Below are 72,089 nucleotides of genomic sequence, written 5' to 3' on the forward strand. Positions count from 1 at the left end.
CCTATTACTTATTCTTGCTTGATAACTTGGTTTATCAGAGGGTTGTGATCTCAGATGAAGAATCCTCATGATAGCATTAGGACTGAAGTCCACCTCTGTTACTCTCACGTAACTTTTGAAGGTCGGAGCCTTGGTATTGTCTTTCCTAGCCACATTGGCATAGAACTCCTTAATGAGATATGCATTTATTCTTGTTTCCAGGTTCGTGAGCTCTTGCCAACCCCTCTGTTCAATCTTTTCCCCAATCTGCGGGCACTCATCATAGTTGAATTGGAACGTCAGCTCTGGCAATACTTTCTTGTGCTTGATACGTTCGAATTGAAGCTCATGGAAAGCAGTCTTGAACCTTCCTTCGTCAAAAGGAATGCTCTCCACTGGTGTCTTTCCCTTTTGCCTTTTGGAGCTTGATGATGCCATAAGTGATTTTTGAGATGTGAAAGTGTTGAGAATTATTGGTTAATGATGGACTTTGGCCGGTTAAGATGGGGTGTAGTGAAGGGAGTGGGTGAGAGTGCTTTTGATGGGGTAAGAGGAGTTGGGTGCCAAAAGTGGGAAGTACAGAGAATGGGAATTGGAATGTGAATGGGGTACGGAATAAGAATCACTTATATAGGAAAATGGTGAGTAAATGAAAGGTGTGGATTGATGGAGTGGGTGTATGATGAACGGATGGGGTTTAGCATGGGATGAGCACAAGGATCATTAACTTTATGATGGGGTTGGTTCGATTTCCAAGCGTGTCATTCTTTCAATGTTGCATGGCAACATTTCTCAATGCATTCCCTTTGAAGACACGTGTATAGTCCACTTCTTTTGAAGTGGCCGAACCTTTCATCCTTCAATTGTCCCATCAATTCTCCTACAAAAGGAATGTGATTAATGAATTTGTGGATAGTGGTGGAAAATTAAAAAAAAATGGGATAACTACTTTTTAATGTTTTTTTTTTGTTTCTAACTAACAAAGTGCTATTCATGAATGCAAACCAACTGACTATTTAATTGTCCATGTATGCAACATTGGTGACACCAAACTTAGTTTGTGGCCATGTGGTGTACAAAGTTTTGTTCAAGGCTCTAAGAGTGACATGATATGAGTTACATTTATGCTCTCTTAGTATGCCTTGAACACCAAACTTGTTCTTCACTATGTGCTGCATAAAAAGATTCATTCAAGTATATGTCAAAGTTGATTTGGAATTCATGAACCTTGCATTATTAACTACTTTAAAAGCATATAAAACATGGGTTACCTCCCATGAAGCGCTTCTTTAGCGTCACTAGCTTGACATTCTGACTTTGTCAGGGTGGTTGGTAATGCTTCAAATCTTCCCCCTTCGCAGTAAATCTATCTCCATTGGCTTCATCAAGGATCTCCACATGTTCTAAGGAGAGAATTTTGTTGATGGTGAAAACTTTAGGTAGCTGATATGGGATGGTGGGGAGATGAGGTGGGATAACTGGGAAATAAGCTGAGATCACTTTATCCCCTAGAGAGAAATCCTCTGTAGGGATCTTCTTGTTCCTCCATCTCCTTGGTGCCTTCTTCTTTGTTTCTTTTGATGTTGCCATTCTCTTTGTGGCCTCCTTTTTCCAATAAAATTTTGTTGCTGGTCTCATATGACTCTGGTGGTTTAGGTTCCTCCTGGTTTTCCTTTAGCTATGACAACTTATGACTGTCTTGCTCATCAACCAAAGGGATTCCCAGGTGTACAGCTTGTGTTTCAATGCTTGTTTCTTCCACCAGTGCTTTGTCGTGCTCTCCCCTTGGTTCCTTGCTTTCCTGATCTGCTTCTTGTGAGGGTTTGAAGACATTGAATGCGAGTTGTTCATCATGTATCCTCAGTATTAGCTCTCCTCGCTCCACATCTATAAGTGCTCTGGCTGTAGCTAGAAATGGTCTTCCCAATATGATTGGGTGAAGGGTTCTCTCTTCAATTTCCAATATGACAAAGTCTGTGGGAAGGAAGTAGTTCCCAACCTTCACCAACACGTTTTCAACCACTCCTACTGCTTGTTTTTGAGTTTTGTCAGCCAGCCTGATGACTACGTCTGTAGGCGTTAGCTCATTGATCTGCAGCTTCTTCATGAGGGATAAGGGCATTAAGTTGATGCTTGCTCCCAGGTCACAGAGTCCTTTATCAAACCTTGTTTCTCCTATAGCACAGGGGATGTGAAAACTCCCTAGATCCTTCCTTTTTGTAGGCAACTCTGGTTGAATAAGAGCACTGCACTCCTTATTCATCACTATTGTTTGCCCTCCCTTGAGTGAGCTTTTCCTGGTCAGGATCTCCTTCATGTACTTAATGTATGAGGGCATTTGTTGGAGAGCCTTGATGAATGGTATGTTCACATGGAGGGATGCAAACATGTCGAGGAATTTTGAGTATATTCTCTTTTCTACACCACCCTTGAGTTTTTGGGGAAAAGGTGCATAGAGGTTCAGAATCTCCTTCTGTGTAATTTTGGTTTCTTGGTGACACTCTTCCTGCTTCTCTACTGAAGTATCTCCAGAGTGTTCTAAGGGTTTGTTCAGCTCTTCCTCAGTCCCCTTATCACTTATAGAGACCATCTTTCATTCTTCCCATCTTACTTTCTTTGCTTCTCCTCTCGGGTTTTTCTCCGTGTCACTTGGGAAGCTGTCAGTAGGTTTGGGAATCTTCTCAGAGAGGTATCCCACTTGAAATTCCAGCCTCTTGATGGTGTCTCCCTGGTTCTTGATATTGGCTCGCACCTCCTCTTTGAACACCTTGTTATCTTGAATTTCCTTACATATGCCTTCAAGTAGATTCTCAATCCTTGAGAGTCTATCTTCGGATGATGGTAAATTGAGATTAGAGGGATGAGAAGGGCTATTTTGGTTTTGGTATGGATGTTGAGAGGTGTTGTTATGTGGGTGCTGATATGATCTCTGTGTGGAATGTTGGTGAGCTACATTGTTGTTGGGGTTGTGGCGTCTCTGATCTTGGCCTTGATCTTGTTGATTTTTCCACCTAAAGTTTGGGTGGTTCCTCCAACCAGGATTATAAGTTTTGGAGTATGGATCATAGGTCTGCCTAGGTGAATTTCCAATGTAGTTGGCTTGTTTCTGATCACCCTCTGCTTCTTCATTCACTCCTTCTTGAGCTGCTGCTGAGGTGGTGATTGCTGCTATTTGGTTCTTCTCCATCTTCTTGGTAAGGTCAGCCAACTGCTTGGTGATCATCTTGTTTTGAGCCAGCAATACGTCCACGTTGTTTAGCTCTATCACTCCTCTAGTGTTGCCTCTTTCAGAGGCATAGAAGTAGTCATTCTCTACTACAGTCTCAATGACATCTATGGCTTCTTCAATGGTCTTCTTCTTATTCAGAGATCCCAGATGAGTGGTCTACTGCCTTCTTTGATTCGTAAGAAAGACCCTCATTGAAGATGTGTAACTGCACCCATTCATTGAACATATCTGGCGGGCACCTTCTTGTCAAGTCCTTAAACCTCTCCCATGCTTCATATAGAGTTTCACCATCTTGTTGCCTGAAGGTTTGTACCTCAGCTCTCAACTTGTTGATCCTTTGAGGATAGAATCTCGCCAAGAATTTGTTCACCACATATTCCCAGGTTGTTAAACTCTCCTTCGGAAAGGATTCCAGCCATTTAGATGCTTTGTCCTTGAGTGAGAAGGGAAACAGAAGCAGTCTATAGGTGTCAGGATGAACACCATTAGACTTCACAGTATCACATATCCTCAGGAATGTGGTGAGAAGTTGATTGGGATCTTCTTGGAAACTTCCTCCGAATGAACAATTGTTCTGAACGAGGGTGACGAGCTGTGGCTTTAGTTCAAAGTTATTGGCATGTATGGTTGGCTTTTGGATGCTACTTCCATAGTTTCCTGGGTTTGGATTTATATAAGATCCCAGAACTCTTCTCTCTTGCCCAGCATGATGCACTAGACCTTCTCTGCCATGATTGTGAGCTTCTTCTTTATGATGGTTCTCCATATTCTCATCCATGTTTGGTTTAAAATACTCCTCCTCTTCCTCAGCACTAACAACTCTCTTTCCTCTTGCTTCCCTCCTTAGTCTAAGGAAGGTCCTTTCAGGTTCAGAATCAAAAGAAGTTGAAGCCCCGCTTCTTCTACCTGTCATACAACCAACAAGGCCAAAGCAAAAGGGAGATAGAGAGTATTCTTGTTAAAAATATTGTTAGTGTGAGTGATGCAATATATCAAATAGTTAGTGGGTTAGTGAACTAAATTGTAACAAATAAGAGAACACAACAAACGGGTACGGGATAAAGGAAAGAAAATAACTGAAACTGAAAGTAAATCAATCAAACAGAAATTAAATCAACAAAAGAAAGAAAAAGTTCTCAATCTAGTGATCCACCAATTTAATCATTATTGATACAAAATCAATCCCCGACAACGGTGCCATAAACTTGATGCACGGAAACTTGTCTCTCAACAGATTTCCCTCGGTAAGTATACCGAATTATCGTCAAGTAAAAACTCACAATAGAGTGAGGTCAAATCTCACAGGGATTGATTGGTCAAGCAACTTTAATTGGAGAAATGTTCTAGTTGAGTTAAGCAGAATTTGATTTGAGAATTGCAGGAAATTAAATGGCGAAAAAGTAAATGGCAGAAAATGTAATTGCTGGAAATAAAGAAATGAACATAAATGACAAAAAGTAAATTGCAGAATCTTAAATGGGGAATAGGGAAGATGAGCATAAAAGTAAATGGCAGAAAGTAAAGAGAATGGGTAAGATCAGAAATGGGGAGTTCATTGGGCTCAGGAGATGTTGTATTCTCTGGATCAAATTCATTTTCATCTCTTCTTCAATCAATGCATTCATTGATCTCCTTGGCAATCTTAAGTGATTGAATTCCAATTCCTTGGTAATTCAATCTCTCAAATCTTGATCAATAGCCAATTCCTTGGTCTAATTGCTCATGAGAAGAGATGAAGTATGGTCATTGATTATACCACATGTATTTCCAAATCAAAGTATTGGGAGAATTATATGTCATTATATCCGTCCAAACCTCAATTTGGTCCGACATGAGAAAGTATTTCTAGCATGATCTCTTCATTCCTCTTCCAAGGTTCCGAAGAGATCCAAGTATGAATAGCTTCTTTTCCAAGACAACTACCTAATTGGATGAAGATTGAAAGCTTTCTAGTAAAATCAAGAGAAAAGAAAGAAGAAGAATAATGAAAACTATTATTGATCCATCAAATTATAACAGAGCTCCCTAACCCAATGAAAGGGGTTTAGTTGTTCATAGCTCTGGGAATGGAAAGCAAAGATGGAAAATACATTTTGAAAGTAAAACTAGAAGCTGCAGAGAAAGCAAAATTATACACAGAGTAGTTCTCCCAATGAAAAAGCTGCCTCTCTAGTTCAAAACTACTCCTATATATACTACTCTTCTGATCTTCTAGTTGGCTCTTCAAGTCTTGGATATGGGCCTTTGGATCTTTGAGTTGAAGCAGTTATCATCTTCAGTGGGCTTAGCTTTTCTTGCAGAAAAAGTGTAAGTTAGGCATGGATGTTAGTTAGGATGTTAGTGGTGTTAATGTTAAGTGAAAATGTGGGTTCGAGAACGTTAGTGACGATCACCTTTTTCACTAACGTTCCTAACCCAAAATGGTCCACGTTAACTTCAACGTTAGTGGCACTAACGTGACCACTAACGTTGCCTCTTGGTCCTTCGCAAACGTTATTGCCATTCACCTTTTCCAATAACGTTTGCTTGTTTCCCTTCCTCCCTACGTTAGAGTCCACGTTAGTGTAGCTAACGTGACCCTTAACATGGGCATGCCTCAGCTTCGAGAGCGTTAGTGACACTTACCTTTGTCACTAACGCTCCAAACGCCCCTTCCCACGTTAGTGCCTCACGTTAATTGTATTAACGTGACCACTAACATGGTGGTGATTGCCATCTCCAACGTTAGTGACAAAGGTGAGTGTCACTAACGTTGGCTCATCATTTCTTTCCTCCACGTTAGCTTCCACATTAATGTAATTAACGTGGCAACTAATGTGGCTAATAGTGGCTTGGTCCAACGTTAGTGACGAAGGTGAGTGCCACTAACGTTGGCTCTTCCTTGCTCCTCCCACGTTAGAGTTCACGTTAATGTAGTTAACGTGACTCTTAACGTGGCCAATTGTACCTTTTGGAACGTTAGTGGTATTCACTTTTACCACTAACGTTGGGGGTTTCTTTTTCTTCCATGTTAGCTTCCACATTAATGAAGTTAATGTGGATACTAACGTGGGCTATGATGGCTCACGAAGGCGTCATTGGTGTTCACTTTTCTTATTAACATTGCAAGCTAGCCTCCATTCCACGTTAATGGTCACGTTAGTTAGACTAACGTGGCTATTAACGTGGCATCCTCCTTGCTTCCTTTGTCCTGAAATCAAGCAAGTAAAGTGCATCAAAGCTAGGTTCTAACTCATGAGATTATGCATCATCCATTTTATCATTCAATTCATGCATAATTCTCATAAAATCATGTAAAATTCACAATGCTTGCTTGAATCAAGATGTAAGTGATTATCTACCCAAAACTTGCTTATTAACTAAGAAAATGCATGAAACTACCCTAAAACAGTAAAGAAAAGGTCTGTGAAACTGGCCAAAATGCCCTGGCATCAACGTCTTGTAACTAGGAAAGGTCTTCCTAGGATAAGGGATGCACTCTTGTTCCCCTGCATGTCCAATAGCTCAAAGTCAGTGGGAAAGGAAAAGGGTCCAACCCTGACAATCATGTCTTCAGCTACTCCTGATGGTATCTTAATAGAACCATCAGCAAGTTGAAGGCACATGCGGGTTGGTTTGACTTCATCAGTCAAACTAAGCTTTCTTATTATTGAAGCAGGTATTAGGTTGATGCTTGCTCCAAGGTCACATAGAGCTGTCCCTGTACAAGCATCACCTAGAGTGCATGGTATCATAAAGCTTCCAGGGTCTTTAAGCTTCTCTGGTAAGCTGTTCTAAATGATTGCACTGCATTGCTTAGTGACGAAGACTGTTTGTGTCTCTCTCCAATCCTTCTTATGACTTAGAATATCCTTTATGAACTTTGCATATGAAGGTATCTGTTTAAGAGCTTCAGTAAAAGGGATCTTTATCTTTAACGTTCTGAGATACTCCGCAAAGCGGGCAAACTATTTATCACTTTCCTCTTGACAGATTTTTTTAGGATATTACATCTTAGCCTTGTATTCATCAACCTTGGTTGATGAAGACCGAATGCCTTGTATGCTGGAATGGGGGTTACTAGCTTGCTTAGGAGGGTTGTTATCAGTGAATGGCTGACCTCCCTTGCTTGGGCCTTCAACACCCATGTTGTTGCCCCCTGGGTGTTTGAACGCCCAGTCTCTGCCCTTTCCTGGTGTTCAACGCCAGGTGGGATACCTCTCTGGGCATTTGAACGCCCAGTCTCTACCCTTTCCTGGCGTTCAACGCCAAGAGGGATGTCTCTCTGCGCGTTTAAATGCTCAGAGTCATTTTGTGCGGAGACCTGGGTATCTTCAATGGGCTTTTCATTTTTATTATACAGAGGTTGGGTGATTAAGGTTTTTCCACTCCTCAATTGGATAGCCTGGCTTTCATCTGTTATCTGCTTAAATAACTGCTTCCTTGTTTGACTCAACTAGGTTTCTACATTCCTATTAGAAGCCTGACTTTCTCGAAGAGCCTGTTGTAGTTCCAGCATTTGCTGGGCAAGGGCTTGCAGTTGCTGAGTCAATTGGCCATCCTGCTCTGGAGGGTTAGGTTCAGCAACTACTGCCTTAACCTCTCCTTTTATAGAAGTCTCAGGAGATGAGTACAGATGCTGATTAGTGGCAACTGTCTCAATAAGCTCTCGAGCCTCTCCAATGGTCTTTCTCATGTGCATAGAACCACCAGCAGAGTTGTACAAGGACATTCTAGCCATGTCTAAAAGTCCATAGTAGAAGATGTCTAACTGTACCCATTCTGAAAACATTTCAAGGGGACATTTTCTTAGCATCCTCTTATACCTCTCCCAGGCATCATAAAGAGATTCACCATCTCCTTGTTTGAAGCTTTGGATGTCCAGTCTCAACTGGTTCATCTTTCTTAGGAGAAAGTATTGGTCTAAAAACTTGTCCACTAACTGTTTCCAAGTTTTTAAACTAGCTTTAGGCTGGTTATCCAACCACCTTTTTGCTTGGTCCTTTACTGCAAAAGGAAAAAGTAATAATCTATAGACATCTTGGTCTACTCCCTCACTATGTACTATGTCAGCAATCTTTAAGAAATGTTCCAGGAATTCTGTAGGTTCCTCCTGAGGAAGCCCAGAATACTGGCAGTTTTGCTGTACTAGAATAATAAGCTGAGGGTTCACCTCAAAGCTACTAGCTCTGATGTGAGGTATGCTGATATTTCTTTCATAGAAGTCAGCAGAGAGATTTGTATAAGATCCCAGAGTTCTCTTGAACTCTTCATTCCCACTTGGGTTCATGATTAGGAAAGGTAGAAGATGAAGAAGGAGGAAGATAGAAGGAGTAAAATTTTTGTTTTTATTTAAAATTTATTTTGAAGGAGGAAGATAGAAGGAGGAAGATAGAAGAAGAGATAAAAGTAAAGAGGATAAACAATAATTAAAATATATTTTTGTTTTTATTTAAAATTTATTTTGAACCAAAATTAAAAATTAATTAAAAAGAATTTAATTCAAAAAAGAGAAGAGAAGAGTAGAAGAGTTAGTTAGGAAGTTTTAAAAGACGAGAGAGAGGATAAGCAATTAATTAAAAAGAGATTTGAATTTAAGATTTGAAATTCGAAAATTAAAATTTAAATTTTGAATTTTGAAATTGAAATTTTGAATTTTGAAATTCTAAATTTGAAATTGAAAAATTGAATTTTGAAATTTGAAATTTCAATTTTAAATTTTGAAAAAGATTTGAAATTCGAAAAGATTTAATTTTGAAAATTAAAATTTGAAATTTAAATTTTAGATTTTTAAATTAAATTTTTGAAATTAGAAAAACTTAAGAGAAAAAATTAAAAAGATTTGACAAAGATTTAATTTTAAAATAAAAGAAGAAAAGATAAGATAGAAAAGTTAAGATAAGTTAGGTAAGATAAGATAAGATAAGAAGGTTAAGAAAAGATAAGTTTTAAAATTAAAAAGATTTGAAATTAAAAATTTAAATTTGAAAATTAAATTTTGTATTTTGAAATTTTGAAAGTTGAAATTTTAAATTTGAAATAAGATAAGATAAGATTTTGAAAAAGATATGATTTTTTATTTTGAATGGATTTTATTTTTCGATTTTAAAATTAAGATAAGATAAGATAAAAAATTTTAAAATTAAAATCTAATTTTTTGCGTAAAATTTTCCAAAAAATAATTAAAAATAAGAAAAGATATTTTATTTTTTTTATTTTTGAAATAATGAGAGAGAAAAATAACAAAATGACAGAAGTCTTAAAATTGTTAGAGCAAGCACCCTTGATTTTCGAAAATTTTGTAAGGAAACACAAAGGGACACCAAACTTAAAAATTTTAAGATCAAAATACAAAAAAGACTCAAGAACATTTTGAAGACTCACAAGAACACAGAACAAAATTCAAAGACTCAAAGAACACATGAACACAAAAAGAACACCAAACTTAAAATTTTTAGAAAACCACAAAAATTTTCAAAAAAATAAAAAGAAAAACACAAGAAAATATGAAACTTAAAGATTTAACACAAGAATTAAACAAAGAAACTATTTTTGAAAAATTTTTAGAAAGAATGACTCCAAGAACACGAAAAATTCAACAAGAACAAAAACAAAAGATTCAAACTAAGAACAAAGATTAAACAAAGAAAATAAAAATATTTTTGAAAAGCTTTTAATTTTTTTTTTTGAAAATTTGAAGAAGAAAATAAAGGACTCAACGACTCAAACCAAGAACACTAAGAAAGACTTTAACTAATAACACAGATCAAATAAAGAAAGGACAAATATTTCTTGTAAAAGGTTTAGGAAGAATTTTAAATTTTTTGGAATTGAAAAAACAGTAAACAAGAACATGGAAGACTCAATACCAAGAACAAAAATTGAACAAAGAAAAGAAAAATATTTTTGAAAAAAGATTTTTTTAAATTTTGAAAAAAATAGGAAGAAGAAAATAAAAGTAGAAAAGCTAACAAAATTAAAAATTACCTGATCTAGGGAGCAAGACAATCCATCAGTTTGTCCAAACTCAACAATCCCCTGCAACGGTGCTAAAAACTTGGTAGCACAAATCCCCACACCTTCGTACTAGTGTACCAGCAAGTGCACTAGGTCGTCCAAGTAATACCTGAGTGAGTCAAGGTCGATCCCACGAGGATTATGGCTTGAAGCAGTCTATGGTTATCCTGCAGGTCTTAGTCAGGCAGATCAGAAGGAGTTGGTTGAACATTGTATAAATTACTTTTTATATCAAATATTTGGATGTTAAGCAGGAATAAGGAATTAAATGGAATAAAGAAAAAGAGAAATTAGAACTCAGAAGTTGTGTAAACTGTGAAAAGAGCGATAGGAATATAGTTGAGGGTTGGAGTTGCTTTATCTTTCTGAATTAACTCTGGTATTACTGATTCCTTTGCTTGTGATTGATTTCTTCAATGGCAGGCTGTATGTGATTGGCACTGGTTTGAGTAGCTGCCAATACTCCTCTAGATCTGAACCCCAGGTTTAGTGCGGATCCATTTTGTAGTTCATTCTTCTTGATGATCCTATTCAAAACGCCACAAACAAGGTCGAATCTTCCAGATCGGAGGATGCTGCGCCTTAAGTTCTAGCCTCTACGACAGAGACCCTAACCTTCCCGTAAATCGGCTGAACTGATGTCTCGAGAAGTCCCCAATGAAGTCGTGGATTAGCCGTGTATTCAAGTTGGTGGTTCATCATTGTCCGATGAAAGACGCACTCTGAACTCATGTAGAATGTGATAACCTTATGCCAGTTCAACGCATTCATACTAATGAAGAACAAATATACATCTGAGAATTAATCAAACATGGATCGAAGAGAAACAGTAAGACTTTTATTAGTTCATAGGACTCAGCAGGGCTCCTCCTCTCAACCTCAAAAATAAAAAACAATGGTGAAAACAAAAATAGGGCTGAAGATCCTTAACAAAGAGTAATCTTCTACTGTAAATACTAAACTAGTGACTAGTAAGGGTAAAACAGTCTATCTAGTGCTAAAATCCACTTCTGGGGCCCACTTCGTGAGTGTTTGGGCTGAGCTTTGATGAAATCCACGTGCTTAAGCTTCTTTGGGCGTTGAACTCCAATACTGGCTCCTTTTTGGGCGTTGGACTCCAGCTTGGAATCCCTTTCTGGCGCTGGACGCCAGAACTGGTCAGATGGCTGGTATTGAACACCAGTTTTAGGCCTTTTAATCCAAAGCGATGCACAAACTATTATATATTGCTGGAAAGCTCTGGAAGTCAGATTTCCATAGCCGTTGAGAGCGCTCCATTTGGACTTTTGTAGCTCTAGAAAAGCTCTTCCGAATGCAGGCAGGTCAGATCTGGACAGCATCTATAGTGCTTTCTCTATCTCAGAATCAGACTTCTGCTCCAGTTCCTCAATTTCAGCCAGAAAATGCCTGAAATTGTCTAAAAATACAAAAACTCATAGTAGAAGCCAAAAATGTGAATTTAATACTAAAATCTTTAAAAACTCAATCAAAACTACTAAAAACTATATGAAAGTGATGCCAAAAAGCGTATAAAATATCCGCTCATCATATATGACATTATGCAATTTATCCTTCCTTTGTCCCAACATAACACCAATTGCAAAGTCACTTGCATCACACATAAGTTCAAAGGGGAGTCCCTAGTCTGGGGGTGTGATGATTGGTACTGTAGTGAGTTTAGTTTTCAAGGTTTCAAAAGCATGTTTGCGTTCATCATAAAAAATAAATGGATTGTCAACCACCAGCAAGTTGCTTAATGGTTTAGCTATTTTTGAGAAATCTTTGATGAATCTCCTGTAAAATCCAGCATGCCCAAGAAAACTTCTTACTGCTTTCACATTTTTTTGGTATAGGAAGCTTTTCTATGATTTCTATTTTAGCTTTGTCAACCTTTATACCCTTGCTTGAAATTTTATGCTAAAGAACAATGCCTTCTAGTACCATAAAATGACAATTTTTCCAATTCAAGACTAAGTTTGTTTCTTGGCATCTTTTCAAGACAAGGGTTATATGATGCAAACAAGTGTCAAAAGAGTCACCAAAAATAGAAAAATCATCCATAAAAACCTCTAAGAATTTCTCTACCATGTCAGAGAATATGGAAAGCATACACCTTTGAAAGGTTGCTAGAGCGTTGCATAGACCAAAGAGCATCCTTCTGTAAGAAAAGACTCCGAAGGGGCAAGTAAAAGAGGTATTCTCTTGGTCCTTGGGATTTACCACTATCTGATTGTACCTAGAATATCCGTCCAAGAAGCAATAATAAGCATGACCAGCCAACCTTTCCAGCATCTGATCAATGAAGGGAAGAGGGAAATGATCCTTCCTTGTGGCTTCATTCAATCTTCTATAGTCAATGCATATCCTCTACCCAATTACTGTCCTTATAGAGATGAGTTCATTCTTTTCATTGAAGATGACAATCATGCCTCCCTTCTTTGGTACCATTGATAAACCACTATTTTATGGTTTATCTTGTGTTTAATTGAGTGGTTTTCATCAAGCCTTTACCCACTTATTCATATGATTTGCATAATTTTATAATCCCTTCCTAATATTGTTTTATGATTGAAAACTTGCTTCCTAGAGATCTTTAATTAGTATATTTTAAATCTCCTTTATACCATTCGATGCCGTGATCTGTGTGTTAAGTGTTTCAGGCTTTATAGGGCAGGAATGGCTTAGAAAATGGAGAGGAAGCTTGCAAAAATGGAAGGAACACAAGAAACTAAGGAGATACATTCACATATTCTCATTAGGATAGTTTTTAGGTTTTTAGATCTGAATCTAGAGAGAGAAATTACTCTTCCTCTAGGTTCTGTTTACATTCTTAGTTTCATAGTTTATTGCTTTCGCTTTTGGATATTAAAGAGTCATCACCTCAGTTGAAGATACTATTCTAGTTTGTTTCCTTACTTGCCCTTTTATTTATTTCATATTCTTAATTCTTGTTTAAAGTGGTAATTGGATTATTTTCATGGATTGTTAATACAAAAAGATTACTTTTACTTTTAATTAATTTTAATCTCAATTTTATTTGAATTATTATGTCTCTTTTCTATTCTAAACTCCCAATAACGAAGATGGTATCCATGTCAATAGAGTAGATTCCCTACTTGACATTAGGGTTGATTAAGAGGAGACACTTGAGTTGGAATGCTCAAGTAATTAGTTAAATTGGAAGTTGTTGGCAAATTCTGTATTTACTAACGCTAGACCTTCCTAAGGGAGAGGATTAGGATTTGCGAATAAGAGTTAGCTCAATCACTTGACTTTCCTTTATTTAGTAAGGGTTAACTAAGTGAAAATAACAACCTCTTTATACTACACTTGAGAGAATTCCAACAAGGATAGAACTTCCAATTAATCATTCCCCCAGTCAAAGCTTTTTAATCTGAATAATATAAATTCCTTTTAATTTTCATTGCAGTAAATTATAATTTTTTATTTTCTGTTAATCAATTTTCAAAACTCTCGGAAAACTCCTGATTAATAAATTAGCATCCTTTCTAGCAACTCGTTGAGAGACGACCTGGGACTCATACTCCCAGTATTTTTATTCTAAACTTTTTGTGACAATCTTTCTAAATTGATGAGGTGGATTTTTGCTGGTTAAGAGCTATACTCGCAATGCTGTTCTATTATATTATAATCTCTTAATTGTTCTAACTTTTGCCACGCATCAGTTTTTGGCACCGTTGCCGGGGAGTTGCAATTGTGTGCTAAATTGTTAATTAGTGTACATATTTTTATTTTATTTGCGTATTTTATTTTATTTTATTTTGTTACCGTGAGCTATATGTTTCTCTCATTGAATGACACGTTCGTTGTCTGATCTGAGCTTAGCTGCATTTGATCCTAAAATTGAAAGAACTATTTCACGTATTAGGCGAGCTCGACGTCGGTTAGCCTCTAAGGGTGGTGAAGTGATTGTTATCGATTCACCAGTCTCATCTGAGGGTGAATCTGAACCGCCATCTAAGAGTGAAACAAGCTACTTTACTACTGATTCAGTTGATTCACGTGTAGATAACATGGCAGCACCTAGAAGGATTACTCTCTAGGAAGCTGGAGCTCCAGATTTTACACTGCAGCCATATCAAGTGCATCATCCAACTCTGGCTGTAGATTTTGAGCTGAAGACTGCATTAATCAACTTGATGCCCAAGTTTCATGGCTTACCTGCTCAGGAGCCTATCGAGCACCTAAGGGATTTCCAGACAGCCTGTTCTATTGTTAGGCGTCATGGTGCAAATGAAACTTCTATTCTGTTAACCGCCTTCCTGTTTTCTCTTGAGGGAAAGGCAAGGGAGTGGTACTACTCCCAACCTGAAGCAACTGTTACCAACTGGGATACGCTCAGGAGATAATTCTTGGAAAAATACTTTCCAGCTGAAGTTACAGACAGACTAAGGAAAGAGATCTCCTGCATTGTTCAAGGAGAATTAGAGACTTTTTATGAGTATTGGGAGCGCTTTAAGAATCTTCTAGACACATGCCCCCGTCACATGATCGACAAGCTAGTGTTAATCAGTTACTTCACTCAAGGCATGAAGCCTAGGGATAAAACTACATTAGATGGTGCTAGTAATGGTTCCCTGAAAAAGTACAAGACCACAGAGGAAGCATGGCAACTGATCAAAGACTTAGTTGAGTCCACCAAGAACCACAGGTACAAGAACAACCACTCAAAAGCTGTTGCAGAAATTTCCTCTAGCACTGAGACTTCTGCTCTTACACAGAGTATATGTGAAATGACCAACCTACTGAAGCAAATGCAGTTGAACCAACAACAACAAGCTCAGCCTTTCCCACCACAACAAAGCCAACAGTTAGTTCCCCAAAGAGTATGTGGAATCTGTGCTGATTATAGTCATTATACTGATGAATGCCCGCAACTCCAACAAGAAGACAACACTGTGGCAGCTACTCATAACTTCTATGACCGTCCGAATCAAGGATACAACCAACAAGGAGGCAACTACAACCAAGGTTGGAACTATAACCAAGGATTGCAGGACAACTCCAACCAAGGTTGGAGAGATAATTCCAACCATGGCTGGAGGGACAACTATAACAGAGGAGGCAGAGACAACAATGGAAATCAGAGGTGGAATAACAACAACAGACAGCAGAATCAGAACTAACCCTACAGAGCACCTCACCTGAGACAGTCATAAGGATCCCAGCATAACCAACAACAAACAGATCACTTATCCTACTTCCTCATCAAATGACGAGTTACTTCGTTCTCTTGCACAAGGACAACAAGACATGCAGACTATATTGAACTCTACTCTAAATGGTCTGAATGCAACTTTACAAGCTCTTGCCTCCCGGATAGATTCATTACCTACTTCCACCAACCAACCTTCAAGCTCCAGTGGAATTCCTTCTCAACCCTTACCTAATCCCAAGGGTGGCATCAATTGCCATCACTTTAAGGTCCAGAACCACACTACAAGAGAGGAACCAAGAGGAGCCAAGCCCACAGGTACACACCCAAGATGAAAACATAGTAGAAGTGGAAGATGATGAAGAGGAAGAGGAAGTACAAGACAAGGTTGAAGAGGAACTAGCTAAGCAAAGGAATGGAGCACCAAAGGATGCAGAAGCTGCAACTGATGCCATTCCTATCCCATTTCCACACCTTGCAAGGAAGTCCAGAAAGCAGACGGAACTTGATCCCAAAATGGTAGAAATTTTCAAAAAGGTTGAAGTAACTGTTCCCCATTTTGATGTCATTCAGCAGGTACCCAAATATGCAAAGTTTCTGAAAGATTTATGCATACATAAAGATAAAATTAATGAATTAGAAACCATTCTTTTAGGTAGTTCTATATCTGCTTTAATGGGAGGTATACCTGAAAAATGTAGTGATCCAGGTCCATGTATGGTAAACTGTACCATTGGAGGTGTAATATTTTCTGATTGCATGTGCGATTTAAGAGCGTATGTTAGTATAATGCCATTGTCTATATATGATACCTTGAGGCCCCCTCCCTTAAAAAGGTTGGCAGCTCATTTTGTGTTAGCAGATAAAAGCATTATTATAGTAGTTAGAATTGCTGAAGATGTATTAGTGAGCATTAAGGGGCTCACATTTTCCATTGACTTCTATATCCTGGAAATGCCCCCTAATGACTCAGGAAGACCATCATCAATCCTGCTTAGAAGACCATTCCTGAAGACTTTGAAGTTCAAGCTGGATGCATTATCAAGAACTTACTCCGTTGAGATAGATGGCAGAATAGTGAGTTTCAGTTTAAATTGAAGCACCCTCCAGAAGATCATTCTATCTTTCAATGTGACATCATTGATGAAATTGTAGCTGAGGTTCACCAAGAAGAAGTAGAAGAGAAGTACATGGAGCAAGGTCCAAGTGTGGGGACTGATAAACCACTATTTCATGGTTTATCTTGTGCTCAATTGAGTGGATTTTATCAACTCTTTACCCACTTATTCATACTATTTGCATGATTTTACATTTGCCTTCCTAATTATGTGCTATGATTGAAAACATGCTTCTTTGGACTTATAATTGCTAATATTAATCCTCTCTTATCACCATTAGATGCCTTGATATGTGTGTTAAGTGTTTTCAGATATTATAAGGCAGGAATGGCTTGGAGCATGCAAAAGTGGAAGGAATGCAAGAAGTTGGAGAAATTGCTAAGCTGTCCAGCCTGACCTCTCTGCACTCAAACAGCTATAACTTTAGCTACAGAAGTCCAAACGACGCGGTTTCAGTTTTGTTGGAAAGCTAACGTCTGGGGCTTGGATTTGATATATAATATGCTATAGTTCTCCTGATGCTAGGTGACGCGACCGCGTGATCTATGCGGCCGTGTCGCAGTGACGGAAATCCAGCGTGGCAAAATTCGAAACCAGCGAATTCTGGACTATTTTGGACCCAGTTTGCGGTCCAGAAAACACATATTAGAGGCTATAAAGTAGGAGAATACATCCATTCATGTGGAGGCTCTCACATTCACAATTGTAGGAGTAGATGTAGTTTTTAGAGAGAGAGGTTCTCTCCTCTCTCTTAGGATTAGGATTTAGGATTTCTCTTAGTTTTAGGAGTGACTCTCAATCCCAGGTTTAATATTCCTTTTACTTTATATTCCTCTTTTTACTTTCAGATGCTTCAATGCTTGTATTAGATATGTTGCCCAATTGGCTTATGAACTTTTCATGTTAAGATCTGCATATTTTATTTAATATTATTTGAGGTATTTCAGATTTAAGATTGCTTTGCTTTATTTATATTAATGCTTTTAATTTAATTTAGATATTTTCTTCCTTTTGGCTTTGGTTAGGTAATTGGTAACACTTGAGGTGTCAAACTCAGGAGTGGTTGAAATTGACAGATTTTGCTTTAGCTAGGATTGCTCTAACACTAGTCTCTCCACAGGAGTTGACTAGGACTTGAGAATCAAGCTAATTAGTCCACTTGACTTAACTAAGTGGGATTAAAATCTAATTCTTATCACATCTGATAAGGATAACAAGGACAGGATTTTCGGTTCTCATACCTTTCCAAGAGTTTATTTTACAGTTATTTATTTATTTTTATTGCTCGAAAATATACCTGTGCGCATTGCCCAAACTTCCAAAACCCCCAATTTACAATCTTCATAACCAATAATAAGAACATACTTCCCTGCAATTCCTTGAGAAGACGACCCGAGGTTTGAATACTCGGTTATCAATTTCAAAGGGGTTTGTTACTTGTGACAACCAAAACGTTTGTATGAAAGGACTTTTGAAGGTTTAGAAACTATACTTGTAACGAGGATTTATCCGCAATTTTCTAGACCACGCAAAAGTTCTCTCATCAGGGACACCCTCTAAACACAATGAGGACATTTTGCCATTATCACTAGCCCCGGATGATCCAGAGCCTAGCCATGAGTAGAAATTGGAATTGAAGCCCCTTCCTCCACACTTCAAGTATGCTTACCTTGAGGATAATCAGAACTTCCCAGTTATCATTGCAAGGGAACTCACTTCACAACAGGAGGATCAACTGCTTAGTGTACTAAGGAAACATAAGAAAGCAATTGGGTGGAGCTTGGCGGATATAGTAGGCATCAGCCCTCAAGTTTGTGAGCACAGAATATACTTAGAAGAGGAATCAAAACCCGTCTGTCAACCCCAAAGAAGATTGAATCCCACCATCTTAGAAGTTGTCAAGAAAGAAGTGACCAAGCTATTTGAAGCAGATATCATTTACCCCATCTCAGATAGTGAATAGGTCAGTCCAGTACAGGTGGTGCCCAAGAAGTCTTGAGTCACAATAGTAAAGAATGAGCATGGAGAGCTCCCGACAACTAGAGTGCAGAATTCATGGAGGGTTTGCATTGACTATAGGCGTCTCAACCAAGCTACTCGCAAGGATCACTACCCCTTGCCATTTATTGATTAGATGCTTGATCGCCTGTCAGGTAAATCCCATTACTATTTTTTAGATGGTTATACAGGCTATTTTCAAATTCATATAGCTCCTGAAGATTAGGAGAAGGCTACTTTTACATGTCCCTTTGGAACGTATGCATACAAAAGGATGCCTTTTGGCTTATGTAATGCACCAGCTACTTTCCAAAGATGCATGATGAGTATCTTTTCAGATCTTATTGAGAACTATATGGAAGTATTTACGGATGATTTTAGCGTATATGGTGATTCATTTAACCTTTGCTTGGATAGTTTAGCTAGAGTATTAGACAGATGTGTTAGTTCAAACCTTGTATTGAATATTGAAAAATATCACTTTATGGTAAAACAAGCGATTGTTCTAGGACATGTTGTTTCTAATACTGGTATTTCTGTAGATCCAGCAAAGGTAGATGTCATTTCTAGTTTACCTTACCCCTCCTCCGTGAGGGAAGTCCGTTCGTTCCTTGGCCACGCAAGTTTTTACAGGAGATTCACTAAGGACTTCAGTAAGGTAGCATTACCTTTATCCAGACTGCTGCAGAAAAATATTGAGTTCGAGTTCAATGAAGATTGCATGCAAGCATTTGATAAGCTAAAGATCGCCCTGACTCAAGCTCCAATTGTGAGAGGACCAGACTGGAGCCAACCATTTAAGATTATGTGTGATGCCTCCAACCATGCAGTAGGAGCGGTGCTGGCTCAGCGCGAAGGTAAGGATCCTTTCATAATTGCTTATGCGTCTAAGACCTTAGATGTTGCTCAGTCTAATTACACTACTACAGAAAAAGAGCTTCTAGCTATTGTTTTTGCTCTGGATAAATTCCGAGCCTATTTACTTGGTACTAAGGTAGTAGTGTACTCAAACCATGCAGCTCTAAAGTATTTATTAGCTAAAAAAGAGTCCAAACCAAGGTTGATACGTTGGATACTGCTGTTGCAAGAATTTGATTTAGAAATTAAGGATAGGAGTGGTAACCAAAATTTAGTGGCAGACCACTTGAGTTACCTTGAGCACATTAAGGATGACTCCGCTCCTATCAATGATACTTTTCCATTTGATAGTTTGCAAGCAGTATCCGAAGTAGTTCCTTGGTATTCACCTGTAGCTAGTTATCTAGTTAGCCATTCTTTCCCTCCCAATTTTACTAAGCATCAAAGGGACAAGTTGAAAAGCGAGTCTAAATATTATATATGGGATGATCCATACTTATGGAGGTGTGGTGCTGACCAGGTAATTAGAAAGTATGTGCCCCAATCAGAATTCCAGTCCATTTTAGAGGCCTGCCACTCTTCTGAGAGTGGAGGACATTTTGGCCCTCAAAGAACAGCTAGAAAGATCTTAGACTGTGGATTCTGGTGGCCTACTCTTTTTAAAGATGCTGCTGCTTTTTGTAAATCTTGTTCTCCATACCAAAGGTTTGGTAATATATCCAAGAGGGAATTTAATGCCTCAACAGATTATGCTTTTCTGTGAAATTTTTTATGTTTGGGGCATTGACTTCATGGGTCCATTTCCAAACTCTAATGGTTACCTTTATATACTATGGTGTATAGAGACTCCACCGTTGAAAATACATAAGAACATGGTCTAGGCATGGCCATAAGGCCAGCCCCAAAACGTGAAAAGAACTATGAAAGTATATGAAAGGTGTCTGTTTGTGTGTAATAGCAAAAGGTCCTATTTATAGAGAACTAGTAGCTTAGGGTTTACAAAAAATGAGTAAATGACGTAAATATCCACTTCTGGGCCCACTTGGTGTGTGCTTGGGCTGAGAATTGAAGCATTTTCGTGTAGAGACTTTTCCTGGAGTTAAACGCCAGCTTTTGTGCCAGTTTGGGCGTTTAACTCCCACTTTGGTGCCAGTTCCGGCGTTTAACGCTGGGAATTCTTGAGCTGACTTTAAACGACGGTTTGGGCCATCAAATCTCGGGAAAAGTATGGACTATTATACATCACTGGAAAGCCCAGGATGTCTACTTTCCAACGCAATTCAGAGCGCACCAATTGAGCTTCTGTAGCTCTAGAAAATCTACTTCGAGTGCAGGGAGGTCAGAATCCAACAACATCTGCAGTCCTTTTTCAGCCTCTGAATCAGATTTTTGCTCAGGTCCCTCAATTTCAGCCAGAAAATACCTGAAATCACAGAAAAACACACAAACTCATAGTAAAGTCCAGAAAAGTGAATTTTGAATAAAATTTAATAAAAATATAATAAAAACTAACTAAAACATGCTAAAAACATACTAAAAACAATGCCAAAAAGCGTATAAATTATCCGCTCATCACAACACCAAATTTAAATTGTTGCTTGTCCCCAAGCAACTGAAAATAAAATAGGATAAAAAGAAGAGAATATACAATGAATTCCAAAAACATCTATGAAGATCAGTATTAATTAGATGAGCGGGACTTTTAGCTTTTTGCTTCTGAACAGTTTTGGCATCTCACTTTATCCTTTGAAGTTTAGAATGATTGGCATCTATAGGAACTCAGAATCCAGATAGTGTTACTGACTCTCCTAGTTAAGTATGTTGATTCTTGAACACAGCTACTTTATGAGTCTTGGCCGTGGCCCTAAGCACTTTGTTTTCCAGTATTACCACCGGATACATAAATGCCACAGACACATAACTGGGTGAACCTTTTCAGATTGTGACTCAGCTTTGCTAGAGTCCCCAATTAGAGGTGTCCAGGGTTCTTAAGCACACTCTTCTTTTTGCTTTGGACCTCGACTTTAACCGCTCAGTCTCAAGTTTTCACTTGACACCTTCACGCCACAAGCACATGGTTAGGGACAGCTTGGTTTAGCCGCTTAGGCCAGGATTTTATTCCTGTGGGCCCTCCTATCCACTGATGCTCAAAGCCTTGGATCCTTTTTATCACCCTTGCCTTTTGGTTTAAAGGGGTATTGGCTTTTTCTGCTTGCTTTTTTTCTCTTTTTTTTTCTTTTTTTTTTTTTGCAAGCTTTTCACTGCTTTTTCTTGCTTCAAGAATCAATTTTATGATTTTTCAGATCATCAGATAACATTTCTCCTTTTCCTTTCATTCTTTCAAGAGCCAACAATTTTAACATTCATAAACAATCAAATTAAAAAATATGCACTGTTCAAGCATTCATTCAGAAAAACAATAGCATTGCCACCACATCAAAATAATTAAACTGTTTTAAAATTCAAAATTCATGTACTTCTTTTTCTTTTTCAATTAAAAACATTTTTCATTTAAGAAAGGTGATGGATTCATTTTCATAGCTTTAAGGCATAGACACTTAGACACTAATGATCATGTAATAAAGACACAAACATAAATAAACATAAAGCACAATTTTCAAAAAACAGGAAAATAAAGAACAAGGGAGTTAAAGAACAGGTCCACCTTAGTGATGACGGCTTGTTCTTCCTCTTGAAGATCTTATGGAGTGCTTGAGCTCCTCAATGTCTCTTCCTTGCCTTTGTTGCTCCTCTCTTATGATTCTTTGATCTTCTCTAATTTCATGGAGGAGGATGGAATGTTCTTGGTGCTCCACCCTTAGTTGTCCCATGTTGGAACTTAATTCTCCTAGGGAGGTGTTGAATTGCTCCCAATAGTTTTGTGGAGGAAGATGCATCCCTTGAGGTATCTCAGGGATTTCATGATGAGGAAATTCCTCATGCTCTTGTCCATGAGTGGGATCTCTTGTTTGTTCCATCCTTTTCTTAGTGATGGGCTTATCCTCATCAATGAGGATGTCTTCCTCTATGTCAATTCCAGCCGAATTGCAGAGGTGACAAATGAGATGAGGGAAGGCTAACCTTGCCATAGTGGAGGACTTGTCCGCCACCTTGTAGAGTTCTTAGGATATAACCTCATGAACTTCCACTTCTTCTCTAATCATGATACTATGAATCATGATGACCCGGTCTATAGTAGCTTCAGACCGATTGCTAGTGGGAATGATTGAACGTTGGATAAACTCCAACCATCCCCTAGCCACGGGCTTGAGGTCATGCCTTCTTAAGAGAACTGGCTTTCCTCTTGAATCTCTCTTCCATTGAGCGCCCTCTTCACAAATATCTATGAGAATTTGGTCCAACCTTTGATCAAAGTTGACCCTTCTAGTGTAGGGGTGTTCATCTCCTTGCATCATGGGCAAGTTGAATGCCAACCTTACATTTTCTGGACTAAAATCTAAGCGTTTCCCCCGAACCATTGTAAGCTAATTCTTTGGGTCCGGGTTCACACTTTGATCATGGTTCTTGGTGATCCATGCATTGGCATAGAACTCTTGAACCATTAAGATCCCGACTTGTTGAATGGGGTTGGAGAGAACTTCCCAACCTCTTCTTCGGATCTCATGTCGGATCTCCGGATATTCACTCTTTTTGAGTTTAAAAGGGACCTCGGGGATCACCTTCTTCATGGCCACAACTTCATAGAAGTGGTCTTGATGCACCCTTGAGAGGAATCTCTCCATCTCCCATGACTCGGAGGTGGAAGCTTTCACCTTCCCTTTCCTCTTTCTAGAGGTTTCTCCGGCCTTAGGTGCCATAAATGGTTATGGAAAAACAAAAAGCAACGCGGTCCACAGATCCTGAGGTGTCAAGGATATCTCATCCCTGCACCAAGTGGCGCGCAAAACGCTCCTTTCTGCCAATTCTGGCATTAAACGCTGGGCTGCTGACCTTTTCTGGCGTTTAACGCCAGCTCCTTGCCCATTCCTGGCGTTAAACGCCAGTCTGGTGCCCCTTTCTGGCGTTAAACGCCCAGAATGGTGCCAGACTGGGCGTTAAACGCCCATTTGTTGCCCTTACTGGCGTTTAAACGCCAGCAAGTTTGTCCTCCAGGGTGTGCTATTTTTTTCTCTGTTTTTCATTTGTTTTTGTGACTTCACATGATCATCAACCTACAGAAAACATAAAATAACAATGAAAAATAAATCGATATAATAGAATTGGGTTGCCTCCCAACAAGCGCTTCTTTAATGTCAGTAGCTTGACAGTAGGCTTTGATGGAGCCTCACAGATGTTCAGAGCAATGTTGGAACCTCCCAACACCAAACTTAGAGTTTGAATGTGGGGGTTCAACACCAAACTTAGAGCTTGGTTGTGGCCTCCCAACACCAAACTTAGAGTTTGACTGTGGGGGCTCTGTTTGACTCTTTTTGAGAGAAGCTCTTCATGCTTCCTCTCCATGTTTACAGAGGGATATCCTTGAGCCTTAAACACAAGGGAGTCTTCATTCACTTGAATGATCAATTCTCCTCTGTCAACATCAATCACAGCCTTTGCTGTGGCTAGGAAGGGTCTGCCAAGGATGAGGGATTCATCCATGCACTTCCCAGTCTCTAGGACTATGAAATCAACAGGGATGTAGTGGTTTCCAACCTTTACCAAGACATCCTTTACAAGTCCATAAGCTTGTTTTCTTGAATTGTCTGCCATCTCTAGTGAGATTCTTGCAGCTTGTACCTCAATAATCCCTAGTTTCTCCATTACAGAGAGAGGCATAAGGTTTATGCTTGACCCTAAGTCACATAGAGCCTTCTCAAAGGTCATGGTGCCTATGGTATAGGGTATTGAGAACTTCCCAGGATCCTGTCTCTTTTGAAGTAATTTTTGCCTAGTCAAGTCATCCAGTTCTTTGGTGAGCAAAGGGGGTTCATCCTCCCAAGTCTCATTACCAAATAACTTGTCATTTAGATTCATGATTGCTCCAAGGTACTTAGCAACTTGCTCTTCAGTAACATCTTCATCCTCTTCAGAGGAAGAATACTCATCAAAGCTCATGAATGGCAGAAGTAAATCCAATGGAATCTCTATGGTCTCATTATGAGCCTCAGATTCCCATGGTTCCTTATTAGGGAACTCATTGGAGGCCAGTGGACGTCCATTGAGGTCTTCCTCAGTGGCGATCACTGCCTCTTCTTCCTCTCCAAATTCGGCCATGTTGATTGTGTTTATGGCCTTGCACTCTCCTTTTGGGTTCTCTTCTGTATTGCTTGGAAGAGTACTAGGAGGGAGTTCAGTAACTTTCTTGCTCAGCTGACCCACTTGTGCCTCCAAATTTCTAATGGAGGACCTTGTTTCAGTCATAAAACTCTGAGTGGTTTTAATTAGATCAGAGACCATGGTTGCTAAGTCAGAGTGGCTCTGCTTAGAATTCTCTGTCTGCTGCTGAGAAGATGATGGAAAAGGTTTGCCATTGCTAAACCTGTTTCTTCCACCATTATTGTTATTGAAGCCTTGTTGAGGCCTCTGTTGATCCTTCCATGAGAGATTAGGATGATTTCTCCATGAAGGATTATAGGTGTTTCCATAGGGTTCACCCATGTAATTCACCTCTTCCATTGAAGGGTTCTCAGGATCATAAGCTTCTTCTTCAGATGAAGTGTCCTTAGTACTGCCCGGTGCAGCTTGCATTCCAGAAAGACTTTGAGAAATCATGTTGACTTGCTGAGTCAATATCTTGTTCTGAGCCAATATGGCATTCAGAGTATCAATCTCAAGAACTCCTTTCTTCTGATTTGTCCCATTATTCACAGGATTCCTTTCAGAAGTGTACATGAATTGGTTATTTGCAACCATTTCAATGAGTTCTTGAGCTTCTGCAGGCGTCATCTTCAGATGAAGAGATCCTCCAGCAGAGTTGTCCAATGACATCTTAGACAGTTCGGACAGACCATCATAGAAGATACCTATGATGCTCCATTTAGAAAGCATGTCAGAAGGACACTTTCTGATCAGTTGTTTGTATCTTTTCCAAGCTTCATAGAGGGATTCACCTTCCTTCTGTCTGAAGATTTGGACTTCCACTCTAAGCTTACTCAATTTTTGAGGTGGAAAGAACTTTGCCAAGAAGGCATTGACTAGCTTTTCCCAAGAGTTCAGGCTTTCTTTAGGTTGTGAGTCCAACCATGTCCTAGCTCTGTCTCTCACAGAAAAAGGGAATAGCATAAGTCTATAGACTTCAGGGTCAACCCCATTGGTCTTGACAGTATCACAGATTTGCAAGAATTCAGCTAAAAACTGATCAGGATCTTCTAATGGAAGTCTATGAAACTTGCAATTCTGTTGCATTAGAGAAACTAATTGAGGCTTAAGCTCAAAGTTGTTTGCTCCAATGGCAGGGATTGAGATGCTTCTCCCATAGAAATCAGGAGTAGGTGCAGTAAAGTCACCAAGCACCTTCCTTGCATTGTTGGCATTGTTGTTGTTTTTGGCTGCCATGTCTTTTTCTAGTTTGAAGATTTCTGTTAGGTCCTCTACAGAGAGTTGTGCCTTAGCTTCTCTTAGCTTTCACTTTAAGGTCCTTTCAGGTTCAGGATCAGCCTCAACAAGAATGCCTTTGTCTTTGCTCCTGTTCATATGAAAGAGAAGAGAGCAAGAAAATATGAAATCCTCTATGTCACAGTATAGAGATTCCTTGAGGTGTCAGAGGAAAAGAAGAATAGAAGGAGGAGGTAGAAGAATTCGAACTTATCAAGAGAGATAAAATTCGAATTATTGATAATGGAGGAGTGTTAGTCCTTAAATAGAAGGATGTGAGAAGAGGGGAAGAATTTTCAAAAATAAATTAAAAAGATTTTGAAATAATTAAAAGAAAATTTTGAAAACTTGATGAATGATTTTCGAAATTTGAAGTTGGGAAAGAAATAAAGTGATTTTTTTGAAAAAGATTTTGAATTTATAATTCAAAAAGATATGATTGAAAATTAAATTTTGAAAAAGATGTGATTAAGAAGATATGATTGAAAAGTTATGGTTTTAAAAAGATATGATTGAAAAACAATTTTAAAAAGATTTGATTTTTAAAATTAATTACTTGACTAACAAGAAAAGATATTATTCAAACATTAAACCTTTCTCAGTAGAAAAGGCAACATACTTGAAATTTTTTAATCAAATCATTAATTGTTAGCAAGTATTTTTGAAAATGGAAAGAAATTGATTTTGAAAATATATGATTGAAAAGATATGATTTGAAAAATATTTGATTTTGAAAAATTTTAAAAACTTAAAAAAAAATGTGCATTAAAAACAAAATCTTCCCTCTTGTGTCATCCTGGCGTTAAACGCCCAGAATGGTGCCCATTCTGGCATTTAACGCCCAAATCTCTACCTTTTTGGGCGTTAAACGCCCAGCCAGGTACCCTAAAAGCTTCAGTCTAAAAAGATTAGACATGTTTGGCCAAGCTTCAGCAGGACATTACATTCAATAGCTAAATTGATGAGAATCAATCAGCTTGTGTGATGGTGGAAACATCACCTTAAAACTCTAGAATTCATTCTTAAAAATTCTGAAAAATACCTAATCTAAGCAACAAGATGAACTGTCAGTTGTCCAAACTCGAACAATCCCCGGCAACGGCGCCAAAAACTTGGTGCACGAAATTGTGATCATCAATGGCGCCATCAACATGGTACGCTCAATTGTAATCTCAACTCTTTATCACAACTTCGCACAACTAACCAGCAAGTGCACTGGGTCGTCCAAGTAATAAACCTTACGTGAGTAAGGGTCGATCCCACGGAGATTGTTGGTATGAAGCAAGCTATGGTCATCTTGTAAATCTCAATCAGGCAAATTCAAATGGTTATGGAGGATGAATGATTAAAAGATAAATAAAACATAAAATAAAGATAGAGATACTTATGTAATTCATTGGTGAGAATTTCAGATAAGCGTATGAAGATGCTTTGTCCCTTCCGTCTCTCTGCTTTCCTACTGTCTTCATCCAATCCTTCTTACTCCTTTCCATGGCAAGCTGTATGTTGGGCATCACCGTTGTCAGTGGCTACAATCCCGTCCTCTCAGTGAAAATGTTCAACGCACCCTGTCACGGCACGGCTATTCATCTGTCGGTTCTCAAACATGTCGGAATAGAATCCAGTGATTCTTTTGCGTCTGTAACTAACGCCCCACAATCACGAGTTTGAAGCTCGTCACAGTCATTCAATCCTTGAATCCTACTCAGAATACCACATACAAGGTTTAGACCTTCCGGATTCTCAAGAATGCCGCCATCAATTCTAGCTTATACCACGAAGATTCTGATTAAGGAATCCAAGAGATAAACACTCAATCGAAGGTAGAACGGAGGTGGTTGTCAGGCACACGTTCATAGGTGAGAATGATGATGAGTGTCACGGATCATCACATTCATCAAGTTGAAGAACAAGTGATATCTTAGAACAAGAACAAGCTGAATTGAATAGAAGAACAATAATAATTGCATTAATACTCGAGGTACAGCAGAGCTCCACACCTTAATCTATGGTGTGTAGAGACTCCACCATTGAAAATACATAAGAACATGGTCTAGGCATGGCCATGAGGCCAGCCCCAAAACGTGAAAGGAACTATGAAAGTATATGAAAGGTGTCTGTGTGTGTGTAATAGCAAAAGGTCCTATTTATAGAGAACTAGTAGCTTAAGGTTTACAAAAAATGAGTAAATGACATAAATATCCACTTCCGGGCCCACTTGGTGTGTGCTTGGGCTGAGCATTGAAGCATTTTCGTGTAGAGACTTTTCCTGGAGTTAAACGCCAGCTTTTGTGCCAGTTTGGGCGTTTAACTCCCACTTTGGTGCTAGTTCCGGCGTTTAACGCTGGGAATTCTTGAGCTGACTTTGAATGCCGGTTTGGGCCATCAAATCTCGGGCAAAGTATGGACTATTATACATTGCTGGAAAGCCCAGAATATCTACTTTCCAACGCAATTGAGATCGCACCAATTGGGCTTCTGTAGCTCTAGAAAATCCACTTCGAGTGCAGGGAGGTCAGAATCCAACAGCATCTGCAGTCCTTTTTCAGCCTCTGAAATAGATTTTTGCTCAGGTCCCTCAATTTCAGCCAGAAAATACCTGAAATCACAGAAAAATACACAAACTCATAGTAAAGTCTAGAAAAGTGAATTTTAAATAAAAACTAATAAAAATATAATAAAAACTAACTAAAATATGCTAAAAACATACTAAAAACAATGCCAAAAAGCGTATAAATTATCCGCTCATCACTGCTCTCGTGCCAATGGCACAGTTCATTTCACGTGAACGTGTGACCCACGCGTCCACGTCACCTGAACAGAGCACTAACCACGCGAACGCGTGAACCACGCGTCCGCATCACATGCGACGTACAGTTTTACTCTGTCGGCGCCAGATATCTTATCTTTTCTTCCCCAATCCTAATTTCTTCTTCTACCTTCTTATTTCCTTCTTCTTCCTTCTTTCTTCTTCATCCCTTCTCACTTTTTACTTTCTCCCTCCTTCTCTTTCACATTCATTCTCAAGGTTCTTTTTATGTTTTCTTCTTCTTTTTCTTTTTACTTTCATTATCTATGTTATCTTTTTCTTTCTTTTTCTTTTTACATTATTTTAATTGCTGTTAGAAATTTATTTGGGTGATTGTTTTCTTCTATATTTTGCTTGTGGATGATTAAGGAGTTGTTTGACAATTATTAATTATTTTAGGGTTACTTCATGTTCAAATTCAATACTTTTAATAACATATTTACCATGCATGCTTAGTGTTTGTGAAAAAGCCCGTATGGCATTGTGCATTATTTCTAAATTATTCTACTACTCTAATGCCTGTTTTTCACAAAACCCTTTTTTTATATATTATTGATTAAATATAATTGTCAATACAAATAGGTTGTTAGTTTGAAAGACTTGATAATCAAGTTGGACATTTAATGCTTGATCTATGCTACTCATGCCTTTGCCAGCATGCTAATAAACATCTTGCATCTACTTGCCATAACATGCACTTGCTATATTTCCATTGATGAACTTTTCACATGTAGTCGCGACCATGTGTTAACAACATCCCTCTTTACCGTGCATTGATTATCACTTATACTATCCTCTTCCTTGCTCGAACCCTTAGCTTTACATATTACTTTCCTTTTCCTTTTTTAGGATGGCCACCAAGAAAGGTAAAGAGAAAGCTACTCCCAAATCACCAGCAAGGAAAGGAACAAAAATAGCACTAGCTACAGAGCCATCTTCAACAGTAGTAAAGCCCTCAATAAAAAGAATTAAGAGGATCATCAAGGTCGATGAAAAAGAAAAAGCCTTTCCAGCAAAGGACACTGCACGGTTCACTAACCGCTACTGTGAGCAGATGTTCCCCATCCTGGCTGAGAGGACTATAATAATGAATACATTCTCATCCTCCCAACCCACATTATTGAATTTGTTGAGCCCCGGATTGAGTGAAGACAATGGGATTCCTACGGAGACAGCCACGGCAGGTTAACCTTTCATGGGTAGTTGAATTCAACTCCAATTTTCACATGCCAACCATGCAGTCTGTCTGTGTCCGTCAGAAGCAAGTCCCCATAACTGAAGAGTCCATTCAATGAGCTTTAGATCTTTCCCCTACTCCAAAAGGATTGGACGCATTCCAAAAAGCCTCATTCAAATGCCAGACATACCAATTTGACTGGGATGCCGTTCTCAGAGTTATAGCACAACCTGGCAGCAACTGGATCTATGGATACCATCGATCTCGACCTAAGAGCATATTGGCTTCAGCACTCACCTTGGAGGCTCGAGTATGGGCACAGATCATGTCCCATTACGTCTTTCCGAGCACTCACAAGTCCTCCTTCACTGCAGACATTGCTGTTTTACTCTGGTGTATCCTTACAAACCAGCACCTCAATTTACCAAGACGCATTCGGCATGCTATGGGACACGTACAGATTACGGGTAACCTACCTTTCCCCGCTTTGGTTTCAGATCTAGTCTCAGCAGTCGGAGTCTCCTATAGAGCTGGGGACACCAAGGCCATGATTCCACGGGATGATCAATACATCCCTAACGGGAAGTATATCAGACCTCGAGCAGCCACTACCAACCGGAGCACAGAACCAATAGAAGATATCCCTTCTCCTTCCACATCCCGAGCACCTTCAACAAACCAACTGCTCCATCAGATACTTGAGAAATTGGACCAGCTTGAACGGCAAGAAAAGCAAAGAGAGCGCTGTAACAAGCGCCGATTTACATACGTCAAGGAGCTACTTGTTGGTAACCACCCACCTGAAGAAAAAACAAACACCCCAGACTCCACTTCATTTACCAGCACAGGGAGCCATGACGGTCCCGATTGTGGAGATGCTGCTACCAGCCCCCTTTGTTCCTGACTGATGGCACCGAGGATGGTGCCAAGCTTTAAGTGTGGGGAGGTCGGTTAGTACCTGACTTCCAGAAGTGATTTCTCTTTCTTAAACACCAATAAATTATTTTTCTTTTGTTTAGGATAGGATAGATTGCATAGTAATAGGTATTTGCATGCATGTTCTAATTGGTTGAAAAATAATAAGTTTCTTTTTAAGACCCCACTTTTAAAAAATTTCACTAATTTAAATTAAAACTTTTTGTGTTAAAATAGTTTGAAGATTGTATTTGGAACATAGTTTAAAACTAAGAACACACAACCCAGTGAGAATTGAGCTTAATTACATGGTTACACTATTTAGCCATAAATATTTTATTCTTGTGTGTTTGCTTCTCTATGACTGTAATCTATATTTTGTTCCATCCTATATGTCCAATGTTTAATGTGTTATATGCATGCATATGATTGAGGCCATTATTTTATTAGCTCACTTATCCCAAATAGCCTGCCCTTCCATTTACCTTTGTTAGCCACTTTGATCCTTTTTAATCCTGTTTGTTCTATATTTTACCGCATCACTAGCCTTAAGTGGAAAAACAAACTAAATACCCCAATTGAATCTTTGGTTAGCTTAAGATAGAGATTTTGTTTCAATAAAGTGTGGGAAAGTTGCGGGAACATGGGTTAACAAGGGAATGCATTATGTTTTTACAATGATGAAATATTAGAAATTTGGGTACCTACTCATGTGAAACTAAAAAAAAATTATAAATCCATGTGTATTGATAAATTATGTTTACCTTTACTTTTAATAATAAAAAAAAATTTCAAGTAATTAAGTAATTAAATAAATGAATAAAGGAACAAAATTACCCCAATGTTAAGTTTAACGAAAAATCAATGCATATGTGATACAAATTAAGAGAAAGTTAATGCATGAGTATGTAATACAAAAGTGAGAAAATTTTGGGTAGCTAGGTATGATTTAAGAAGAATGTAGAGTATGTATAGGTAAGAGCTTAGGTTAATCGAAGATTCAATTTATAGCTTACTTAGCCATATATATACCCTCACCTTTACCTTGGCCCTATTACAACCTTAAAAAGACATCATGATGTTTGCATTGGTACATTAAATACTTGTTGATTGGTTAGGTGAAGAACAAAATCTAGAAAGCATGACTAGGGAAGAGTAGAGTGATTACCCTATACACTAGAGTGACTAGAGTGCACATACACCATCAGTAAGGGTCCAATGCTTGATTCTATGATCCCTGCTTTCATGAGCTGTCTTGTTACAAGTTTACTTGTTTCTACTGTATAGTTTGAATTAGTGGAATTTGAGTTATTTTTGTCTTGAGAAACTTATTTATTTTTAACTAAGAAGGTAAAATCATTTTAGCATATAGTTGCATTCATATACATAGGTTGCATTGCATTACATGAGTCTTAATTTTCCCTACTCATTTATTTTATATCCTTGAGCTATGCATGAGGACATGCTAATGTTTAAGAGTGGGGAGGTTGATAAACCACTATTTTATGGTTTATCTTGTGTTTAATTGAGTGGTTTTCATCAAGCCTTTACCCACATATTCATATGATTTGCATGATTTTATAATCCCTTCCTAATATAGTTTTATGATTGAAAACCTACTTCCTAGAGATCTTTAATTAGTATATTTTAAATCTCCTTTATACCATTCGATGCTGTGATCCATGTGTTAAGTGTTTCAGGCTTTATAGGGCAGGAATGGCTTACAAAAATGGAAGAAACAAAAGAAACAAAGGAGATGACCGGCGAGCACTGACGCGCACGCATGGCTCACGCGAGCGCGCGGAATGGAAAAATTTACAGCGACGCGTGCGTGTGCCTGACGCGTACGCGTGGATTGAAGTCTGCACAAAAGATGCGCAATGATGAGCGGATAATTTATACGCTTTTTGACATTGTTTTTAGTATGTTTTTAGTAGGATCTAGTTACTTTTAGGGATGTTTTTATTAGTTTTTATGTTAAATTCACATTTCTGGACTTTACTATGAGTTTGTGTGTTTTTCTGTGATTTCAGGTATTTTCTGGCTGAAATTGAGGGACTTGAGCAAAAATCAGATTCAGAGGTTGAAGAAGGACTGCTGATGCTGTTGGATTCTGACCTCCCTACACTCAAAGTAGATTTTCTGGAGCTACAGAACTCCAAATGGCGCGCTCTCAACGGCATTGGAAAGTAGACATTCAGGGCTTTCCAGAAATATATAATAGTCCATACTTTGCCCGAGTTTAGATGACGCAAAAGGGCATTGAAAGCCAGTTCTACACTACAGTCTGGAGTTAAACGCCAGAAACACGTCACAAACCAGAGTTGAACGGCAAAAACACGTTACAACTTGGCGTTCAACTCCAAAAGAAGCCTTTGCACGTGTAAACTTCAAGCTCAGCCCAAGCACACACCAAGTGGGCCCCGGAAGTGGATTTATGCATCAATTACTTACTTCTGTAAACCCTAGTAGCTAGTCTAGTATATATAGAACTTTTTATCATTGTATTCACAGTCTTGGTTACTCCGGTTCCCCTCTGGGGCCGAGACCAATGAACTCCATTATCACTTATGTATTTTCAACGGTAGAGTTTCTGCACTCCATAGATTAAGGTGTGGAGCTCTGCTGTTCCTCATGATTTAATGCAAAGTACTACTATTTTCTATTCAATTCAGCTTATTCCGCTTCTAAGATATCCATTCGCACCCAAGAACGTGATGAATGTGATGATTATGTGACGCTCATCATCATTCTCACTTATGAACGTGTGCCTGACAAACACTTCCGTTCTACATGCAAACAAGCTAGAATGAGTATCTCTTAGATATCTAATATAGAGGACCGAGTCCGAGATATTAGAATCTTCGTGGTATAAGTTAGAACCCATGGATGGCCATTCTTGAGATCCGGAAAGTCTAAATCTTGTCTGCGGTATTCCGAGTAGGATCTGGGAAGGGTTGGGTGTGACGAACTTCAAACTCGCGAGTGCTGGGCGAGTGACAGACGCAAAAGGAGGGTGAATCCTATTCCAGTATGATCGAGAACCTCAGATGATTAGCCGTGCCGTGACAGAGCATTTGGACCTTTTTCATAGAGAGGTTCAAAGGAACGAAAGCATCTCTATACGCATATCTGAAATTCTCACCAATGAATTACATAAGTATTCCTATCTTTATTTTCTGTTTATTTACTATTATTATTCGAAAACTCCATAACCATTTAATATCCGCCTGACTGAGATTTACAAGATGACCATAGCTTGCTTCATACCGACAATCTCCGTGGGATCGACCCTTACTCACGTAAGGTTTTATTACTTGGACGACCCAGTGCACTTGCTGGTTAGTTGTATCGAAGTTGTGACAAATTATGAATTAAGATTAGAGCACCAAATTTTTGGAGACATTACCAGGGATCAAAATTTTGTACACCAAGTTTTTGGCGCCGTTGCTGGGGATTGTTCGAGTATGGACAACTGACGGTTCATCTTGTTGCTCAGATTAGGTAATTTTCTTCTTGTTTCAACTTTTATTTGGTTTTCAAAAACTTTTTCAAAAATTATTCTTTGTTTTTGTTTTTCTTAAAATAAATTTTCGAAAAAAAAAATATATATTTTCTTCTTTTTCGTTTTTCCCAATTAATTTTCAAAAAAAAAAATCCAAAAAAATTTTATAAAATCGTAAAATCAAAAATATTTTTCTGTTTCTTGTTTGAATCTGGTGTCAATTGCATGTTTTTAAAATTTGTGCATTCTTTCGAAAATTTCATGCATTGCATTCTTCATGATCTTCAAGTTGTTCTTGGCCAGTCTTCTTGTTTGATCTTCATATTTTCTTGTTTTATGTCTTTTCTTGTTTTTCATATGCATTCTTGAATTCTTAGTGTCTAAAAATTAAAAATTTTTAAGTTTGGTGTCTTGCATGTTTTTTTTTCTTGAAAACTTTTTAAAAATAAGTTCTTGGTGTTCATCTTGACATTCAAAGTGTTCTTGGTGTTCATCTTGACATTCATAGTGTTCTTGCATGCATCACATGTTTTGATCCAAAATTTTCATGCATTGAGTCTTTTTGATGTTTTTCTCTTTCATCATTAAAAATTCAAAAATCAAAAAAATATCTTTCCCTTTTTCACTCATAAATTTTCAAAAATTTGAGTTGACTTTTTCGAAATTTTTTAAAAATTTAGTTGTTTCTTATGAGTCAAATCAAATTTTCAATTTAGAAACCTTATCTTTTTCAAAAATCAAATCTTTTTCATTTTTCTTATTTATTTTCGAAAATTTTAAAAATCTTTTTCAAAAATCTTTTTCTTAATTTCATCTCATAATTTTCGAAAATATTATCAACAATTAATGTTTTGATTCAAAAATTTCAAGTTTGTTACTTTCTTATTAAGAAAGATTCAAACTTTAAGTTCTAGAATCATATCTTGTGATTACTTGTGAGTCAAGTCATTAATTTTAATTTTAAAATTCAAATCTTTTTCAAAACTAATTTTAATCATATCTTTCTATCATATCTTTTTAAATCATATCTTTTTCAAAAATTTGATTTTAAAATATCTTTTCTAACTTCTTATCTTCTTATCTTTTCAAAATTGATTTTCAAATCTTTTTCAACTAACTAATTAACTTTTTGTTTGTTTCTTATCTTTTTCAAAACCACCTAACTACTCTTCCCTCTCTAATTTTCGAAAATACCTCTCGTTTTTTCAAAAATTCTTTTTAATTAATTAATTTTTTTAAATTTTAATTTTAAATTTTTTCCCCTTTAATTTTTGAAAATCATCAACTCCTTTTCAAAAGTTATTTTCGAAAATTTATCTCTCTCATCTTCTTCTATTTATTTAATTACTTACTAACACTTCTCCTCACCCAAAAATTCGAACCCCTTCTTCTCCTCTGAGTTCGAATTCTTCTCTTCTTCATTATTTTTCTTCTTTTCTTCTACTCACACAAGGGAACCTCTATACTGTGGTGAAAAGGATCCCTATTATTATTTTTTATTCCCTTCTTTGTCATATGAGCAGGAGCAAGGACAAGAACATTCTTGTTGAAGTAGATCCTGAACCTGAAAGGACTCTAAAAAGGAAACTAAGAGAAGCTAAAATACAACAATCCAGAGACAACCTTACAGGAATTTTCGAACAGGAAGAGGAGATGGCAGCCGAAAATAATAATAATGCAAGGAGGATACTTGGTGACTTCACTGCACCTAATTCCAATTTACATGGAAGAAGCATCTCCATCCTGCCTTTGGAGTAAACAATTTTGAGCTGAAACCCCAATTAGTTTCTCTGATGCAGCAGAACTGCAAGCTTCATGGACTTCCATCTGAAGATCCTTTTCAGTTCTTAACTGAATTCTTGCAGATCTGTGATACTGTTAAGACCAATGGGGTTGATCCCGAGGTCTACAGGCTTATGCTTTTACCGTTTGTTGTAAGAGAAAGAGCTAGAGTATGGTTAGACTCTCAACCTAAGGATAGCCTGAACTCTTGGGATAAGCTGGTCACGGCTTTCTTAGCCAAGTTCTTCCCTCCTCAAAAGCTTAGTAAGCTTAGAGTGGATGTTCAAACCTTTAGACAGAAAGAAGGAAAATCCCTCTATGAAGCTTGGGAGAGGTACAAGCAATTGACCAAAAAGTGTCCTTCTGACATGCTTTTAGAATAGACCATTCTGGATATATTCTATGATGGTCTGTCCGAGTTATCAAAGATGTCACTGGACAATTCTGCAGGTGGATCCATTCACCTAAAGAAAACGCCTGCAGAAGCTCAAGAACTCATTGACATGGTTGCTAATAACCAGTTCATGTACACTTCTGAAAGGAATCCTGTGAATAATGGGATGCCTATGAAGAAGGGAGTCCTTGAAATTGACACTCTGAATGCTATATTGGCTCAGAATAAAATATTGACTCAGCAAGTCAATATGATTTCTCAGAGTCTGAATGGAATGCAAGCTGCATCCAACAGTACTCAAAAGGCATCTTCTGAAGAAGAAGCTCATGATCCTGAGAACCCTGCAATAGCAGAGGGGAATTACATGGGTGAACCTTATGGAAACACCTATAACCCCTCATGGAGAAATCACCCAAATTTCTCATGGAAGGATCAATAAAAGCCTCAACAAGGCTTTAATAATGGTGGAAGAAATAGGTTTAACAATAGCAAGCCTTTTTCATCATCCACTCAGCAACAGACAGAGAATTCTGAGCAGAATCCAGCTAGCTTAGCAAATTTAGTCTCTGATTTATCTAAGGCCACTGTGAGTTTCATGAATAAAACAAGGTCTTCCATTAGAAATTTGGAAGCACAAGTGGGCCAAATGAGTAAGAAGATCACTGAAACTCCTCCTAGTACTCTCCCAAGCAATACAGAAGAGAATCCAAAGAGAGAGTGCAAGGCCATTGATATAACCATCATGGCCGAACCTATAGGGGAGGAAGAGGACGTGAATCCCAGTGAGGAAGACCTCCTGGGACGTCCAGTGATCAACAAGGAGTTTTCCTTTGAGGAGCCAAAGGAATCTGAGGCTCATCTAGAGACCAAAGAGATTCCATTAAACCTCCTTATGCCCTTCATGAGCTCTGATCAGTATTCTTCTTCTGAAAAGAATGAGGATGTTACTGAAGAGCGAATTGCCAAGTACCTTGGTGCAATCATGAAGCTGAATGCCAAATTATTTGGTAATAAGACTTGGGAAGATGAACCTCCCTTGCTCATCAATGAACTGAGTGATCTGGATCAACTGACATTGCCTCAGAAGAAACAAGATCCTGGAAAGTTCTTAATACCTTGTACCATAGGCACCATGACCTTTGAGAAGGCCCTATGTGGCCTTGGGTTAGGGATAAACCTCATGCCACTCTCTGTAATATAGAAACTGGGAATGCTTGAGGTACAGACTGCCAATTTCTCATTAGAAATGGCAGACAAATCTATGAAAATTGCTTATGGACTAGTAGAGGACGTGTTAGTAAAGGTTGAAGGCCTTTACATCCCTGCTGATTTCATAATCCTAGACACTGGGAAGGATGAGGATGAATCCATCATCCTTGGAAGAACCTTCCTAGCCACAGCAAGAGCTGTGATTGATGTAGACAGAGGAGAGTTGGTCCTTCAATTAAATGAGGACAACCTTGTGTTTAAAACTCAAGGATCTCTTTCTGTAACAATGGAGAGGAAGCATGAAAAGCTTCTCTCAGTACAGAGTCAACTAAAGCCCCCACTGTCAAACTCTAAGTTTGGTGTTGGGAGGTCTCAGCCAAACTCTAAGTTTGGTGTTGAACTCTCATATCCAAACTCTAAGTTTGGTGTTGGGAGTCTATAAAATTGACCTGATCACCTGTGTGGCTCCATGAGAGCCCACTGTCAAGCTATTGACATTAAAGAAGCACTTGTTAGGAGACAACCCAATTTTTATTTTTATTGTTCTTTTATGTTTTATTAGGTTCATGATCATGTGGAGTCACAAAATAAATACAAAAATTAAAAACAGAATCAAAAACAGCAGAAGAAAAATCACACCCTGGAGGAGGGACTTACTGGCGTTTAAACGCCAGTAAGGAGCATCTGGCTGTCGTTCAACACCAGAACAGAGCATGGATCTGGCGTTGAACGCCAGAAATAAGCAGCATCTTGGCGTTCATACGCCAGAAATGCACACTGAGGAAAGCTGGTGCTGAACGCCAGAAACAAGCATAGAACTGGCGTTCAACGCCAGAAACATGCTACATCTGGGAGCTGAACACCCAGAACAAGCATCAATTCGGCGTTTAAATGCCAGAATTGCATGCAAAGGCATTTTACATGCCTAATTGGTGCAGGGATGTAAATCCTTGACACCTTAGGACCTGTGGACCCCACAAGATCAACTCAGCATCTGTGGACCCCACAGGATCCCCACCTACCTCCGCTCATACTCTTCCCTCTTCTCATTCATCCTCTCTTCCCAATAAACACCCTTCCCCAAAACCCTTCACCAATCACCTCAATCTCTCTCTTCCCTATTACCCATTCACCACTCACATCCACCCACTCTTCCCCATAAACCTACCTCATACACCGCACATACCTTCAAAATTCAAAATCACTTTCCCACCCAAACCCACCCTAAATGGCTGAACCTAACCTCTCTCCATTCACTATATAAACCCCTACATTCTTCTTCATTTTCACACAACACAACTCTCTCTCCCTCCCCTCCATATCTTCTTCTTCTTCTTTTCTTTCTTCTCTTGCTCGAGGACGAGCAATATTCTAAGTTTGGTTTGGTAAAAGCATAAGCTTTTTGTTTTTCCATTACTAGTGATGGCACCTAAGACTGGAGAATCCTCTAGAAAAGGGAAAGGGAAGACAAAAGCTTCCACCTCCGAGTCATGGGAGATGGAAAGATTCATCTCCAAAGCCCATCAAGACCACTTCTATGATGTTGTGGCCAAGAAGAAGGTGATCCCCGAGGTCCCTTTCAAACTCAAGAAAAATGAGTATCCAGAGATCCGACATGGGATCCAAAGAAGAGGTTGGGAAGTTCTAACAAACCCCATCCAACAAGTCGGAATTCTATTGGTTCAATAGTTCTATGCTAATGCATGGATCACTAGGAACCATGATCGAAGTAAGAACCTGAACCCGAAGAATTATCTCACCATGGTTCGGGGGAAATACTTAGATTTTAGTCCAGAAAATGTGAGGTTGGCGTTTAACTTGCCAATGATGGAAGAGAACGCACGCCCCTACACAAGAAGAGTCAACTTTGATCAAAGGTTGGACCAAGTCCTCATGGACATATGTGTGGAAGGAGCTCAATGGAAGATTGACTCAAAAGGCAAACCGGTTCAACTGAGAAGACTGGACCTTAAGCCTGTAGCTAGAGGATGGTTGGAGTTCATTCAACACTCAATCATTCCCACTAGCAACCGGTCTGAAGTTACAATAGACCGGGCCATCATGATCCATAGCATCATGATTGGGGAGGAAGTGGAGGTTCATGAGATTATACGTCAAGAACTCTACAAGGTGGCTGACAAGTCTTCTACTATGGCAAGGTTAGCCTTCCCTCACCTTATTTGCCACCTATGCAATTCGGCTGGGATTGACATAGAGGGAGATATCCTCATTGAAGAGGACAAGCCCATCATTAAGAAAAGGATGGAGCAAACAAGAGAGCCTATTCATGGATCTCAAGAGACGCATGAAGAAGCTCATCACCAAGAAATCCCTGAGATGCCTCAAGGGATGCACTTTCCTCCACAGAATTTTTGGGAGCAAATCAACACCTCCCAAGGAGAATTAAGTTCCAACATGGGACAATTAAGGGTGGAACATCAAGATCACTCCATCATCCTCCATGAAATTAGAGAAGATCAAAGAGCAATGAGGGAGGAGCAACAAAGACAAGGAAGAGACATAGAAGAGCTCAAGGACATCATTGGTTCCTCAAGAAGGAAACGCCACCATCACTAAGGTGGACTCATTCCTTGTTCTTAAACTTTCTGTTTTTCGTTTTCTTATGTTAAATGTTTATCTATGTTTGTGTCTTTATTACATGATCATTAGTGTCTAAGTGTCTATTCCTTAAAGTAGTGAATATGAATCCATCACCTCTCTTGAATGAAAAATGTTTTAATTACAAAAGAACAAGAAGTACATGGTTTCGAATTCATCCTTGAAACTAGTTTAATTATCTTGATGTGGTGACAATACTTTTTATTTTCTGAATGAATGCTTGAACAGTGCATATGTCTTTTGAAGTTGTTGTTTATGAATGTTAAATATGTTGGCTCTTGAAAGAATGATGAAAAGGAGAAATGTTATTTGATAATCTGAAATATCATAAAAATGATTCTTGAAGCAAGAAAAAGCAGTGAATACAAAAGCTTGTAGAAAAAAAATAGCGAAAAAAAAGAGAGAACGAAAAAGAAAAAGAAAAAGCAAGCAGAAAAAGCTAAAAGCTCTTAAAACCAAAAGACAAGAGCAAAAAGCCAATAGCCCTTAAAACCAAAAGGCAAGGGTAATAAAAAGGATCCCAAGGCTTTGAGCATCAGTGGATAGGAGGGCCTAAAGGAATAAAATCCTGGCCTAAGCGGCTAAACCAAGCTGTCCCTAACCATGTGCTTGTGGTGTGAAGGTGTCAAGTGAAAACTTGAGACTGAGCGGTTAAAGTCAAGGTCCAAAGCAAAAGAAGAGTGTTCTTAAGAACCCTGGACACCTCTAATTGGGGACTTTAGCAAAGCTGAGTCACAATCTGAAAAGGTTCACCCAATTATGTGTCTGTGGCATTTATGTATCCGGTGGTAATACTGGAAAACAAAGTGCTTAGGGCCACGGCCAAGACTCATAAAGTAGCTATGTTCAAGAATCAACATACTAAACTAGGAGAATCAATAACACTATCTGAACTCTGAGTTCCTATAGATGCCAATCATTCTGAACCTCAATGTATAAAGTGAGATGCCAAAACTATTCAAAAGGCAAAAAGCTACAAGTCCCGCTCATCTGATTGGAGCTATGTTTCATTGATAGTTTGGAATTTATAGTATATTCTCTTCTTTTTATCCTATTTGATTTTTAGTTGCTTGGGGACAAGCAATAATTTAAGTTTGGTGTTGTGATGAGCGGATAATTTATATACTTTTTGGCATTGTTTTTAGTATGTTTTTAGTAGGATCTAGTTACTTTTAGGAATGTTTTTATTAGTTTTTATGTTAAATTCACATTTCTGGACTTTAATATGAGTTTGTGTGTTTTTCTGTGATTTCAGGTATTTTCTGGCTGAAATTGAGAGACTTGAGCAAAAATCAGATTCAGAGGTTGAAGAAGGACTGCTGATGCTATTAGATTCTGACCTCCCTGCACTCAAAGTGGATTTTTTGGAGCTACAGAACTCCAAATGGCGCGCTCGCAACGGCGTTGGAAAGTAGACATCCAGGGCTTTCCAGAAATATATAATAGTCCATACTTTGCCGGAGTTTAGATGACGCAAAAGGGCGTTGAACGCCAGTTCTACGCTGCAGTCTAGAGTTAAACGCCAGAAACACGTCACAAACCAGAGTTGAACGGCAAAAACATGTTACAACTTGGTGTTCAACTCCAAAAGAAGCCTCTGCACGTGTAAACTTCAAGCTCAGCCCAAGCACACACCAAGTGGGCCCCGGAAGTGGATTTATGCATCAATTACTTACTTCTGTAAACCCTAGTAGCTAGTCTAGTATATATAGAACTTTTTATCATTGTATTCACAGTCTTGGTACTCTGGTTCCCCTCTGGGGCCGAGACCAATGAACTCCATTATCACTTATGTATTTTCATCGGTAGAGTTTCTGCACTCTATAGATTAAGGTGTGGAGCTCTGCTGTTCCTCATGATTTAATGCAAAGTACTACTGTTTTCTATTCAATTCAACTTATTACACTTCTAAGATATCCATTCGCACCCAAGAACATGATGAATGTGATGATTATGTGATACTCATCATCATTCTCACTTATGAACGCGTGCCTGACAAACACTTCCGTTCTACATGCAAACAAGCTAGAATGAGTATCTCTTAGATATCTAATACAGAGGACCGAAGTCCGAGATATTAGTAACTTCGTGGTATAAGTTAGAACCCATGGATGGTCATTCTTGAGATCCGGAAAGTCTAAACCTTGTCTGCGGTATTCCGAGTAGGATCTGGGAAGGGATGGCTGTGACGAACTTCAAACTCGCGAGTGCTGGGCGTAGTGACAGACGCAAAAGGAGGGTGAATCCTATTCCAGTATGATCGAGAACCTCAGATGATTAGCCGTGCCGTGACAGAGCATTTGGACCTTTTTTACAGAGAGGATGGGATGTAGCCATTGACAACGGTGATGCCCTATATAAAGCTTGCCATGGAAAGAAGTAGGACTGGTTGGATGAAGACAGCAGGAAAGCAGAGGTTCAGAGGAACGAAAGCATCTCTATACGCTTATCTGAAATTCTCACCAATGAATTACATAAGTATTTCTATCTTTATTTTTTGTTTATTTACTATTATTATTCGAAAACTCCATAACCATTTAATATCCGCCTGACTGAGATTTACAAGATGACCATAGCTTGCTTCATACCGACAATCTCCGTGGGATCGACCCTTACTCACGTAAGGTTTTATTACTTGGACGACCCAGTGCATTTGCTGGTTAGTTGTATCGAAGTTGTGACAAATTATGAATTAATATTAGAGCACCAAATTTTTGGAGCCATTACCAGGGATCACAATTTCGTACACCACGCACGCGTGGACGACGCGCACGCATGACAAGGAAATTCGCCAAATGACGCGCACACGTGGATGACACGTACGCGTCACCTGCGCGATCTACAAAATTAACAGAAAATGCTGAGGGCAATTTCGGGCCGCATTTTGACCCAGTTTTCGGCCCAGAAACCCAGAATAAAGCTAGAGAACATGCAGAGACTCAACACATACGGAGAAATTACTCTAGAGAGAGAAATTACTCTTCCTCTAGGTTCTGTTTACATTCATAGTTTCATAGTTTATTGCTTTCGCTTTTGGATATTGAAGAGTCATCACCTCCGTTGAAGATACTATTCTAGTTTGTTTCCTTACTTGCCTTTTTATTTATTTCATATTCTTAATTCTTGTTTAGAGTGGTAATTGGATTATTTTCATGGATTGTTAATGCAAATGATTACTTTTACTTTTAATTAATCTTAATCTCTATTTTATTTGAATTATTATGTCTCTTTTCTGTTCCAAACTCCCAATAACCAAGATGGTATCAATGTCAATAGAGTAGATTCCCTACTTGACATGGGGTTGATTAAGAGGAGACACTTGAGTTGGAATGCTCAAGTAATTAGTTAAATTGGAAGTTGTTGGCTAATTCTGTATTTACTAACGCTAGACCTTCCTAAGGGAGAAGACTAGGATTTGCGAATAAGAGTTAGCTCAATCACTTGACTTTCCTTTATTTAGTAACGGTTAACTAAGTGAAAATAACAACCTCTTTATACTACACTTGAGAGAATTCCAACAAGGATAGAACTTCCAATTAATCATTCCCCCAGTCAAGGCTTTTTAATCTGAATAATATAAATTCCTTTTAATTTTCATTGCACTAAATTATAATTGTTTATTTTTTGTTAATCAATTCTCAAAACTCTTGGAAAACTCCTGATTAATAAATTAGCATCCTTTCTAGCAACTCGTTGGGAGACGACCTGGGACTCATACTCCCAGTATTTTTATTCTAAACTTTTTGTGACAACCTTTCTAAATTGATGAGGCAGATTTTCGCTGGTTAAGAGCTATACTCACAACGCTGTTTTATTATATTATCATCTCTTAATTGGTCTAACTTCTGCCACGCATCAACCACCTGGAGTGGACTCACTCAGGAGCTGTCAGAAATGGGGTATATGATTCCAGCATTCTATAACTTCATCACCTTCTTTTGAAACACCTCTTTCATGGTTGGATTGAGCCTCCTTTGAGGTTGGACCACTGGCCGTGAGTCCTCCTCTAGCAGGATTTTATGCATGCAAATTGTAGGTCTTATGCCTTTGATGTCATCAATTGTCCACCCTTGAGCAGTTTTGTGAGTTTTTAACACCTCAAGTAGCTTTTCTTCATCTTGTGTGCTCAAAGAAGAGTTGATGATTACTGGGAGATTTTCCTCCCTACCAAGAAATGCGTATTTGAGATAAGGAGGTAGAGGCTTCAGTTCTTGCTTTGGCACCTCCTCTTTCTTTCCTTCAAGTGAGCTTCTAACCACTTGCTTCCCTTTTTCCTCTTTAACTTGAATATCTTGAGTTTTTTCTTCTTGTTCTTCAAGATGGCTTGTCTCAAGCACTTCTTCCACCAATGTTTCTATCATCTCCACCCTCATATGGCTCTCTTTCTCACGGGGGTGATGAGTATTTTGGTGAAAAATAAATTTCTCCCAAAACACACAAATCTAACCGGCAAGTGTACCGGGTCGTATCAAGTAATAAAAACTCACGGGAGTGAGGTCGATCCCACAGGGATTGATGGATCAAGCAACTTTAGTGGGTGATTAGTTTAGTCAAGCTAACATTGAGTGATTTGAGTGACAATTGAAGCCAACAGAAAGTAAATGACAAGGAGAATTAAAGTGCAGAAAGTAAATTGGCAAGTAGCTTAAGGGGCAAGAAATGTAAATTGCAAGAATCTTAAATTGCAAGAAATGTAAATTGCATGAAATTAAAGGGGAGTCGGGTGCAGAGAAATTAAAGAGAGCAATAGATCAAGCAACTGGAAATGTAAATTGCAGGAAGAATAAAGGAAATTGGATGCTATGAATTAAAACAGAATTTAAACTGTGAAGTGCAGTGAAGTAAGGAACGCTCAGATTCTCAGCTTAATTGCAAAATAAAATTGAAGATCTCAGGAAATCAAAGAGACTAGAAAACGAGTCTAGATCTCAAGCCCTTCCTTGATTCAACAGCAGACAGATTGAAGAAGAAATGAAGATGGACGCAGTAAATGAAAACTTTGATTCAAATCCCAATTTCTGAAATTATGCAGACAAGCAAAACAAAGAGAAATCTCAAAGGGAGAATGAAACAGAATTTCTTCAATTCTCCACTCGAGATTCAAGACAAGAATGTAAACTAAGAGAGAGCTCTCTAATCCTAATGCTCCCTAGTGGAGCCAGCCTCCCCACAAATATGAAAATGATGCCTTATATAGGCTTTACAAAATGGAAATGAAAATGAAATTAAAAACAAATTACAATTAAATGAAATTCCTATTTTATCTATTTCTTGTGCCTTTGAGTGATGATCATTTGGGCCCTTGCTCTTGATGGAATTGGGTTGATAAAGGCCTTGGTTGATTGCTCTTGGAGTTTGAAGAGGAACCGAATTGAACCAATTGAACCGGTTTTGAAATTAGCCATAGTTGGACCTAACGTTTGAGCCAAAGTTAGGGGTCTAACTTTGGCCCTAACTTTTCCTAGCAGCAAGCATATTTCTCTGGTTTGGACGTTGGTGCCAACGTTAGGGGTCTAACTTTGACCCTAACATTGGCCTCCCTTATGCACATTTATGGGGCCAACTTTGTCCTCTTGTCATGTTGCCAATTTTATGCCCAATATAGACTATCATATATGGTTGGAAAGCTCTGAATGTCAGCTTTCTAACCCACTTGGAATCACTTCAATTGGACATCTACAACTCAAGTTATGATCATTTGAAGAGGGCATGGTTGCTGGCTTTAGTGTGCAGCGTTTGAGGTAACGTTAGCCCTCAAACGTTGGCGAAAACGCCAGTTCTGGAGGCTCAAATGTATTGTCTACCCCATACTATTATCCATTGTTGGAAAGCCCTGGATGTCTACTTTCCAATGCCGTTGGGAGCACATTATTTGGAGCTCTACAGCTCGAGTTATACTCCTTTGAAGGTGCAGAGGTCAGTTGGCTTCACTGCAGGTTGCCACCATGTTCGTTTATGCACATTGCGGGGCAGTTTTCTCCCTCAATTTTAGTGTCCACCATGCAGTGCCATATATGCTTGGAAAGCTCTTGATTCCTACTTTCCAATGCTTCTTGAATCACCTCATTTGGAGCTCTGTAGCTCAAGTTATTCTTGTTGGAAGTATACCCCTTGTATGCCTTGTGGTGTGTGGCGCCAACGTTAGCCTCCAAGTTAGGGGGCTAACGTTGGCGCAAACGTTGGCCCCTCTCCCTTATGTCTTCATGTGCCAACATTAGATGGCCAGGGAGGAATTCATGTGCCAACGTTAGCCTCCAAGTTAGGGGGCTAACGTTGGCTCAAACGTGGGGAGCCTAGGGAGTAATCTTCATGCCCAACGTTAGCCTCCAAGTTAGGGGGCTAACGTTGGGGCTAACTTCATGCCTCCAGGTTCAATTTCACTTATTCCTCTCTTCACTCCTAGCCATTCCTCTTTGCTTCAACCTTTCTCCAAGCTTTCTTCACCTATCATTAATCAACCAAACACATCAAAGCTATGCTCAAAATCATGAGATATTCATTCTTTCATAATATGTGACAATTTTAGCATAAAACCTCATGAAATAGCATGAATTCATACATGGTTGATTAAATCAAAGGAAACATGAAAATCTACCCAATTGGCTTGCTTATGGCTCAAGAAAGTGCATAATTCAATTAAAAACAAAAGAAAAAGGCTAGTTAAAATAGGCTAAGATGACTTGTCATCAGGGGGTATTACATTGCCTTGAAGACATTGATGACCATTTGTTCATTATGTACCCTGAGAACTATTTCACCTTTCTCTACATCAATGATGGCTCTTGCTGTGGCTAGAAAAGGTCTTCCCAAGAAAATTGAGTTATTTCCCTCCTCTTCCATATCTAGGATCACAAAGTCATAAGGGAAAATGAACTCTCTAACTTTCACCAATAGATTTTCTACCACTCCATTAGGTATATTAAGGGATCTATCAGCAAGCTGTAGTGACATCCTTGTAGGCTTCACCTCCTCTATGAGCAATTTCTTCATCATGGAGAGAGGCATAAGATTTATGCTGGCACCCAAGTCACAGAGAACTCTCTCTATTGTCATGTTTCCAATGGTACATGATATGAGGAAACTCCCTAGATCATGGAGTTTGGGTGGCAATCCTTTTTAGATTACAAAGGATCACAATTTCCTTCTCCTTCCAGCTCCTCTTTTTGGTGATGAGTTCTTTGAGAAACTTTGTATAAAGTGGCATTTGTTCCAAGGCTTCAGCTAGTGGAATGTTGATCTCCAATTTCCGGAAAATCTCCAAGAACTTAGGGAATTGTTGATCCTTCATCTCCTTGTGCAATCTCTGAGGGTAGGGTAGTTGAGGAACATATGGCTTCACTTTCTCTTTCTTCTCTTGTGTTTGTGACTCTGAGACTTGCTTGCCTTTCCTTGGAGCATGTGATTCATTGTGCTTATTTTGATCTCCCTTATCATTTTCCTTAATCTCCGTCTCTTCCTTGCTGGCATCCTTGTTATCCTTTCCCAATGTGCTACCACTCCTCAGTTGTATAGTGATGAGTCCATATTTGATTATATATTTTGACTCAATTTGGATGGATTCTAGCACATGAACTCACACTTAAGCACCAAAATAGCATACTTTTGTGTTTTGGTCTCCAATTTGATCCTAAATGTGAAAACATACAATTTTATGCTTGAAATGAGCAATTTAATTCCACTTTTATTCCATTCGATGCCATGACATGTTTACTGAGTGATTTCAGGCCTTGGAGGCAAGAATGGATAGCCAAAAGTGGAAAAAAGCATATACAAGGGAGAAAACATGAAGAAAACAAGGAAAAGTACACACAGCGAAGTGTGCGTGCGCACGAGCTTGCGTGCGTGCGCAAGAGAATGGATTTGCATGTGTGCATGCGCACAAGTACCTGTGCGTACGCACAAGTCCCTGCACGTGGTTGCATTAACGAAACACGTGCTTTGCGAATTCTGAGGCCTCTTGGCCCATTTTGGAAGGCTGGTGATAAACCCATATTTTATGATGTATTTTGTGCTCAATTTAAGTAATTTATTCAATCCTTCACCCACTTATTCAGGTAAATTGCATGGTTTTACTTTCCCTTCCTTATTATGTGATATATGTGAAAAACATGTTTCCTATGCTTTAAAAATATTAATTTTAATTACCCTTTATTACCATTCGATGCCGTGATTCGTGTGTTAAGTATTTTTAGATCTCCTAAGGCAGGAATGGCTTAGAAGACAGAAAGGAAACATACAAAAATGGAAGGAAAGCACAAAAATAGAGTTTTGAAGAAAAGGGGCAACGACGCGAACGCATGGACGACGCGGCCGCGTGCCTAGCGCAAAAAGGCATCGACGTGAACGAGTGACTGACGTGGACGCGTGCCTTGATCAGAACGCAAATGACGCGTACGCGTGACCGAAGCGAACGTGTGACAAGGAAAACTCTTAGATGACGCGAACGCGTGACAGACGCCACGCACCAGAATCTGCAGAAAACGCCCCCAGCGATTTCTGGACCCTTTTTCGGCCCAATTCTAAATCCAAAAACATAGAATATAAGCCAGAGAATGGAGGAATCAAAAGGGAGGACGGATCATGCTTTCATATTCATAATTTTAGGATTAGATGTAGTTTTTAGACAGAGAGGTTCTCTCCTCTCTCTTAGGATTTAGGATTTTAGGATTTCTATTAGTTTAGTTCATTTCATCTTCAGTCACAGGTTCAATATTCTTTTAACTTTATATTTCTCTTCTACTTTCAGATACTTTAATGCTTTTATTTGTTAATTACTTATTTTACCAAATTGGCTTATGCTACATTCATGTTATGATTTTCTTAATTAATATTATTTGAGGTATTTCAGTTTATGATTGTTTTATTCTATTTATGAATGCTTTTAATTTAATTTAGATATTTTCTTCCGTTTGGCTTTGGTTAAGTAATTGGTAACACTTGAGTTATCAAACTCATCGTGATCGATAATTGTTATTTTTGCTAATTGAATTGAATTCCAATAACTCTAGTCCTTTCTTAGGGATTGGCTAGGACCTGAATATCAAATTAATTAGTCCACTTGACTTTCTTTTGCTTTAGTAAAGGTTAACTAAGTGGCATTAAAACTCAATTCTCATCACCATCGATAAGGATAACTAGGATAGGACTTCCAAATTCTTATACCTTGCCAAGAGATTTTATAATTAATTTATTTTTCTTTTTATTTAAATTACTTGCTCCTTATTTCAAAAACCCCCAATTTACAAAACTCATAACCAATAATAAGAACATACCTCCCTGCAATTCCTTGAGAGACGACCCGAGGTTTGAATACTTCGGTTATAAATTTTAAAGGGGTTTGTTACTTTTGACAACCAAAACTTTTGCACGAAAGGATTCTCTGTTGGTTTAGAAACTATACTTACAACGCAATAATATATTTGTGAATTTCTTTACCGATAGAAAATCTGATCGTCAGCTAGGAAGCTATATTTGGATGCTATATGAAGGGAATATCAACACATATGAAAAGAGAGCTTTCATTAGGAATTAGACTTTATTTTTAGCATAGATAATTAAGAGTAGGAATAATGTAGAGTAGAGAGCTCTCCTAGGGTTTATGTAGTTTTCATGTAGCATTTTATAGCAAGTTTGATCTTGGATTTTGCTTCTTTAATTGTAAGTACTCTTTAATTCCTCTTTAATTACATCACTTTTACTTTCAATTTCTCTTTGGTTCAAGCACTTTGTCAATATTTATAATTTTGAGTTCTTGAAGTTTTGATTGATGAATTTATTATTTCTTGCTTGCTTTATGTTTGTTTGGATGTTTAATGTTGATTTTGTGCATAGTTGGTTATAGCTTTCTATTTTCCTTTGCAATTTCTTATGTTTTGTTTTTATGCACACAAGGTGTTTGTGAAAATGCCAACCTTAGGATTTGAGTAGATTTTCTCACTTTGGCTTGTGGTTTGAGTTCCTAGGATACTAGAGTCATAATGTCCGACATTTAGTTATAATTCTTGGGGAGTTAGTTGACTCTTGTTTCATTGACGCTAACCTTTTATCAACTAGTTTAGTAAGTTGGTTAGGACTTATGGATTAAGGTCAACTATGCTTGCTTGACTTACTTCTCGATGGTTGGGGTTAAATTAAGCAAGATTAACTCATGATAATTAACATAGTTGTGGTTATGGCAAGGAAGGGATTCCATAATTCATCCCAAGTCAAGGTTTCAATTATGTTTTGAACCACTTTTTAATCACTTTATAGTTTTACTTGTTTATATTACATACATAGTTCTTTTGTTCTTTTATCACTTCATTAATTACAATTTTGTCTTATTATTTTATTTTTTTATTGCTTCCTAATCATTGAAAACCCCTTTGATTCTCACAACCAAAATTGTGCACTTATTGGCATTAGTTCCTAGGGAAGACAACCCGGGATTTAAAACTCCCGGTTATTTTGTGTTGATTGTGACATCTTTAGGATTATAATTTGATTGTTGGCCAATTATTAGTTCGGAGCTATACTTGCAACGAACATCTATTTGGAGAAAATCCTAACCTACAATTTGTTCATTCGTCAAATTTTGGCGCCATTGCCGGGGATCTAGCGTCATGAGTGCTATATTTTGGTTGTTGTAAATATGTGAATAGTGTGAATAGATACTTTTTGGGTTGTTTGCTTGTTTTTGTTATTAATTAGGATTTTGTTTCTTTTGACGCTTGATGTCTTTAGTTTTTATTTTCTATTTTCTCTATGAGCTATCACCCTTGTTGCTTGGAGCTTGGTTGAGATTGTTTTGTAGGGTATGATGAATTCAAGTTGGGATTGAATCAAGGAATGGGAGAAGCGATGAAGGAAGGAGGAATCTTCCCCATACTATACCGAGCCAAATCCTTCCCCAAGTCCTCCCCTATATGAATATCAAACCCAAGGATATGAAGGATACCACATACATAACCTCCGACCACCAAACCTTCAAGCACCACCCTATACACCTCCATGGAATCAAGATACTTATACACCTTACCATCAACCATATGAACCACCATACCCTTATACACCACCTCAATATCCCCACCCACATAACACACCTTCCAACTACACAACCTTTCTCCCAACCTTTGAATCTCCTTGTCCACCTCAATATGAAGTTTTACAACCCTTGCCCCAAGAAGAACAAGACCTTCAAGCATTCTTCCAAGATCAAGAAGGGTTCCGAAGGATACAAGGGGATTTCATAGCTACCATAGCTGAAGCGGTGAACCGCTTAGCCTCACTACGCTCAAGCAATTAAGACATTCCCCTTAAGGAATGTGGAGGAGCAACGAAGGAGTGTAGAGAGGAGGAAAACATGGAGCCTCCAGGGAAAGAAGAAGAGGTAGGCCTAGAATTGCAAAAAGATGAGGAAGGTAGAACTAGTGAACCGAAAGAGGTAAATTGAGAGTTGAGGGAGTTTGATCAAGAAATAGATTGCATCACCAATGATTTTTTGTCCACCTTGGTCAACCCCTTCAATGATCTTGAGGAACCTTCCACTCTTGAATTTGAAAGAGAAAGGGAAGAGCTAGAAAAGAGTGGTAAGGAAGGGGTGATCACCCAAGAAGTGGAAGCATACATGTATGAGTTTACAAGATTGATTACCCAAGGGCAATTTGAGTGGGTAACAATTTCTTCAAAGAGCTTCATCGGTCCACATCAATTTGCTATCTTGGAGATGGACCACCAACTTAAGGTACTTCTTGGAGTGTTGAATGGTGAAAGATCGGGTGTTGATTGTCAAAGAAGTTCAAATCACAAGTGGTGCACGGTCGAATTTGGAGGAGTCTAAGATTCAAGTGGGTGCTTGGTACGCGAAATCGTGATTATTCATTCCCTGGCTATAGCGCCAAAAACATGGCGTGGGAGAACGTTGTCTCAAGACTTCTTCACAATTCCGTGTAACTGACCAGCAAGTGCACTGGGTCGTCCAAGTAATACATTACATGAGTAAGGGTCGACCCACGGAGATTGTCGGCTTGAAGCAAGCTATGGTCATCCTTGTAAATCTCAGTCAGGCAGATTCAAATGGTTATGAGGTTTTGATAATTAAAATATAAATAAAATATAAAATAAGATAGAAATACTTATGTAATTCATTGGTGGGATTTCATTGTTGCTTATGAATCTCTGCTTTCCTACTGTCTTCATTCAATAATTCATACTCCTTTCCATGGCAAGTTGTATGTTGGGGGATCACCCTTGTCAATGGCTACCGTCTATCCTCTCAGTGAAAATGGTCCAAATGCGCTATCACCGCACGGCTAATGATCTGTCGGTTCTCACTCATGTTGGAATAGGATCCATTGATCCTTTTGCATCTGTCACTACGCCCAACACTTGCGAGTTTGAAGCTCATCACAATCATCCCTTCCCAGATCCTACTCGGAATACCACAGACAAGGTTTAGACTTTCCGGATCTCAAGAATGCTGCCAATTGATTCTAGCTTATACCACGAAGACTCTGATCTCAAGGAATTGAAGGCTCTGTTGTCAGGAGAGACAATCAAACGCATGGACCAGGAATCCAAGAGATATGCATTCAAGCTTGTTTTCATGTAGAACAGAAGTGTTTGTCAGGCACGCGTTCATAAGTGAGAATGGTGATGAGTGTCACTTGATCATCATATTCATCATGTTCTTATGTGCGAATGAATATCTTAGAATAAGAATAAGCTTGAGTTGAATAGAAAAACAATAGTACTTTGAATTAATTCATGAAGAACAACAGAGCTCTACACCTTAATCTATGGGGTGTAGAAACTCTACCGTTGAAAATACAGAAGAACAAGGTCTAGGAATGGCCGAATGGCCGGCCCCCTAAACTTGATCAAGAGATCAAAAGTGATACAAAGAGAGTGTCAAAAATGAACTGAGGATTTGAAATAAATCACTAAAAGTAGTTTTTATACTAAACTAGTATAGAAAATGAGTAACTAAGTGCAGATAGTGCAGAAATCCACTTCCGGGGCCCACTTGGTGTGTGCTTGGTCTGAGCATTGAAGCTTTCACGTGTAGAGACTCTTCTTGGAGTTAAACGCCAGCTTTGGTGCCAGTTTGGGCGTTTAACTCTAGCTTTTATGCCAGTTCTGGCCAGAATAGGGTAGAAAGTGGGCGTTCAAACGCCAGTTTGCGTTATCAAAACTCGGGAAAAGTATGGACTATTATATATTGCTGGAAAGCCCAGGATGTCTACTTTCCAACGCAATTGAGATTGCCCCAATTCGATTTTTGCAGCTCTAGAAAATCCAGTTCGAGTGCAGGGAGGTCAGAATCCAACAGCATCTGTAGTCCTTTTTCAGCCTCTGAATCAGATTTTTGTTCAGGTCCCTCAATTTCAGCCAGAAAATACCTGAAATCACAGAAAAACACAAAAACTCATAGTAAAGTCTAGAAATGTGAATTTTTCTTGAAAACTAATAAAAATATACTAGAAAGTAGCTAGATCCTACTAAAAACTACCTAAAAATAATGCCAAAAAGCGTATAAATTATCCGCTCATCACAACACCAAACTTAAATTATTGCTTGTCCCCAAGCAACTGAAAATCAAATAGGATAAAAAGAAGAGAATATACTATAAATTCCAAAATATCAATGAAACTTAGCTCCAATTAGATGAGCGGGACTAGTAGCTTTTTGCCTCTGAACAGTTTTGGCATCTCACTTTATCCTTTGAAGTTCCGAATGATTGGCATCTATAGGAACTCAGAATTTAGATAGTGTTATTGATTCTCCTAGTTCAGTATGTTGATTCTTGAACACAGCTACTTTATGAGTCTTGGGCGTGGCCCTAAGCACTTTGTTTTCCAGTATTACCATCGGATACATAAATGCCACAGACACATAACTGGGTGAACCTTTTCAGATAGTGACTTAGCTTTGCTAGAGTCCCCAATTAGAGGTGTCCAGGGTTCTTAAGCACACTCTTTTTGCTTTGGATCACGACTTTAACCGCTCAGTCTCAAGCTTTTCACTTGACACCTTCACGCCACAAGCACATGGCTAGGGACAGCTTGGTTTAGCCGCTTAGGCCAGGATTTTATTCCTTTGGGCCCTCCTATCCATTAATGCTCAAAGCCTTGGATCCTTTTTACCCTTGCCTTTTGGTTTAAAGGGTTACCGGCTTTTTGCTCTTGCCTTTTGGTTTAAAGAGCTATTGGCTTTTTCTGCTTGCTTTTTCTTTTTCTTTCTTTTTTTCTTTTATTTTTGCCATTTTTTTCTCACAAGCCTTGTTTTTCACTGCTTTTTCTTGCTTCAAGAATCAATTTTATGATTTTTCAGATTATCAATAACATTTCTCATTTTTCATTATTCTTTCAAGAGCCAACAATTTTAACATTCATAAACTTCACTATAAAAAAATGCACTGTTCAAGCATTCATTCAGAAAGCAGATAGTATTGTCACCACATCAAAATAATTAAACTAATCTCAAGGATGAATTCAAAATTCATGTACTTCTTGTTCTTTTGCATTTAGAACATTTTTTTATTTAAGAAAGTTGATGGATTCATAGGACATTCATAGCTTTAAAGCATAGACACTAGACACTAATGATCATGTAATAAATACACAAACATAAATAAACATAAAGCATAGAAAACAAAAACAGAAAAAAATAAATAGACAAGGAGACTAAGGAACGGGTCCACCTTAGTGAGGGTGGCGTCTTCTTCCTCTTGAAGAACCAATGGTGCTCTTGAGCTCCTTTATGTCTCTTCCTTGCCTTTGTTGCTCCTCCCTTATAGCTCTTTGATCTTCTCTAATCTCATGGAGAATGATGGAGTTCTCTTGGTGCTTCACCCTTAGTTGTCCCATGTTGGAACTTAATTCTCTTATGGAGGTGCTAATTTGCTCCCAATAGTTTTGTGGAGGAAAGTGCATCCCTTGAGGCATCTCAGGGATTTCATGATAAGGAATTTCCTCATGCTCTTGTTGAGGTCCATGAGTGGGCTCTCTTGTTTGCTCCATCCTCTTTTTAGTGATGGGCTTGTCCTCTTCAATGAGGATGTCTCCCTCTATGACAATCCCAGCCGAATTGTAGAGGTGACAAACGAGGTGAGGAAAGGCTAACCTTGCCAAAGTGGAGGACTTGTCAGCCACCTTGTAGAGTTCTTGAGGTATAATCTCATGAACTTCCACTTCCTACCCAATCATGATACTATAGATCATTGATGAGCGGATATTTTATACACTTTTTTAGGGTAATTTCATGTAGTTTTTAGCATCTTTTAGTTGGTTTTTAGTATATTTTTATTAGTTTATAGGAAAAATTCATATTTCTGGACTTTAATATGAGCTTGTGTGTTTCTCTGTGATTTCAGGTATTTTCTGGCTGAAATAGAGGGAGCTGAGCAAAAATCTGATTCAGGCTGAAAAAGGACTGCAGATGCTGTTGGATTCTAACCTCCCTTCACTCAAAATGGATTTTCTGGAGCTACATGAGTCCAAATGGTGCGCTCTCAATTGCGTTGGAAAGTAGACTTCCAGGACTTTCCAGAAATATATAATAGTCCATACTTTGCTCAAGGATAAACGACGTAAACTGGCATTCAACGCCAGTTCCATGTTGCATTCTAGCGTTAAACGCCAGAAACAGGTTACAAGTTGGAGTTAAACGCCAGAAATAGGTTACAACCTGGCGTTTAACTCTGGAAACAGCCTAGGCACGTGTAAAGCTCAAGTCTCAGCCCCAGCACACACCAAGTGGGCCCCAGAAGTGTATTTCTGGACTATCTATCTTAGTTTACTCATTTTCTGTAAACCTAGGTTACTAGTTTAGTATTTAAACAACTTTTAGAGATTTATTTTGCATCTCATGACATTTTAGATCTGAACTTTGTACTCTTTGACGGCATGAGTCTCTAAACTCCATTGTTGAGGGTGAGGAGCTCTGCTGTGTCTCGATGAATTAATGCAATTATTTCTGTTTTCTATTCAAACACGCTTGTTTCTATTTAAGATGTTCATTCGCACTTTAATATGATGAACGTGATGATCCGTGACACTCGTCACCATTCTCAATCTATGAACGCGTGCCTGACAACCACTCCCATTCTACCTTCGATTGAATGAGTAACTCTTGGATTCCTTAATCAGAATCTTCGTGGTATAAGCTAGAATCCATTGGCAGCACTCTTGAGAATCATAAAAAGTCTAAACCTTGTCTGTGGTATTCCGAGTAGGATTCAGGGATTGAATGACTACGATGAGCTTCAAACTCACAATGGTTGGGCGTAGTAACAGACGCAAAAGGATCAATGGATCTTATTCCAGCATGAGTGAGAACCGACAGATGATTAGCCGTGCGGTGACAGCGCACCTGGACCATTTTCACTGAGAGGACGGATGGTAGCCAACGGTGATCCACCAACACACAGCTTGCCATTGGAGGAACTTTGCGTGCGTGAAGAAGAAGACAAGGGGAAAGCAGAGATTCAGAACCGATTTGCCTCTTGAGTCACTTTTTCATTGAGCTCCTTCCACACATATGTCCATGAGGACTTGGTCCAACCTTTAATCAAAGTTGACCCTTCTAGTGTAGAGGCGTGCATTTTCTTGCATCATTGGCAAGTTGAACGCCAACCTTACATTTTCCGGACTGAAATCTAAGTATTTCCCTCGAACCATTGTAAGCCAATTTTTTGGATTCGGGTTCATAATTTGATCATGGTTCCTAGTGATCCATGTGTTTGCATAGAACTCTTGAACCATTAAGATTCTGACTTGTTGAATAGGATTGGAGAGAACTTCCCATCCTCTTCTTCTAATCTCATGTCGGATCTCCGGATACTCACTCTTTTTGGGCTTGAAAGGGACCTCAAGGATCACCTTCTTCTTGGCCACAACTTCATAGAAGTGGTCTTGATGGACTTTTGAGATGAATCTCTCCATCTCTCATGACTCAGAGGTGGAAGCTTTTGCCTTCCCTTTCCTCTTTCTAGAGGTTTCTCCGGCCTTAGGTGCCATAAATGGTTATGAAAAAATAAAAAGCAATGCTTTTACCACACCAAACTTAAAGTGTTTGCTCGTCCTCAGGCAAAGAAGAAAGAATGAAGGAGAAGAAGAAGAAAATAGAGGAGATGGAGGGTAAGGGTGAGTTCGGCCAAGGGGATATAAGGTGTTTGTGATGTGTGAAATTGAAGGAGTGATAAAGAGTATATATAGGAGTGGGGGATGGCTTGGTTCGTGTATTTGGGGTTGGGTTTGGGAAGGAAAAATTGTTTTGAATTTGAAGATAGGTGGTATTTTGGGGAAAAGTGAATGAGGTGATTGGTGAAGGGTATTTGGGGAAGAGGGTAAGATTTGATAGGTGAAGGGTATTTGGGGAAGAGTGTTATGAAAAGGTGTGAAGAGGAGAGAAGAAGAGGTGGGGAAGGAAGGGATCCTGAGGGGTCCACAGATCCTGAGGGGTCAAGGACTTTAACATCCCTGCTCCATTTAGGTGTGCAAGACGCCCTTAGAGTGCAATTCTGGCGTTAAAAGCCAGATTGCTGCTTGTTTCTGGCGTTTAACGCCAGCTTTTCTCCCTTTCTTGGCGTTTAACGCCAACTTGGTGCCCTGTTCTAGCGTTAAACACGAGTCTGGTGCCTATTTCTGGCGTTAAACGCCAATCTGGTGCCCATTTCTAGCGTTAAACGCCCAGAATGGTGCCAGACTGGGCGTTTAACGCACATTCTGCTACTCTTACTGGCGTTTAAACGCCAGTAAGTTCTTCCTCCAGGGTGAGCTATTTTTAATGCTTTTTTTCATTCTATTTTTGATTTTTTAGTTGTTTTTGTGACTTCACATGATCATCAACCTAAAGAAAACATAAAATAACAATGGAAAATAAATAGATATAATTAAATAACATTGGGTTTCCTCCCAATAAGCGCTTCTTTAATGTCAATAGCTTGATAGTGAGCTCTCATAGAGCCTCACAGATAATCATAGAAGGGTTGAGGCCTCTCAACACCAAACTTAGAGTTTGGTTGTGGCCTCCCAATACCAAACTTAGAGTTTGAATGTGGGGGTTTTGTTTGACTCTGTATTGAGAGAAGCTTTTCATGCTTCCTCTCCATGGTTACAGAAGGAGAACCTTGAGTCTTAAATACAAGGTAGTCCTCATTCAACTTAAGGACCAACTCTCCACTGTCAACATCAATCACAGCTTTTGCTGTGGCTAGGAAGGGTCTGCCAAGGATGATGGATTCATCCTCATCCTTCCCAATGTCTAGGATTATGAAATCAGCAGGGGTGTAAAGGCCTTCACTAGCACGTCCTCTACTAGTCCATAAGCCTGTTTCATTGATTTGTTTGCCATCTCTAGTGAGATTCTTACAGCTTGTACCTCAAAGATTCCCAGTTTCTCCATTATAGAGAGTGGCATGAGGTTTATTCCTGACCCCATGTCACATAGAGCCTTCTCAAAGGTCATGGTGCCTATGGTACAAGCTATGAAGAATTTTCCGGGATCCGGTTTCTTCTGAGGTAATGTCTGCCTCATTAATGCATTCAGTTCATTGGTGAACAAGGGGGGTCATCCTCCCATGTCTCAGTACCAAATAACTTGGCATTCAGCTTCATGATTGCTCATAAATATTTAGCAACTTGCTCTTCAGTGATGTCTTCATCCTCTTCAGAGGAAGAATATTCATCATAGCTCATGAATGGCAGAAGAAAGTTCAATGGAATCTCTATGGTCTCTGTATGAGCCTCAGATTCCTTTGGTTCCTCAAAGGGAAACTCCTTTCTGTCCAGAGGACGTCCTATGAGGCTTTTTTCACTGGGACTCACGTCCTCCTCACTCTCTCCAGGTTCGGCCATGTTGGTCATGGTTATGGCCTTGCACTCTCTCTTGGGATTTTCTTCTGTATTGCTTGGGAGAGTACTGGGAGGAGTTTCAGTAATCTTATTACTCAGCTGACCCACCTGTGTTTCCAAATTTCTAATGGAGGACCTTGTTTCATTCATGAAACTTAGTATGGTCTTGGATAGATCAGAGACTATGGTTGCCCGGCCAGAATGGCTCTATTCAGAATTCTCTGTCTGTTGCTGAGAAGATGATGGAAAAGGCTTGCTATTGCTAAACCTATTTCTTCCACCATTATTATTGAAGCCTTGTTGAGGCTTCTGTTGGTCCTTCCATGAGAAATTTGGATGATTTCCCCATGAAAGATTATAGGTGTTTCCATAAGGTTCTCCCATGTAATTCACCTCTGCCATTGCAGGGTTTTCAGGATCATAAGCTTCTTCTTCAGAAGATGCTTCTTTAGTACTGTTGGATGCAACTTGCAATCCATTTAGACTCTGAGAAATTATATTGACTTGCTGAGTCAATATTTTGTTCTGAGCCAATATGGCATTCAGAGTATCAATTTCAAAACTCCATTCTTCTGAGGCGTCCCATTGTTCACGGGACTCCTCTCCGAGGTGTACATGAACTGGTTATTTGCAACCATTTCAATGAGTTCCTGAGCTTCTGCAGGGGTTTTTAGATGAAGAGATCTTCCTATAGAATGGTCCAATGACATTTTTGACAACTCAGACAGACCATCATAGAATATACATATGATGCTCCATTCTGGAAGCATGTCAGTAGGACACCTTTTGATCAATTGATTATATCTTTCCCAAGCTTCATAGAGGGACTCACCTTCCTTCTGTCTGAAAGTTTGGATTTCCACTCTAAGCTTGCTCATCTTTTGAGGTGGAAAGAATTTGGCCAGGAAAGCACTGACCAGCTTTTCCCAAGAGTTTAGGCTTTCCTTAGGTTGTGAATCCAACCATGTTCTAGCTCTGTCTCTTACAGCAAAAGGGAAAAGCATAAGCCTGTAGACCTTGGGATCAACTCCATTGGTCTTGACAGTATCACAGATTTGCAAGAATTCAGCTAAGAACTGATGAGGATCTTCCAATGGAAGTCCATGAAACTTGCAATTCTGTTGCATTAGAGAAACTAATTGAGGCTTAAGCTCAAAGTTGTTTGCTCCAATGGTAGGAATTGAGATACTTCTTCCATAGAAATTGGAAGTTGGTGTAGTGAAATCACCAAGCACCTTCCTTGCATTGTTGTTGTCGGGTTCGGCCATAGCTGTTTTCTCTGTTTCAAAAATTTCAGTTAGGTCCTCTTCAGAGTATTGTGCTTTAGCTTATCTTAGTTTCCTCTTAAGAGTGCTTTCAGGTTCAGGATCAGCTTCAACAAGAATGCTTTTATCCTTGTTCCTGCTCATATGAAAGAGAAGAGAACAAAGAAAATATGGAATCCTCTATGTCACAGTATAGAGATTCCTTTATGTGAGTAGAAGAAGAGAATAATAGAAGAATGAGAAGAGAAAAATTTGAACACAGAGAAGAAGAAGGGGTTCAAATTATGAGTAGAAGAGAAGTGTTAGTAGATAAATAAATAAATAGAGAGAGATGAGAGGGAGGGTTTTCGAAAATAATTAAAAAGAGAAGAAAAATATTTTTGTTTTTATTTAAAAAAAATCAGTTATAATACGAAAATTAAAAAGAGAAACAAAATAAAATTTGAAAACTAATTAAATTATTTAATTAAAAAGGTTTTTGAGAAAGTGGTTAGTGATTTTCGAAAATCAGAGAGAGGAAAGTAGTTAGATAGTTTTAAAGAAAAAGATAAGAATTTTTAAAATGAAACAAAAAGTCAAGTAGTTAATTGAAAAAGATTTGAAAATCAATTTTGAAAAGATAAGAAGTTAGAAAAGATTTTGAAATTAAGTTTTGAAAAAGATATGATTGAAATTTATTTTGAAAAAGATTTGAAAAAGAAATTTAAAAAGATTTGATTTTTTGAAATTAAAGTTGATTACTTGACTAACAAGAAACAAAAAGATATGATTCTAAAATTAAAGATTGAACCTTTCTTAATAGGCAAGTAATAACTTAAAAATTTGAATCAATCACATTAATTGTTAGTAAAGATTTTGGAAAATATGATATAAAAATAAGAAAAATATTTTGAAAATCAATCTTTAAAATTTCGAAAAAAATGAAAGAAAAATGAAAAAGATTTGATTTTTGAAAAGGTTTTGAAATGATAGGATTTTTAAATTGAAAATTTGACTTGACTCATAAGAAACAACTAAGTTTTTATAAATTTTTGACTAAGTCAACTCAAATATTCGAAATTTATGAGAAGAATAAGGGAAATATATTTTTTTGATTTTTGAATTTTCAATGAAGAAAGAGAAAAACAACAAAATGACTCAAAACATGAAAATTATGAATCAAAAAAAGAAAAATATGCAAGAACACTTTGAATGTCAAGATGAACATCAAGAACATGTTTTTGAAAATTTTTAAGAAAAGAAACACATGCAAGACACCACACTTAGAAATTTTCAATGTTTAGACACTAACAAATTGAAAATTCATATGAAAAACAATAAAAGACACAAAACAAGAAAATGCAAAGATCAAATAAGGAAAATCATCAAGAACAACTTGAAGATTATGAAGAACACATGCATGAGTTTTCGAAAATTTTAATGAAAATTAAAAATATGCAATTGACACCAAACTTAAAATTTGACACTCTACTCAAAGATGAAACACAAAAAAATTTTTTGGTTTTTATGATTTTATTAATTTTTTTGGATTTTTTCGAAAATTATTTGGGAAAAGAAAACAAGGAATTCAAAATTCTTAATGAGAATTCCAGGAATTGTGCAATGTTAGTCTAAAACTCTGGTCCAGAAATTAGACATGGCTTATTAGCCAGCCAAGCTTTCAGTGAAAGCTTCGGTCCAAAACACTAGACATGGCCAATGGCCAGCCAAGCTTTAGCAGATCATTACATTCAACAACAAGATTGATAGAGATCAACAAGCTCTTGTGATGATAAGTTGAAACCTCAGTCCAAAAGATTAGACATGGCTTCACAGCCAGCCAAACTTCAAAAGATCATCATAAAACTCTAGAATTCGTTCTTAAAAATTTTGAAGACATAGAATAATTTATTTATATTTTTTTTGAATTTTTTTCGAAAATAAAAAGCTTAAAAATAAAATAAAATCACCTAATCTGAGCAACAAGATGAACCGTCAGTTGTCCAAACTCGAACAATCCTCGATAACGGCGCCAAAAACTTGGTACGCGAAATCGTGATTATTCATTCCCTGGCTATAGCTCCAAAAACTTGGTGTGGGAGAACGCGGTCTCAAGACTTCTTCACAATTTCGTGTAACTGACCAGCAAGTGTACTGGATCGTCAAAGTAATACCTTACGTGAGTAAGGGTCGATGCCACGGAGATTGTCTGTTTGAAGCAAGCTATGGTCATCCTTGTAAATCTCAGTCCGGCAGATTCAAATGGTTATGATGTTTTGATAATTAAAATATAAATAAAATATAAAATAAGATAGAAATACTTATGTAATTCATTGGTGGGTGTTCCGAGGGTTACCTAAAACTGGAGGTCGATCTCGGACGAGATCTTCCGTACTGGTCGGAGATGTCGTGTCCGGCTGGCCGGTGGCAGCCGGAGCTGTTGTGTCCGACTTTGCTGGACTTGCTGCACTGCTTGCTGGACTTGCTGCACTGCTGATCCTTCGTCACCGGAGGGTGGGGGGTACCTGCAAGAGACTCCGATGCTTAAGTTAGCACAGGTATTAAGCAGGTTTTATGTAGAATCAGAGTATGAGTTATACCTGGGTGCTCCAGTGTATTTATAGTAGTTGCAGAGTGACCTTTCTAGATAAGATAAGTTAGTTATCTTATCTTATCTTTATCTTTGAGTTGAGGTCAGCTTATCTTCAAGGGAACCGCCCTTATCTCTATAGGCTTGGACGGCCTTTGGATTTGGGTTGTGTTCCTCTACTTGGGCCCTTTATGGGCTTTCCTGTCGATTTGGCCGAGTTCTTTAAGAAGAAGTCGGTCCGCTTGACCTAAAGAGGTCGGTCGTTTTGTCGTCAATCATCCCAGGTCGGATGTCTCGACCCAGGGTATGAACAGTGCCCCTGCTTGAGCTCGGTCTTCTTTGTCGAGGTCGAGTCCTTGACTTCAGTCCTTCTCGTAGCGAAGCCAAACTTAAGCATTTTGTCGACTCCTTTTTGTAGCAGCTTTTGAATGTAGAACGTTTTTCCCTAAAAGCGCGCGCTTTTATATCAGCGCTTTTTTTTTTTGGGAACGCAAGCGGTTTTAATATCCGCATTTAATTGGCATTTAATTGCTTTCTTGGCTTTTATTTTGAATTTTTCAATCAAAAACGGTTTCTCTTCTTCGCTTCTTCTTCGTAACTTCTCCCTTTACTTTCTCACTTTCAACTTTTTCCTTTGATTTTTCTGAAGCCTCTGCCTGTAGCTTTCGCGTTTCAGCCCAGCGATGTTGCTTTGTGACTTTGCTTTTTCGTGGGGGAAAGGGGTGATTCTGAATTTTGCCTTCCGCTTTTCTGTTTTTCTTTGCAGCTTTCTCTCATTTTCCCAGGTTTTGGTTCTTCTTTCTTTCTCCCTCTACGCCATTTTTGTGTCTGTTTTGAGAAAGTTTTTATCTTTAGTTGGGAAAAGTTTGGATCTTTCTACTTTTCGCTGTGCCTGATCACTGTGCATCTCGTAATTTCTTCGTCTTTTGCATGGTCTTTTTCGCTTTTCCTATTGCTTGATACCTTTAAGGCCTTTGCATGTTGTGAAATGCTTTTGATCTTGAAGCTTTGGAATGATAATTTTGTTTGACTCTGAAAAAAGGTTGCATCTTTGACGATTTTTTCCTGGTATGTTTGCTGTTGTTTCTTGCTGATAGACTGTAGGAAGATGACTTTCTGTTTTGTTTGTGTTTTGTCTTTCTCCTATGAAAAATGCTTGCTGTTTGAGATCTTCTATTCTTGTTTGTGAGATGCCGGGACGTAAGTAGATTTTCCTTGATACCTTGTTTTGTTACTGGCTCCAAAGGATGCCCCAAGGCTTTGGTTTGAGTCTTGGGGTTTTCCTTTCCTGTTTGTTCGTCTGTCGAGTTGTTTTGCCCTTCATCCGAGATGTTTTGTTAGTAATCCACTCTTCTTTTCTTATTGTAGGATTTAGTTGGCCTCATGTCTTCTCGCAATAACATTGTAGAGATGTCTTCCCAGGTTCCCGAGGGCATGGCCGATTGGGTGGACTCGATGGTTCTTATGTGTGTCTCTTTAGTTGATTCTGAGTTTTGCGCGCAGCTTAGGCAGTTTCATAGGGTCTGTAGTAATCCTGGTGATGAGAAGAATTATGAACTTGTCCCTCCCTCTTCTGAGGAGAGAGTTTGCTTTTCTACTCGGGTTGTTGATGATCGCCCTTTCTTTTATGTTTATGATTTTTTCTTCGGTCAGCTGGGTATCACCCTTCCTTTTACAAAATTTGAAACCGACCTCTAATGATCCTGTAATGTTGCCCCTTCTCAACTTCACCCCAATTCTTGGGGTTTCATAAAAATTTTCCAATTGTTGTGCAATGGTTCTGGTATTCCTGCTTCCCAATCTCTCTTTTTCTATCTGTTTGTCTTGACTAAGCCCGGTGTGGTAAAAAAGAAGTCAGCTTAGGTCTCCTTTGGTTCCACCTAGGGAGAGAAGGTCTTTTCCATGTTTGACGAGTCATTCCGTGATTTTAAAAACTACTTTTTTAAGGTCCGAGCTGTTGAGGGAGCTCGGCCCTTTTTTCTGGATGAAAATGACGAACCTGCTTTTCCCTTGGAGTGGCAAAAAGATGTGAGGGTCTCTAGATATGCGTGGGAAATGTTGGATGAGGCTGAGCGAGCTTTTGCGACTGTCTTGGAAGAACGCTGGGGTCATCCTCCCCATCTTGACACAAAGAAATTTCTGACCAATCCTTCTCTTCTTCAAACTAAACTGGGTATCTTGTATTTTCTTTATTATCTGTTTATGTTGCTTGTAGCTGTCTTTCCGACTTATCTGACTTGTAGCTTAATTTCTGTTTTATTTTCAGAGGCAATGAAGAATAATGAATCCATGAAAGCTTTTAAGAGGGTGCAGAGGGCGACTGCTGCCAGAAATATTGCGGCAATGGCGGGAGGAGAAGGGTCCTCCCAAGTGCGCGAGAAGCCATCAGTGCCGAGTTCTCCTGGGGTGAAGAAGGTGATCCCTACACCCCGAGTCCGTTTGGTGGATCCTCACCCCACTTCTGTCGCTCCATCTGTTGTTCCTCCCAATAAAAAACAAAAAACAGCTGAGCCCTTCGACCTCGATGCTCCTGATTTTAATGCCATTGAATTTGTGGATCAGCAAATCGGTCCCTATGGCGCCCTCTCCATGGATGATGTGTCCATCCTCCATCACTTGAAATTTATGGCCCGAAATCACGTAAAGATGGCGTATATGGTGGCTGCCATATATCGGACTGCTCAGAATCTCCCTCTCCATGCCACTAAAGCGTTTATGGAGGAGGCAAAACAAGAGTTTGATCGGATGAAGGAGTTGAAGGAGGAACTTGAGATAAAGGTAGCCAAGCTGGAGAAGGACTTAGAGAACGAGAAGGCGAGTTCTCAATCACTGGCAGCTTCTTTAAGGTTGGCTGAGGACACAGCCTTGATGCATAAGGATAGTTACGTTACATCCTATCGGGAGATGATGCGCCTGAGGGGGGAGCTCGACAATGTCCGGGAAGATTATTCTGAGCTCCAAAGTCATCTCGTTGGTAGCGTGACTGCTGCTTACGAGAACTTCAAGGAGCAAGTTCGGGTCATTGCTCCCGAGGCCGATCTCACCCCCTTTAGCCTGGATAAAATTATCAGGGATGGCAAGATTGTCCCTGATGATGAGGATGATGATGATGAGGTTGCTCCTCCCCCTGCGTCCTCTGCCAAAGTGTCGACCTCATTTGCTCTTTCGGTTGCGCCTGACTCGGATTGCCAAATTCTGAACCAGGAGGATGGAACTGTGGATGCTGTGCCAATTCATACTCGTCCTTCTTCTCCTTGTCCTGATGCTGCCAAGAAGGCTCCTGATGTTTGCTAATCTCTTTCTGGATATGTAGTTGGCCCGGCTTGTGGGCTTTAAAACTTTTTATTTAATTGCTGACATTTCCTGGTTGCTTCTTTAGCAACTTTTTACTTTTTTGAAAAACAAAAGGTTGCTCGCTATCCTTTCACGGTAGATTTTGGTGGCCTTCCGGGCCTTATAACTTTTATAGAGTAAAAGAAGTAGTTTTTTGACTTGGCATTTTTTCTGTTTTCTACTGATGCTTGAAATCTTGCATCTCGACTTCCTCGGATTGCTTTGTTTTATTGTTTGTAGCTTGGATCCTTTGAGGTTGTGACTTATGGGTCCAACTTGTTTCTCGGTGGTTCTTTTGCGCTGGTCCCCTTTTAAGTTATTTCTGTAATCCTCTTTCTTAGACCTTTGTCAGGTCTCTTCTCGTGGATTTCTTTTATAACTTGTTTGTAGGAGATCGACTTCGCTAGGTCGATCTCTTTCTGGGTTATTTCTGTAATCCCCTTTCTTGGACCTTTGTCAGGTCTCTTTCAGGGATTGCTTTTATAACCTTTTCATTTTGTAGGGGATCGACTTCGTTAGGTCGATCTCTTTCTAGGTTATTTTTGTAATCCTCTTTCTTGGACTTTTGTCAGGTCTCTTTCAGGGATTACTTTTATAACCTTTTCTTTTGTAGGAGATCGACTTCATTAGGTCGATTCTTTCCTAGGTTATTTTTGTAATCCTCTTTCTTGGACCTTTGTCAGGTCTCTTTCAGGGATTACTTTTATAACCTTTTCTTTTTGTAGGAGATCGACTTCATTAGGTTGATCTCTTTCTAGGTTATTTTTGTAATCCTCTTTCTTGGACCTTTGTCAGGTCTCTTTCAGGGATTACTTTTATAACCTTTTTATTTTGGGCTGACTTTGTTAGGTCGAGCCCTTCTAAGTTAAAGTAATCCTCTTTAATAGGGTTGGCCAGACCTCTTTCCAGGGTTTACTTATAACTTGGGTTGACTTGGTCCGACTTCTGGACGTCGGCCAGTCTTTAAGTTATTATTTTAGCTATCCGTAAGACCTCGTCAGGTTCTTTTTGGATTGCTTTGATAACTTCTTACATTATTCTGTGTTCATCTCTGCCAATTTGTAGAAAGTGGTTGTCATCGTTAGATCATCTTTTGGGTGAATCGCGTTTTCACCTTTACCGGACGGTTATCTTTATCGTGATCATGCAGTAAAATTGTTTTTTCACTTTCTGCCGATCTGTTGCTTTTATAATCGGATGATGAATACTTCAGATTAATGCGTCTTGAGATCTTGTAGAATATCTAAATATATTTTACTCAAAGGAAAGTGCAAATATATACATGTGGGAATTTTTTCATCCCTTTAAGTCGGATAGTGTCTGGGTCTCAACTTGGTGCCTCATTAAAAAACCTTTTCAGGAAAAAGAGTGCATCCAATAATGAGATCTGTTACCTTCCTAACTGTAGTACCTTCTTAGGTTGCAAGCGTGCCATGATCTGGGAAGCTCTCGTCCATCGAGATCGGACAGTCTGTAGTAGCCCTTCCCAAGTACTTCTACAACTCGGTAGGGTCCCTTCCAGTTTGTTGCCAGCTTTCCTTCTCCTGGTTGAGTTATTCCAATATCATTTCGGATTAGGATAAGATCGTTTTCTGCGAAACTTCTCGGCACTACCCTTTGATTATATCTGGAAGCCATTCGGCGCTTTAGAGCTTCTTCCCTGATTCGAGCTCTCTCTTGGATTTCATGTAGTAGGTCGAGCTCTTCCCTCTGAAGTTGGGAGTTTGCTTCCTCATTGTAATGAACTACTCTAGGCGATCCTTCCTCAATTTCTACTGGAATCATTGCCTCTATTCCATATGCTAACCGGAAGGGAGATTCCTTCGTGGTGGAATGTGGCGTCGTTCGATATGCCCATAGGACCTGTGGAAGCTCTTCTGCCCAAGCTCCCTTTGCATCTTGTAATCTCCGTTTTAACCCGGCCAATATGACTTTGTTGGCAGCTTTGGCCTGTCCATTGGCTTGTGGATGTTCAACGGAGGTGTACTGATGCTTTATATTTAAGTCGGCTACTAGTTTTCTGAAGCCTGCATCTGTGAATTGAGTGCCATTGTCTGTGGTTATTGAATATGGAACGCCGAACCTTGTGACGATGTTTCTATATAGGAATTTCCGGCTTCTTTGAGTGGTGGCATTGGCTAGGGGCTCTGCCTCGATCCACTTTATGAAATAGTCTACCCCTACTATGAGAAATTTAACTTGTCCTGACCCCTGGGGGAAGGGGCCGAGAAAGTCGAGCCCCCACCTTGCAAACGGCCAAGGCGAAGTTACGCTGATGAGCTCTTCTGGCGGGGTGATGTGAAAGTTGGCATGTTTCTGACATGGTGGGCATGTCTTTACAAATTCTGTAGCTTCTTTCTGTAGAGTTGGCCAATAAAACCCTGCCCGGAGTACTTTTTTGGCGAGAGCTCGTGCTCCGAGATGATTACCACAAATGCCGCCGTGTACTTCTTCTAACACTTCCTCTGTGTGAGAGGTCGGTACGCATTTCCGTAATGGTACTGAGATCCCTCTTTTGTACAGGATGTTGTTTATAATGGTGTAGTACTGTGCTTCCCTTTTTAGCCTCTTTGCCTCCTTTTCTTCTGTGGGGAGTGTTCCTGCTCTGAGATAGTTGATTATGGGGGTCATCCATCCTTGGTCCTGGCTTGTTATGGCTAGGACTTTTTCCTCTTCCGAGATTGACGGGTTCTATAATATTTCCTGGATGAGACTTCTATTGTTGCCCCCTGGTTTGGTGCTGGCTAGTTTCGAGAGTGCGTCAGCTCGGGCATTTTGTTCGCCGGGTATGTGGCAGATCTTATATTCCCCAATTTGTCCGAGCTGTTCCTTGGTTTTATCCAAATACTTTTTCATGGTGGGATCTTTGGCTTGGTAGCTCCCCGTTATTTGTGATGTGACCACTTGTGAATCGCTGTAGATGTTGAGTTTTTGAGCTCCAATCTCTTTAGACAGCTTCAAACCAGCTAACAATGCTTCATATTCCGCCTGGTTATTTGAGGCCGGGAACCCAAACTTGAGGGAGAGCTCAACTTGGGTTCCTTGGTTGCTTTCTATTATCACGCCTGCGCTGCTTCCAGTTTTATTTGAAGAACCGTCCACATAGAGATTCCATTCTGTGGGGGGTTTCCAGGGCATCTGTGAATTCTGCGATAAAGTCGGCCATATACTGTGATTTGATGGCCGTTCGAGCTTCATATTGGAGGTCAAACTCTGATAACTCGACTGCCCATTGTAGGATTCTGCCTGCTAAATCTGTTTTCTGCAATATTCTTTTTATGGGCTGATTTGTTCGGACCTTAATGGTGTGAGCTTGGAAGTACGGGCGGAGTCGTCGAGATGTTAGAATAAGAGTATAGGCAAATTTTTCTATTTTCTGGTAGTTCAGCTCGGATCCCTGTAGTGCTTTGCTAATGAAGTAGACGGGTTGCTGCCCACTTTCATCTTCTCTGACTAGTGCTGAGGCTATCGCCCAGTTTCCTACAGCGAGATATAATATGAGTGGTTCTCCTTCTCGTGGTCGAGAGGGGATAGGTGGCTGTCCTAAGAACTTCTTAAAGTCTTGGAAGGCTTGCTCACATTCTGTCGTCCATTCGAACTGCCTTCCCTTTCTTAAAGTAGCATAGAAGGGGAGAGATCTTATCACAGCTCCTGCTAAGAATCGGGATAGGGCGGCCAATCTCCCGTTGAGTTGCTGTACTTCTTTGACATAGGTTGGGCTCTTCATGTTGAGTATGGCCTGACATTTGTCTGGATTTGCTTCAATTCCTCTTTGTGTGAGCATGAAACCTAAGAATTTGCCTGGTTCTACTGCAAATGTGCATTTCGCGGGGTTGAGTCGCATGTCATGCTTTCTTATAGTGTCGAAAACTTGGGCCAGGTCAGACAATAATGTCTCTTCACTTTGTGTTTTTATTAGTATGTTGTCCACGTAGACTTCCATGGTCTTTCTGATGTGATCCGAGAAGACTTTATTCATTAGCCTTTGGAAGTAGCTCCTGCGTTCTTGAGACCGAAAGGCATCACAATGTAGCAGTAGTTTGCTTTTGGTGTTAGGAACAAAGTTTTTTCTTGATCTGGTGGATACATGGGGATTTGATTGTATCCCGAGTATGTGTCCATAAACAAGAGATATTTATATCCGAAGGAAGCGTCTACCAGAGCGTCGATATCTGGGAGTGGGTATGGATCTTTTGGACAAGCCTTGTTGAGATCGGTGTAATCGGTGCACATTCGCCACTTCCTATTTGATTTTTTCACCAAGACAACGTTGGCTAGCCATAGTGGATATTTGACTTCTCTTATGAATCTTGCTTCCAGTAGTGCCTGTACTTGTTCTTCCACAGCATGGGATCGCTTTGGCCTAAGTTTTCTTCGTCTCTGCTGTACCGGCCGAGATCTTGGATAGACCGCTAACTTATGACACATTAGCTTAGGGTCTATGCCCGGCATGTCTGCGGCTTTCCACGCGAAGAGATCGACATTATCTCGTAAGAATTGTATTAGTAATTCCTTTGAATCTCCTTTTAGGATTGTGCCGATATTAGTTATTTTTTCCGAGGTGTCCCCGATCTGGATCTTTTCTATCTCACCCTCTGGCTGGGGACGAAGTTCTTCTCGTCGTTGAACTCCGCCCAGCTCGATTGTGTGGAACTCTTCTCCTTTGCCTCTGAGGTTTAGGCTTTCGTTGTAACAGCGACGTGCCATCTTTTGATCTGCTTTTATCGTGGCTATCCCTTTTGGTGTTGGGAATTTCATACATAGGTGTGGGGTCGAGACTATTGCGCCGAGTTGGTTGAGTGTTGTCCGACCTATGAGAGCATTGTAAGCTGAACTTACATCGACCACGATGTAGTCTATTTTGAGGGTCCTGAATTTGGTTCCCTTTTCCGAAGGTTGTATGTAGCGGTATGTATCCTAGTGGTCGAACCGGGGTGTCTCCTAATCCGAACAGACTGTTTGGATATGCTTGAAGTTCTTTTTCTTCTAAGCCGAGTTTATCAAAGGCTGTTTTGAATAAGATGTTGGCAGAACTCCCTTGGTCTATTAAGGTACGGTGTAGGTTAGCATTTGCTAATATGATGGTGATGACCATGGGATCGTCGTGTCCTGCGATGATGCCGGATGCGTCTTCTTTAGTGAATGTTATTGCCGGGATGTTGAGTGCTTCCTCCTCTCCTTCGACCTGATATACTTCTTTGAGATATCTTTTGCGAGAGGATTTGGAGATCCCACCTGCTGTGAATCCGCCATGTATCATGTGGACATGTCTTTCTGGTGTCCGAGGTGATCGTTCTGTTCGTTTGGTATCTTCATCCCTTCGTCTCTTTCTTTGATCATCATCTCGGGTGGCCAGGAATCGATCTAATTTTCCTTCTCTCACCAATTTTTCTATGATGTTTTTTAAGTCAAAACATTCGTTTGTGGAGTGTCCTTGGACTCGATGGTATTCACAATATTCCTTCCGGTTTCCTCCTCCCTTTTTGCCTTTGAGTGGCCGTGCTGGGGGGATTTTTTCTGTATGGCAGACTTCTTTGTATATCTCGACCAGGGATGCCCTGAGAGGAGTGTAATTATGGTATTTTTTGATTTTCTCCCTTTGTCGATCTTCTTTTCTCTTGGAATCCTTGTCTCTGTCTCGGTAGGAGGCCCCTGATTTTGAGGTTTCTCCTAACCGAGCGTTTTCTTCCATGTTGATGTATTTTTCTGCTCGTTCCTGTACTTCATCCAAGGAGGTCGGGTACTTTTTTGATATAGATTGGCTGAAAGGTCCTTCTCGTAGGCCGTTGAT

At 39.1% G+C, this 72,089-nt stretch overlaps 1 protein-coding gene and 3 non-coding genes across 4 annotated transcripts; 2 read left to right on the top strand and 2 right to left on the bottom strand.

The window, feature by feature from the left end:
• The first annotated feature begins 3,429 nt into the window (after positions 1–3,429).
• On the top strand, positions 3,430–3,536 carry LOC112745085 (small nucleolar RNA R71). Its single transcript, XR_003173031.1, has one exon. It is a non-coding gene; the product is annotated as a small nucleolar RNA R71 (small nucleolar RNA).
• A 32,806-nt stretch (positions 3,537–36,342) lies between these two features.
• LOC112745680 (small nucleolar RNA R71) lies at positions 36,343–36,450 on the bottom strand. Its single transcript, XR_003173595.1, has one exon. It is a non-coding gene; the product is annotated as a small nucleolar RNA R71 (small nucleolar RNA).
• A 10,544-nt stretch (positions 36,451–46,994) lies between these two features.
• LOC112742693 (uncharacterized) lies at positions 46,995–47,351 on the bottom strand. Its single transcript, XM_025791929.1, has one exon. It carries the CDS (start codon positions 47,349–47,351, stop codon positions 46,995–46,997), a length of 357 nt encoding a protein of 118 aa, XP_025647714.1.
• A 12,544-nt stretch (positions 47,352–59,895) lies between these two features.
• Positions 59,896–60,003, top strand: LOC112745871 (small nucleolar RNA R71). Its single transcript, XR_003173779.1, has one exon. It is a non-coding gene; the product is annotated as a small nucleolar RNA R71 (small nucleolar RNA).
• The last annotated feature ends 12,086 nt before the right edge of the window (positions 60,004–72,089 follow it).

This window comes from Arachis hypogaea, chromosome 14 (genome assembly GCF_003086295.3).
Source record: "Arachis hypogaea cultivar Tifrunner chromosome 14, arahy.Tifrunner.gnm2.J5K5, whole genome shotgun sequence".
Taxonomy (NCBI): domain Eukaryota; kingdom Viridiplantae; phylum Streptophyta; class Magnoliopsida; order Fabales; family Fabaceae; genus Arachis; species Arachis hypogaea.

Excerpts from the sequence above, each read along its gene's own strand:
- LOC112742693 (XM_025791929.1), bottom strand. The coding sequence starts at position 47,351 with ATGACAATAGAGAGAGTTCTCTGTGACTTGGGTGCCAGCATAAATCTT.